General features: G+C 35.2%; 5 protein-coding genes and 1 non-coding gene across 6 annotated transcripts; 3 read left to right on the top strand and 3 right to left on the bottom strand.

Moving 5' to 3' along the window:
- Nucleotides 1-555: 555 nt before the first annotated feature.
- LOC140013557 (uncharacterized) lies at nt 556-12168 on the bottom strand. The gene is made up of 5 exons (XM_072062872.1): nt 11593-12168; nt 1644-2085; nt 1040-1265; nt 606-921; nt 556-564 (listed from the first exon to the last, which is right to left on the bottom strand). Exons 1-5 carry the CDS (start codon nt 12166-12168, stop codon nt 556-558), a joined length of 1569 nt encoding a protein of 522 aa, XP_071918973.1.
- A 5247-nt stretch (nt 12169-17415) lies between these two features.
- LOC140013220 (isoleucine N-monooxygenase 1-like) lies at nt 17416-19505 on the top strand. The gene is made up of 2 exons (XM_072062389.1): nt 17416-18414; nt 18882-19505. The coding sequence occupies exons 1-2, from the start codon at nt 17416-17418 to the stop codon at nt 19503-19505; spliced, it is 1623 nt and encodes a 540-aa protein (XP_071918490.1).
- Nucleotides 19506-24506: 5001 nt separating this feature from the next.
- On the bottom strand, nt 24507-24613 carry LOC140013956 (small nucleolar RNA R71). The gene has a single exon (XR_011820808.1). It is a non-coding gene; the product is annotated as a small nucleolar RNA R71 (small nucleolar RNA).
- Nucleotides 24614-46435: 21822 nt separating this feature from the next.
- On the top strand, nt 46436-48639 carry LOC140013930 (tryptophan N-monooxygenase CYP79A68-like). The gene is made up of 2 exons (XM_072064163.1): nt 46436-47431; nt 47877-48639. The coding sequence occupies exons 1-2, from the start codon at nt 46436-46438 to the stop codon at nt 48498-48500; spliced, it is 1620 nt and encodes a 539-aa protein (XP_071920264.1). The 3' UTR covers nt 48501-48639.
- Nucleotides 48640-53479: 4840 nt separating this feature from the next.
- Nucleotides 53480-62543, bottom strand: LOC140013556 (uncharacterized). Its single transcript, XM_072062870.1, has 5 exons — nt 61968-62543; nt 54568-55009; nt 53964-54189; nt 53530-53845; nt 53480-53488 (listed from the first exon to the last, which is right to left on the bottom strand). The coding sequence occupies exons 1-5, from the start codon at nt 62541-62543 to the stop codon at nt 53480-53482; spliced, it is 1569 nt and encodes a 522-aa protein (XP_071918971.1).
- A 4130-nt stretch (nt 62544-66673) lies between these two features.
- On the top strand, nt 66674-67451 carry LOC140013555 (phenylalanine N-monooxygenase CYP79D16-like). Its single transcript, XM_072062869.1, has one exon. It carries the CDS (start codon nt 66674-66676, stop codon nt 67310-67312), a length of 639 nt encoding a protein of 212 aa, XP_071918970.1. The 3' UTR covers nt 67313-67451.
- The last annotated feature ends 4638 nt before the right edge of the window (nt 67452-72089 follow it).

The following is a 72089-nucleotide window of genomic DNA, read 5'->3' as shown; positions in this document are numbered from 1 at the left end:
CCCTTCACATAGGCTGATAGGGATTACTTCAATCTTCTTGCAATCCTCCTTACTGAGCATAGATTCCATCACTGCTATGTTCCACTTTCCATCCTGGATCAGTTCATGAACTTTCTGGACAGGACAATCTGCTGGCTATGGAGAGGCCACCATACCTGACCCTTCATCTGGTAACCACCTATCCTTCCAGATATCCACTGTTCTACCATCCCCCACCCTCCTCCTAGCTCCTATCTCCAGTATCTCCCTTGCACTCAAAAGGCTCTTCCATATCCAAGAGTCTCTTGCCCTAACCTGTGTCTGCCAAATGGATTCCCCTTTAAAACATTTCCCCCTCAACACCTTACTCATCAGCAGGTTAGGCTGTGTCAGAATCCTCCACAGCATCTTAGCCAACATGGCACTGTTGAAATCCTGCAAATCTCTGAAACCTAAACCCTCTTTCCCTTTAACTGCAGCCAACTTCCCCATTCCACCCAGTGAGTCTTCCTCCTCCCTTCACTCTCCCCCCACCAAAATCTTGCCATTTCTCTACACATTTCTTGACATAAGCTCTTAGGCAACCTACAATAGTTCATAGCATATGCAGGCATAGCTACTATTACAGACTTCAACAGGACCTCCTTCCCAGCTTGGCTCAACAATTTTTCTTTCCAGCCTTTAAGTTTCTCTAACACCTTGACCTTAATATAGTTGAAAACCTGTCTTTTGGATTTGCCAATAACCATAGGTAGCCCCAGATGCCTGCTCTGATCCACATGTTTCATCCCCCCCAATAAGCCTAAAATCGCTGCCTTCTTACTCTCATCTGTATTCTTACTAAAGAATACAGAAGATTTATCAGTATTGATCTTCTGCCTAGATGCTATTTCATAAATCTCCAAGATTCTCATCACCTGTCTTGCCTCTTTCAAACTGGCTCTACAAAATAAGAGAGTGTCATATGCAAAAAAATAAGTGTGAAATAGCAGGGCTATCTTTGGCAATCTTTAAGCTTGACAAGCAATGATTGTTAACTGCCTGCTTTAACAGGCAGGACAGTCCTTCAGACACAAGCACAAATAGGTATGGGGATAATGGATCCCCTTGCCTAATTCCTCTAGATGGCCTAACCATACCCTTTTTTTCACCGTTTACATTAAAAGAGTACACAACAGATGACATGCATTTAAAAATCCAGTTTATCCAAAGTTGGCAAAATCCCATTTTCTCCAGCATTTTGACCACAAAAGGCCATTCTACGCTGTCATAGGCTTTCACCATATCTAGTTTCAGAGCCATAAACTCATTAGATCCTGTTCTTCTTTGTTTTAAACAATGAATACTTTCATGCGCAATTACAATATTATCAATTATTTGCCTGCCAGGAATAAAAGCTGACTGATTACTACTAATGCAATGCTTAAGGAAAGGTTTTAACCTATTCACAAGAACCTTAGAAATGATTCTATATACTACATTGCAAAGGCTAATAGGTCTATATTGGGACATAGAAATGGGAGAGCCAACTTTAGGGATCAAAGTGATGATAGTCTTATTAATAGCTTTCAGTAAATGACTAGAATAAAAGAAGCTAGAGATGGCAGCTATCAGATCTGTTTTAATGATATCCCAAAAATGCTAAAAAAAGAAAGGTGTCATACCATCAGATCCAGGGGCTTTATTGGGATGTAAAGAAAACATTGCTTTCCTGACTTCCATCTCAGAGACTGGTCTGGTGAGCTTGTTGTTCATCTGTCCTGTGATCACCTGGGGAATGCCATTGAGTATTGCATCAAATTGCCTTGGATTAGTAGAAGTGAAAAGTTTCCTAAAATACCCATTGATCTCCCCTTCAACCTCTCCCTCAGACTTGCACCAAGTACCATCCTCTCTTTGCAGGGTAGATATATTGTTCCTCCTCCTTCTCCCCGCAACCACAGTATGAAAATACTTGGTGTTTCTATCTCTCTCTTTCAACCATTGCACTCTAGCCTTTTGCCCCCAGTAAGCTTCCTCCTTCTTGTAAGCCTCAGTAAGCTGTCTCTTAAGAGCACTCAATCTCCCTTTTTTATCTGCCTGCTGTCTGTAAGGCTCAAAGACAACCTAAGAGGGGGGTGAATTAGGTTGATTAAAAATACTTTATTGAGTTTATGCACTTTTTCTTTAATAAAAATTTACCTTATTGTCTAGTAGTGATCAGCCAAGTTAATTTAAAGAAGAGGGCAATGTTGATCAGAAATAAGAGTGTATATAAGCAATGAGAATTTTATTAAACAAAAAGAATAAGATGGAGTATCAAACCGATTGTCTACCAAGCTTTTCTCAAACTTGAAAACCAACCACAAAGATGAGCACCTTCTCTTTGATGAAAAATAATCAATTCAATGTACAATGGAGGGATCACTTCCTCCTTGCCCCAAGCCTCACTTAGTCAAACTAAGAAGTTTTACTATCACTCAAATAACCCTCAACAAAGCTACACTATTGAAAATTTCAAACACAAGAGAAGTGCTTACAAGAATTTCACACTACTTGGAGAACAAATCTTGCTTAGGAGACTATTTTCTAGCTAAAATATCTCTTGAGATCTTGTAAACAAAGTGTGCTTGAGTCCCTCCCTGGTTCAGAATTGTTTGTATTTAAAGGGGACCAAAAATGGGATTCATTTATGCTTCCAACGGATAGAAGGCAGATGAAGAGTCAGCTAGCCGTTGGGGCTGTCGGACGTCCGACAGCTTGTTCATCGTCCGAACACATCGTCCGAAAATCAGCCAAGTTGTTGTTCGGATGTCTAAAGGGATTTTATCGTCCGACAGCTTCTGCGTCCGAACGCCGTCAGAGAGTCATCAAAACTTTGTGAAATTTTCCGGACGTCCGACGTGATCGATGTGCGTCTGAAAAGTGCGTCCGATCCTCCCGAACGTTCGATGCTTCCTCATGAGTGTCTGACAGAGTTTCCTCTTTGATGTTCTTCATCCTTTCGGACGTCCGACATGAGTGCCCTGTTTTTGTTTCTTTTTTTGTTTGATTTTCTTTCCTTGACACCTTTGTACCTGATTCTCTAAAAAGCAAAATACTCATATTTGAAGAGAATTAGATAAATATTTCAAAGTGCTTTGTGATCATCAAAATCAAGAATAACATTCTCCCCCTTTTTTATGATGATAAAACAATGGTTTGAAATGAAATTTGATTATTACAAATAGGCTCCCCCTTTCTCAATTGACAAAAGCTCCCCCTTACTTAGTCAATCGAAGAACCAAAATTGAAAAACTCCCTCTCACTTGGCTACTTCACAGATTTATTCAATCATCCAAAAACAGTTAAGCAACCGACACACATATCCAAATTCATATCTTCATATCTCTCCCCCTTTTTGTTATCACAAAAGTCAAAAGGTAAAGAGACATTACACGAACTAGTAACATGAAAAAGAACTAAACATTCATAACAAAACATCACAAACATTACAAACATATCCAGTTTTGAACAAGATCGCGAATAAAGTGGTGCTTTATATCTATATGTTTTGTCCTAGAATGCTGAATTAGATTTTTTATCAAATTGATAGCACTAGTATTATCACAGAATATAGGAATGCAGTCATATAACAATCCAAAATCATTCAAGATATGCTTCATCCATAAAAGTTGAGCACAACATGCACTAGCGGCAATATATTCCGCTTCGGTTGTAGACAAAGAGATTGTATTTTATTTTTTGCTAAGCCAAGAAACTAAACAATTACCAAGAAAGTGACAAGTTCCACTAGTACTTTTTCTGTTCACACGACAACCACCAAAATCTGCATCAGAATATCCATATAGAGCAAATTCACAAGATCTAGCATACCAAAGACCATAGTCTAATGTACCTTTCAAATACCTAAAAATCCTTTTAACAGCGTTCAAATGTGATTCTTTTAGACAAGATTGAAATCTAGCACACAATCAAACAGCAAACATAATATCGGGTTTACTTGCGGTTAAATAGAGTAGGTTTTCAATCATACCTCTATAGTACTTTTATCCACATGTTTACCTTCTTCATCTTTGTCAAGTTTTGTAGAAGTGCACATTGGAGTTCCAACTTGCTTTGAGTCCTTCATGCCAAATCTTTTCAGCAATTCCTTGGTGTATTTTGCTTGATTTATAAAAATTCCCTCCAAGGCTTGATGTATTTGAAGTCCAAGGAAGAAATTTAATTCTCCCATCATACTCATTTCAAATTCACTTTACTTAATGGTGGAAAAATCCTTGCATAGATACTCATTAGTAGTATAAAAAATAATATCATCTACATATATTTGCACAATAAGAAGATCATTTAACACATGCTTAGTAAAAAGTGTGGTGTCCACAATTCCTCTTTTGAAACCATTTTCAATCAAGAAATCACTCAATCTTTCATACCAAGCTCTTGGAGCTTGTTTTAGTCCATATAATGCTTTTGAGAGTTTAAACATATGACTTGAAAATTTTGTATTTTTAAAATCGGGTGGTTGATCCACATATACTTCATGATCAATAAAACAATTTAAGAAGGCACTTTTAACATCCATTTGAAACAATTTGAAACCTTTGAAGCAAGCAAAAGCAAGAAGCATTCTAATCGATTCTAATCTGGCTACGGGAGCAAATGTTTCATCAAAATCAATTCTTTCTTCTTGTGCATATCCTTTAGCAACTAATCTAGCTTTATTTCTTACAACTACACCTTTATCATCCAACTTATTTCTGAATATCCACTTCGTGCCAATGATAGGTTGATTTTTAGGTCTATCAACTAGTGTTTAAACCTTATTTCTCTCAAATTGATTAAGTTTCTCTTGTATTGCCAAAATTCAGTTTTCATCATTTAAAGTATCATTGATATTTTTAGATTCAAAAAGAGAGACTAAAGCAAAATTATCTATCAATTTCTTAGATGAGGAACGAGTCTTTACCTTCTCGGATGGATCACCAATTATAATCTCTCTTGGATGATTTTGGCTAAATTTCCAAGCTTTGGAAAGGTCTTTGAATGAATCATCATTCTTGTCTTCATCTTTCTTTTCTTGATCTTCATGAACTTCATCCTCCATTTCCTTTGCTTCCGATTTAGACACAAGAGAAGTGCTTACAAGAATTTCACACTACTTGGAGAACAAATCTTGCTTAGGAGACTATTTTCTAGCTAAAATATCTCTTGAGATCTTGTAAACAAAGTGTGCTTGAGTCCCTCCCTGGTTCAGAATTGTTTGTATTTAAAGGGGACCAAAAATGGGATTCATTTATGCTTCCAACGGATAGAAGGCAGATGAAGAGTCAGCTAGCCGTTGGGGCTGTCGGACGTCCGACAGCTTGTTCATCGTCCGAACACATCGTCCGAAAATCAGCCAAGTTGTTGTTCGGATGTCTAAAGGGATTTTATCGTCCGACAGCTTCTGCGTCCGAACGCCGTCAGAGAGTCATCAAAACTTTGTGAAATTTTCCGGACGTCCGACGTGATCGATGTGCGTCTGAAAAGTGCGTCCGATCCTCCCGAACGTTCGATGCTTCCTCATGAGTGTCTGACAGAGTTTCCTCTTTGATGTTCTTCATCCTTTCGGACGTCCGACATGAGTGCCCTGTTTTTGTTTCTTTTTTTGTTTGATTTTCTTTCCTTGACACCTTTGTACCTGATTCTCTAAAAAGCAAAATACTCATATTTGAAGAGAATTAGATAAATATTTCAAAGTGCTTTGTGATCATCAAAATCAAGAATAACATTCTCCCCCTTTTTTATGATGATAAAACAATGGTTTGAAATGAAATTTGATTATTACAAATAGGCTCCCCCTTTCTCAATTGACAAAAGCTCCCCCTTACTTAGTCAATCGAAGAACCAAAATTGAAAAACTCCCTCTCACTTGGCTACTTCACAGATTTATTCAATCATCCAAAAACAGTTAAGCAACCGACACACATATCCAAATTCATATCTTCATATCTCTCCCCCTTTTTGTTATCACAAAAGTCAAAAGGTAAAGAGACATTACACGAACTAGTAACATGAAAAAGAACTAAACATTCATAACAAAACATCACAAACATTACAAACATATCCAGTTTTGAACAAGATCGCGAATAAAGTGGTGCTTTATATCTATATGTTTTGTCCTAGAATGCTGAATTAGATTTTTTATCAAATTGATAGCACTAGTATTATCACAGAATATAGGAATGCAGTCATATAACAATCCAAAATCATTCGCTTCGGTTGTAGACAAAGAGATTGTATTTTATTTTTTGCTAAGCCAAGAAACTAAACAATTACCAAGAAAGTGACAAGTTCCACTAGTACTTTTTCTGTTCACACGACAACCACCAAAATCTGCATCAGAATATCCATATAGAGCAAATTCACAAGATCTAGCATACCAAAGACCATAGTCTAATGTACCTTTCAAATACCTAAAAATCCTTTTAACAGCGTTCAAATGTGATTCTTTTAGACAAGATTGAAATCTAGCACACAATCAAACAGCAAACATAATATCGGGTTTACTTGCGGTTAAATAGAGTAGGTTTTCAATCATACCTCTATAGTACTTTTATCCACATGTTTACCTTCTTCATCTTTGTCAAGTTTTGTAGAAGTGCACATTGGAGTTCCAACTTGCTTTGAGTCCTTCATGCCAAATCTTTTCAGCAATTCCTTGGTGTATTTTGCTTGATTTATAAAAATTCCCTCCAAGGCTTGATGTATTTGAAGTCCAAGGAAGAAATTTAATTCTCCCATCATACTCATTTCAAATTCACTTTACTTAATGGTGGAAAAATCCTTGCATAGATACTCATTAGTAGTATAAAAAATAATATCATCTACATATATTTGCACAATAAGAAGATCATTTAACACATGCTTAGTAAAAAGTGTGGTGTCCACAATTCCTCTTTTGAAACCATTTTCAATCAAGAAATCACTCAATCTTTCATACCAAGCTCTTGGAGCTTGTTTTAGTCCATATAATGCTTTTGAGAGTTTAAACATATGACTTGAAAATTTTGTATTTTTAAAATCGGGTGGTTGATCCACATATACTTCATGATCAATAAAACAATTTAAGAAGGCACTTTTAACATCCATTTGAAACAATTTGAAACCTTTGAAGCAAGCAAAAGCAAGAAGCATTCTAATCGATTCTAATCTGGCTACGGGAGCAAATGTTTCATCAAAATCAATTCTTTCTTCTTGTGCATATCCTTTAGCAACTAATCTAGCTTTATTTCTTACAACTACACCTTTATCATCCAACTTATTTCTGAATATCCACTTCGTGCCAATGATAGGTTGATTTTTAGGTCTATCAACTAGTGTTTAAACCTTATTTCTCTCAAATTGATTAAGTTTCTCTTGTATTGCCAAAATTCAGTTTTCATCATTTAAAGTATCATTGATATTTTTAGATTCAAAAAGAGAGACTAAAGCAAAATTATCTATCAATTTCTTAGATGAGGAACGAGTCTTTACCTTCTCGGATGGATCACCAATTATAATCTCTCTTGGATGATTTTGGCTAAATTTCCAAGCTTTGGAAAGGTCTTTGAATGAATCATCATTCTTGTCTTCATCTTTCTTTTCTTGATCTTCATGAACTTCATCCTCCATTTCCTTTGCTTCCGATTTAGAGTTTCCTTCATCACCAATTGTTAGCTTTTTCATTCCTTCACGAACACCTACATCATCATCCTCACACGAACTTTTGGAATTATCATCATTAGTTTCATCAAATGTTATGTGTATAGCTTCTTCTATCACAAGAGTTCTTCTATTAAAGACTCTATATCCTCTTTTGTTCTCATAATACCCCAAAAATATTCCTTCATCAGATTTTTTTTCAAACTTACCAAGATGTTCCTTTAAATTCAAAATAAAATATTTACAACCAAAAACTTTGAAATATCCAACCGTAGGTTTCTTATCAAAAATTAGTTCATAAGATGTTTTATTCAAAATAGGTCTTAAGAAAATTCTATTCATCACATAACATGCGGTGTTTACCGTTTCAACCCAAAGATATTTTGGCAAATTACATTCACTCAACATAGTTCTAGCAGCCTCTTGGAGTGTCCTATTTTTCCTTTCTACAACACCATTTTACTGTGGAGTCCTTGCAATAGAAAACTCATGTGTTATGCCATTATGATCACAAAATTCTGAAAAATCACAAAACTTGAATTCCGTCCCATTATCACTTCTAATCCTAACAATTTTTAAACCAAGCAGATTTTGCACTTTAGCAAACAATGAAGTAAAATTTTTAAAAGCATCATCTTTATGAGCAAGGAATATCACCAAAGTATAGAATAATCATCAACAATCACAAAACAATATCTCTTACCTCCCAAGTTAGTAATTTGAGTAGGACCAAATAAATCAAGATGCAAGAGTTCCAAAGGTTTAGAAATTGATACACACTTCTTTGGTTTAAAGGAAATTTTTGTTTGCTTCCCAAATTGACATGCATCACAAATTTTGTCCTTTTCAAAACTGATTTTTAGCAAGTCTCTAACCAACTCCTTTTTCGAAATTTCCTTTAGTAATTCCATGTTAAAATGACAAAGTCTCCTATGCCACAACCAAGGATCTTCATTTGAAGTTTTAAGATATTGGAAGCTAGATGAATCAAGTTTATCAAGAACAACAATATAAATATCGTTAAACCTCTTACCTTTGAATACAACATTATATTTAGAGTCAAGCACAATGCATCCCTGCTTTTTGAACAACACATTCAAGTTTTTATCACATAATTGACTAACACTAAGCAAGTTATAACCTAAGTTATCAACTAAGAGCACATTATGAACAAAAGTTTCACCATCCTTACCAACATCACCTATTCCAATTGTCTTAGCTTTCACGTCATCACCAAATGTCACATTTTCACTTGATTTTGATTTTAACTTTATGAACAACGAAGGATCACCGGTCATATGCCTTGAACAGCCACTGTCAATGAACCATTTGGACTTATTTGAGCTTTTTCCCTCATTATCTCCAATAGCCATGAAGGCCATTTGAGCTGATTCTTCTTTTTCTTCAATTTCGCCTTCGGAGTTACATTCATTCCATGTAATTTGGAAGTTGTTGAATCTTGGCTTTCGATCAGCTTTTTCATTTTTCTTTTTCTTCAGGGAGCATTCGTTTGCGTAGTGTCCAGACTGTCCACATTCATAGCATTTATCCAATTGTTTCTTGTTGAATTCTTGTTTTCCTTTGTTCCTTGCGTTTGAAGACTGATTCTGGAATTGATTGTTAGGTCCTCCCCTTCTAAACTTCCTTTTATTCAAGATTCTCTTGAAACTTTTTGTGATGAGAGCAAGATCGTTGTCATCACCATCCGAGTCTTCATCATTCAATTGAGCTGGATCATTTTCACCTTGAGCTACCTTTAGAGCAATGTTTCTCTTTGCTCTCGCGTCCTCTTCCTCCTGCACTTTAGTTTTCAACTTCAACTCATAGGAGATTAGTGAGTTAATGAGAGATTCAATAGGCACAGAATTCAAATCCTTAGCCTCCTCTATTGCAGTCACTTTACTTTCCCATTCTTTGCCCAATGCATTGAGAATTTTCCTGTTTTTCTCTCCCAAGGTGTACTCTTTGCCCAACACCTCGAGATCTTTGATCAAGTCATTGAACCTGCAATACATTTTGTCAATATTCTCAAGGGGTTCTATTTTAAATGATTCATACTTTGTGACCAAGATAGACTTTTTCTATTCTCTCACGTTGTCATTATCCTCATGAATTTCTCTTAACTTATCCCACATTTCTTTGGCAGATTTACATCCTTTTACTCTAATTGATTCATTTGAGTTTAAGGTACCATAAAGAACATTCATGGATTTGGCATTCAATGTGAGATTGGTTCTATTTTGAGCATTCAAATCAGCTCTTGTTTTTGGCCAAAACAAACCTGTATCTGCATCAAGAACGTTAGCATCATGCGGTCCTTCATTCACAATAAACCATAGCTCAATATCAATGAATTGCAAAAAGATAATCATTCTTTCTTTCCAACTAACATAATTGGAACCAGTAAACATGGGAGGTCTAGTGACAGATTGCCCCTCAACAAACATGGCATGATTGGTTGTCATCTTTACTCCAAGCCGCTTGAGCTTAATCTCTAAGAGACCAAACTCTGATACTAATTGTAAGGCCCAAAGACAACCTAAGAGGGGGGTGAATTAGGTTGATTAAAAATACTTTATTGAGTTTATGTACTTTTTCTTTAATAAAAATTTACCTTCTTGTCTAGTAGTGATCAGCCAAGTTAATTTAAAGAAGAGAGCAATGTTGATCAGAAATAAGAGTGTATATAAGTAATGAGAATTTTATTAAACAAAAAGAATAAGATGGAGTATCAAAGCGATTGTCTGCCAAGCTTTCCTCAAACTTGAATACCAACTACAAAGATGAGCACCTTCTCTTTGATGAAAAATAATCAACTTAATGTACAATGGAGGGATCACTTCCGTCTTGCCCCAAGCCTCACTTAGTCAAGTTAAGAAGTTTTACTATCACTCAGATAACCCTTAACAAATCTACACTATTGAAAATTTCAAACACAAGAGAAGTGCTTACAAGAATTTCATACTACTTGGAGAACAAATCTTGTTTAGGAGACTATTTTCTAACTAAAATATCTATTGAGATCTTGTAAACAAAGTGTGTTTGAGTCCTTCCCTGGTTTAGAATCGTTTGTATTTAAAGGGGACCAAAAATGGGTTTCATTTATGCTTCCAACGGATAGAAAGCAGATGAAGAGTCAGCTAGCCGTTGGGACTATCGGACGTCCGACAGCTTGTTCATCGTCCAAACACATCGTCCGAAAATCAGCCAAGTTGTTGTTCGGACGTCCAATGGGATTTTATCATCCGACAACTTCTGCGTCCGAACGTCGTCAGAGAGTCATCAAAACTTTGCGAAATTTTTCGGACGTCCGACGCGATCGATGTGCGTCCGAAGCGTGCGTCCGATTCTCCCGAACGTCCGATGCTTTCTCATGAGCGTCCGACAGAGTTTCCTCTTTGATGTTCTTCATCCTTTCGGACGTCCGACATGAGTGCTCTGTTTTTGCTTCTTCTTTTGGTTGATTTTCTTTTCTTGACACCTTTGTACCTGATTCTCTAAAAAGCAAAACACTCATATTTGAATAGAATTAGTTAAACATTTCAAAATTCTTTGTGATCATCAAAATCAAGAATAACACTGTCCTATATGAACCTCTGCTATTTCCTTCTTGATCCTGCTGATCTATGTTTTAGCATTGGCTTTACACTGCTTGTTCCATTGTAGCAAAGCCATTCTACACTCTTTAATTCTCTATTTTAACCTGAACCCCCTGGACCCCATCTGTTGTTTATCTCAAGCTGTTGAGATAATATTCTTTACTTCCCTATGCTGCACCCAATTCTTATCAAAGTAGAATCTCTTTTTCCATTTCTTATTCTTTGGCTCAGTATCCAGTAACAACATACAATGGTCAGAGGCCTCATTTTGAATGTGCACACACTTAGCTCTACCATGATCTCTACTCTAGTCCCTACTACACAGGATCCTATCAAATCTTTCCCTAACCTCACCCTCCTCATCCCAATTGTTACACCAAGTCCAGGGAATCCCTTCAAATTCAATATCTATCAGTTGATTATTATTGACAAAATTCCTAAAGATTCTAAAACTTCTATCACTCCTCTGCTTCCCTTCCCATTTTTCCCCACTGGACAGCAGATCATTCATGTCACTAGCTAAAATCCAATTCCTACCCCATATATTAGTTCTATGTTCTATGGTTTTCCACTGTTGCTCTCTGAGCTGATCACTACTACTAGCATATATCCCAACAAACCACCAATCCTCCTCAGTACCCTTCCCTTCCACATTCAATTCTATTGTAAAATCAATGAAAAGAACTCTTTTAACTACTAAGTCCTTCCTCCATATTATAGCCAGACCTCCAGCTCTACCTATAGGGTCAACAACAAACAGACTATCATATCTCAGTCTCATCCTAATTTTATTCATAACAAATTTTTTGTTTTTAGTTTCAGCTAAAAAGACTAACTTAGGGGAGTGGAGTCTCACAACCTCCTCAAGTTGAGAAACTGTCAAGGGGCTCCCAGCACCTCGACAGTTCCACACCACAGCTCTCATTGAGGGCTGGGAGCCCCATTAAGGTTGGGCTCCACCATCTTCAGAAAACACTCCCTGTCAACCTCCCCTTCCATCCCCTTCAATTTTTTCTGATCTCCTCCCATTGGCTCCTCACAGTTCTCTTTTCCAAGAGCATCACCCTGCTTCCTCTTACCAGACTCCTCTATCTCCATACCAGAATTTTTCTCTCCCAATGGCACTCTCCTCCCAACTTCCTGAACCAATCTTCTCCACCCCCTACTACCCTTGTATTTCCCAGAAGGCTTACTCTTACCCATGCTTCCAGCTGCCTGACTTTTTCCCTTCTCTCTCCCCCTACCCCTACCCAACTTTTCCTCTTCTTGACCCCCATCAAGCCACATGTTATCATCCTCCACCTTCTCAGTCTGGTCTAGACTCCCCTCCCCAAAACTCTGTTCCCCTTTCTTTTCTATCTTGGGTCCAGCTATCTCCCCACCCAAGCTTAGTTGGGTTTCAGCCCCCTTAGTCTTCTCAGCTAGCCCTACCTCCTCTTTACTACCACTACTTATTATATTGCCAGTATTTCCTACACCCTCCTTCCCATTCCAGCTGGTTTCACTACCCCCCCATGGCAAGAGTAGATTATTACCCTCATTCTCCTTGCCAAAATCCCTCTGAGACTCCCCAGCCCTCTCTCCATAATTTGAATAGCTTTTATTCTGATTTTTTGGGCTTCTAGAATTACTAGCTCGCATCCAAGCTCCAAATTGTGTTTCTTTGTCTAGGTAGTTTCCTTTAATCCTACAATTTTTCTCATTATGTCCCAATAGTCCACAACAATAACAGAAATCAGGACACTTCTCATACCTAAACTCAATCCATTTCGTATTACCATTCATCCTAACCGTAGTTCCCCTCAATAGTGGTTTCTCAATATCAACTTTCACTAAAATCTTAATATGTTTCCCTTCTTTTCCCCCGCCATTAGGAAGAATAACCTCTTTAACTGAGTCAAAAACTCCTCCAATCTTACGACCTATCTCTTTAGTTATCCAATGGATTGGAAGGTTCCAGATCTGCACCCAAATCCAAGTTTTACTAAAAGCCATACCATCTATCTCTATTCCCTCCCTCCACGGAATCACAACCAATGGTGAATTATCATAAACCCATGGCCTCCCATTCAGAACTCTGTCCATATCATTTTGGTTCATGAAAAGAAATTGAAACAGATTCACACCAATTTCTACCACCTTCACATTCTTAGCAAAAATTCATATATTACTGGTAAAACTCTTAATACCAGCGATATTTGCCACCTTCTCACCAATCACTTTGCCAATGATGTTCATTCTGCATTCCGCCACTCCCTGGAGAATATCATCCCCCTCAATTTGAATTCCTACCTCCTCCTTCTCCGAGAGATCAAATTTCCTTATTACTTCCTCAAGCTCCTCAGCCATTGCTGCAATACTCAGGAACTCCTCACTGATGACCACAGGATGATAAGCTACTGCACACCAGTTCCAAGAGGAAATCTGGAGAGCACAAAGAGAGCAGTTAACAGCCAAGTTTAGCAGATTATGAAAAGGAATACTACCGCTAGATCCTAACAACAAAGACAGCAGCAAGGAACACAGCTGGAATAACGATGAAAGTAAGGAAAACAACTAAAAAAAACTATGAATCTGGATCTAACACCAGCTCTATTAAGATTGGGTAGCTAGCTCTATTCATCAGTTGAACAGATCCAGCTGACCAAATCTTCACGAAGAAAGTACACAAAAGATGCAGACCAAATCCTAATTCTATGTGTTAACTTCAGAAATGCATTCATTGTTTATCAAAGCTAGACGATCAAATGAATCTATGGCTCAGAATGTGGGGAAAACGAAATGTAAAAGTACGGGAAATTGAACTTGAAGGCGGCAAAGTTCAAACCACCCACTAGGGGAGAGATCTCTACTAGAGAGAGAAAGGAACTCTCATAGAGGGAGAAAAAAATGTGAAATGGAGATTCACTTCGAAAATTTTCTAAAAAGTTGGATAACTAAAGTTCTCCTTTTATTTGACATGAACCATATGTAGTTTAAAGGTGAGCTAATTATATTTCAGTTCTATTTTATTAAGTTACAAATTAAATGGGTTTGCTTAATCTCCTTTATTTATTACAAAAAATGTAGTCTATTTGGGTTTTATCAGTGGATCTAAAAAAAATGATATAGATCTAAGAACTGGCATAGACATCTAATTTTTGCATTTGTTTTTTTATGTATATAGCAATAAAAAGAATGGTTTTCCTTACACTCAATGTCTAGATTAATTAAGTGAAAAAATAGATCTGAAAATGGATATGGGTATAATAATTTATGTATTAGTTTTTTAAGTGTATGGTTCATAGATTATGTTTTAAGTTAAGTTCATTTTCATATTTTCTTTTAACGTGGACAGGGCATTTTATTTTTCTTCCTAATCATTTTAATTTGTATAAGTTAGGTTAAAAGAGGTACTAAAGTTATGCTGATTTGATATAAATCATATTTTCTTCAATTGTGAGCCATTCATATATTGCTTTCATTCTATTTGGCAACTGATTGAATGGCTTTTTTTAATGTCCTTTGTTCATTTTTAAAAGTATGACCCATTTGGATTTAATTGGTGAATCTTTCCTCGTTTGCTTTTCAAAATTTTCAATTTTAAGCAGTCTGTTAGGTTATTGAATCAACTCATTTTAGATAAATTGTAAGAAGTAGTGAATGCTAAGTATTTAGTATCCATTTAAAATGGTTATAGAGATTTATTGTACATAAAATAATTCAAATTTATAAGAAAAATGATGGAGGGTAGGAAAGATTTGCCAAAAGTGAAAACACCTCTTAGAATAGCTGCATTGGATCACCCTCCCGTAAAGGGTAGCATTTGGTTAGAAGTCTCCTATCATTTGAATATGTGATTCGTGAATGAATTAGAAGTTATCCTCCTACTCTTAATATGGAAGCCATTGTATGGTTTGCTTATGCATGACTTATTAGTGAACCTTTCTGTGCGAGCACTAAACTAGTACATATTTCTCAAAATGCAGGTTGATTAAGATGGCTTGCCCTGAATTTGATTTTACTCTTCCGCTGTTCGTATTATCAACCCAACATTATATGTGAATACAACAAATCTACGACCATCAGTATAGAAATATAAAATAACATCAAACTAAATATCTCGAATTTATCTTAAAATTCTCTTGGATGCTTGCAAGTAGGATGGGTGTAGAAACTCTACGAATATGCTAATCAAACAAATTTTCATAAGTGATGCCAGGCATTCTAAAATTCTGTTGGGAAAAGGGTATCGGTACAGGCACACAATATCAGAGTTAGTTCAGGACAAATTTCTCTTTCCTCACGTACCAGTTAAAATAGAAATAAATCAAATCACCAAATAATAATACTAATAGTGATAATAAAAAAACAAGAAAAATAAAGGCACAGGACACCAAGATTTTTACGTGGAAAGCCCAAATTGGGAAAAATCACGGGACCTAATCCAGTTAAAATCTCCACTATCACAATAATGGGAATACACAGGTCTATTCGAAAATATTCGGATGATAATAATATTACTACTACCAACTAAGCAAAACTGCTACAAAATCACCCCAAAAAATTACAACTGTCAAAAAAGTGGGTTTGAAAAGATATTACCAAATGAAGAAGAAATTCAAAATGTAAACCGGTAGATAAGTAAAGCCTCACGAAAGGATATCGCATGGATAAAATTTTGTTTCAATTAGATTTCGAATCACCCTCCAATCAATCCAGACCTTGAAATTTTTCGCTCCCTATCTTATTTACTCTTTCTCTCTCTTCGTCTTTCTCTCAACAAGGAAGAACATGACGGCTGACACTTTTTCTCACAGGAAGACCAATTGCTTCTTGCGGCTGCTACTCCTTTTTGGTTTTTGTCCAAGTCAAATTTTGACGTAAACCTAAAAGTATTTGGTTTTGTGGTTTGGCCCACAAATAGGCTGGCCACAAATCCAACAAATTCGAATATCGAACACTTCCTTAACAAACATTGTCTTGTCTTTCTCATTACATATTGTCTTGCATTATTCAACTATAATAGCTACGATTTTCCGTTTACTCTGAAGCACCAATGATGAGGAGCGTGAACCAGGATGAACAACTGAAAGACATCCTCTGCGTGCAACAACTTTCTTCATTTTCTTATTGTACTATATTCTGCGTAACCAATTAAAATTTGTTTTCATCCTAAGTAAGATCCAAAGGATAAAATTTTTAAAACAATTTTTTTTTCAGTCTTTAAGATAAAGAACTTATCATAGTAATGATATCTTAAAAGCATTTCTTGTCGAACAAATTGAAATGATTGAAAATTTTCTATTTGAAGGTACGACAATTTACTTTAACCAAAAGAGTGCCTTTTTAACTAAATTAGATTTTAATTATATACTAATACACAGACAATAAACAAAAAATAAATGGAAAAACAGAAAATTTCTAATTTTAATATAACTTAGTGTAACCAATTCTACACATATTCTGATTGCAATAACTAGAGATGGTAAATTTCAATATGAAGAGTTTCTTAGGAAATTTTACGAAATTCCTTTTATTATATCGTGTCTTTCCTTTCTATTAAAATATAACAATCCTACAACAAAATGTAGGGTGGATTTCAGAATATCACCTAATAAATAAAGTTTTTCTCTAAGAGTTAAGCTTGGAACTACTACAAGTTGTCATGTATTTGTAAAATAATCTGTTTGGCAATTGATTTCTTCAGACCATTTTGCTCTGAGAATAAGATTTTTACAATTGTTGCAAGGAAATAGCATGATCTAAAACTTGGTATAATGTACGTTTCTCCTATTTCAGCACAAACACCCTCGAAAAGAAATTAGGTATTGCTTTTAAAATAGATATATATATATATATATATCCAAAAAAAAAACTAAGGCTAATCTTTACAAACCACAAAAAAAGAAAATGTGCATTTTTGAACAAGACTCTACACAATTTTAGGGGATTAGTCTATCCAAAAAGTTGGAATAACCCTAAGTGGAAAAAAAAAAAATAATGGTATCCAAAAGTCCGTGGGAGCTACTCAAAATCATAGATACCTAATGCTACCAACAAATTTCTCCTATAAAAGCTCGCATAATTGCACTCTTTACAAACCATCAACGGGAATTGCAGACACTCAATACCTCTCACATATACCAAAAGCTCAAAGCAATTCTTAAGAACTTTCATACGGTCTCAAGTCATGAATTACACTTCCAGTCTTCGTGTTGATTCAAGCTTGGGATTTACCTCAATGTCATGGATCCCATATTTCTCAGGATTCACGGCTTTGGTTTTGTTGGTGATCTTTAAGATGGACAAATGGTTAACTATTTGTCTAAAGAATAACAAAACTCGTCGATTCCCTCTCCCTCCTGGCCCAAAACCCTTGCCTTTCATTGGTTGCATTTTCCAAATGCTGAGAAACAGACCAACAAATCGATGGATATGTAAATTCATGGATGATTTGAATACCGAAATCGCATGTATCCGCATTTTCGGTGTTCATGTCATTCCAGTCACTTCTCCTGAGCTCGCTCGCCAGTTCTGTAAGAAACAAGACTCGATTTTCTCCAGCAGACCTGTTTGTATGTCTGCAGAGCTTTGTAGTGGAGGATTCTTGACAACCGGCCTTTCACCTTTGGGCGATCAATACAAGAAAATGAAGAGGATGGTCGTTTCCAGTGTGCTCTCACCTGCTAAACACCAATGGCTTCATAGCAAGCGAGCAGAGGAAGCAGATCATTTGGTTAATTACGTTTACAATCAGTGCAAGGACAATGCCACCGGTGGGCTAGTGGACATAAGATTGGTTACGCAACACTACTGCGGAAATGTGATTAGAAAGATGATTTTCAACAAGAGATTCTTCGGGAAAGGAATGGAAGATGGAGGACCAGGTGCTGAGGAAGTTGAACATATCAATGCACTCTTCAAAATCCTTGCTTATTTGTATGCATTCAGCTTATCAGATTACATGCCCTGGGTGAAGATTTTTGATTTTGATGGCCACCGAAAGATTCTTACTGAGGCCGTTGCATGTGTACGAAAGCACCAAGATCCCGAAATTGAAAAAAGGATTAAAATGTGGGAGAGTGGCTTGAAAAATGAGGAAGAAGACCTTCTTGATGTCCTAATCAGGCTCAAAGATAGCAACGGCAGACCCCTCTTAACAACTGAGGAGATGAGAGCACAAATTACTGTAAGGAATCCTCTATCCTGCTGCATGGTTACATAAACAATTTCTTAAACAAATGGGGTAAATCAAACTTTAGCTCCTTATCAGCTAGTGCCCTTTCACATAAGTACAAAATCAATCGTAGGGGCCACACTCCAAAACTTAAAATCTTGCTTGCAGACTCAATGCTGTGAAACATTCAGGTAAACCATGCCCACATCAAATGACGTACAAAAGGTGACATAAGACGACATCATCTTGTTCGCTCACGTTTTAATGATGTGGTTTATGTGTGCTCAAGCCCATCAGCCACGCTCTGACCATATATGTTGATTAGCAGAAATTAGAAAAGGATGGAATCTCAATAAGCCCTAATCACCAACAAAATGCAACTTGCAATATGGTGTTGTTCGGTCAGAGTCGATTATTGGACTTGGAAAAGAAGGATTATTAGTTTCACTTTTAACTTTACTATGATGCATGCTCGACAGGAATTAATGTTTGCAACAGTCGATAATCCATCAAATGCTGTGGAGTGGGCATTAGCAGAGATGCTAAATCAACCTGAAATGCTTCAAAAAGCCACAGAAGAGCTAGACGCCGTGGTTGGAAAGGATAGACTTGTTCAAGAATCTGACCTTCCGAGGCTGAAATATGTGAAGGCCTGCGTAAGAGAGTCCTTTCGGCTGCATCCATTAGCACCCTTTAATGTTCCTCATGTATCTACTCAGGACACCGTCGTTGGTGGCTACTTCATCCCGAAAGGTAGCCATGTTATCCTCAGCCGTCCAGGACTTGGCCGTAATCCTCGAATCTGGGAGGATCCGCTGAAGTACAAGCCTGAGCGCCACATGAAGGACATGGAGGATGCTAGAATGGATCTCAACGATCCAGAATTAAATATGTTTTCCTTCAGCACCGGAAGGCGTGGATGTCCAGGAGTCCTTTTGGGTTCCACACTCACTGTGATGTTGCTGGCCAGACTTCTTCAATGCTTTAGCTGGAAGATTCCATCAGGTCATTCGCAAATCGATTTAGCAGAGTGCGAGGATGCTGGCTTCCTTGCCAAACCTCTCGTTGCAGTTGCTGAACCACGATTCCCACAATTCAACTAGGATGATACCTTTTCATGATTTACCTTCTTATGTATCATCCTCTCGTGTCTACTCTCCCTATCCTGTTATTAGTGTCATCTTTTCACTTTTACGGTTCCTAATGAACTTCTACTAAGTGTAGCCAATTCTGCACAAATTCTTGATTGACTTGTGATAAGATATAAAATCCAAAGGGAAAATTGTCCAAAACGTCCCTCACATTTTGTAAAATAACTTTTTTCGTCCCTCACTTTTAAAAGTGTAATTTTATATCCCTTACATATTCACATCGGACAAATTTAGTCCCTAACTAGGTTTCCGATCATTTTTTGGCCGGAATCCATCATGTGCAAGGCACATGATCATTTTTTAAGGGTAAATTATATTTTACATAATCTCATCTATAGTCCTCCACATTTTATAAAATAAATTTTTTCGTCCCTCACATTTTATCAAATGATTTTTTTCATCCCTCACATTTCACAAAATGAATTTCTTCATCCCTCACATTTCACAAAATAAATTTTTCATTTCTCACTAATTATGTGTGTGACTACATTTTTTTTAAACACACATATATGTCTATTTGATTTTGCTTAATAATAATAGTATAAATACATGTATGTAATTGGGCTCAACTTGTGGGCTATTTTCTTTTTTTGTATGATTATGACTAATATTTACCAATAGAATCTTAATTTGCATATTCTTATTGTATTTTGATCGAAAATAGCTTTATTGGCTAACTTGACAATGAATGCAAGATTATTTACTAGCTAATATCAGATGAAATCAAATGATCACGTATAATATATGGCATTCGTATTGTTAAGTGAAATCAAATAAACACATACATATATTTATACTATTCAGATTATTAAACAAAATCAAATAGACATATACTTGTGTTTAAATAAAATGTATTCACACACATTTGTTTTAGGGTTTCCCTCACATACATAATTAGTGAGGGATGAAAATATTCATTTTTTGAAATGTGAGGGATGGAGAAATTCATTTTGTGAAATGTGAGGGATGAAAAAATCATTTTATAAAATGTGAGGGACGAAAAAATTTGTTTTATAAAATGTGGAGGACTATAGATCAGATTATGTAAAATATAATTTGACAAATTTACCCTTAAAAAATGATCACGTGCAAGGCACGTGATGGATTCCGACCAAAAAATAATCGGAAACCTAGTTAGGGACTAAATTTTACCGATGTGAATATGTAAGGGACATAAAATTGCACTTTTAAAAGTAAGGGATGAAAAAAGTTATTTTACAAAATGTGAGGGACGTTTTGGACGATTTTCCCAAATCCAAATATTCGTAATCGAGGTTTCGGAATTAAGTTTTTGTCGATTAGTTTAGCTCAGAACTATTACAAGTTGTTATGTATTTCTAAAATAGTCTGGTTGGCATATCGATTCCTTCAGGCCATTTTGCTCTGAAAATAAGATTTTACCATTGTTACAAGGAAATAATATGCTCGAAAACTTGTTATAAAATACGTTTCTCCTTTTTCAGCACAAACATCCTTGAAAAGAAATTAGTTACTGCTTTTAAAATAAATATATATCCGACAAGTTATCTGGTACCAAAAACATGTGCATAAATGTCCTTCCCCCCAAATGTAGGCCCTTTCTTGGTCCATATATCCGATTGCTTGGTTCAATGCACCCACTTAAAGTGAGCCATAAAGACAATACACCTTTATCTGTGACCTTGCGAGGCTTAATAATTAATTTTGCTGTACTACTTTCTATGTTGTGGACAACCATCAAAATTCGGTTAACTGGTGAATTTCAATCACCACTTTTTAATATAGTCCGAAAAACATCAATTACGATACTGTGTAATAAGTTGTTTAAAACTGCAATAATCAAACCGTGTGGGGTACTGTATATATAATTGCCATGCATATATGCCTCTATTAATATAGTAAATCAAGTGTAAGTAAAATATTGTAATTGGTTGTTATCAAAGACTCTTTGTAACAGCCCTTCAAGAAAGCAAGGGAATAATTCATGTTGAAAATAGTTTTTAAACTAACATTAGGCAAGTAGTTCATTTGGCAAGTGTTTATGTCACATGTAATATAACATAATCTAGTACTAGTCATCTAGAAGGTAAGTAATATCTTTGGATGTGCATTTTGATGACTCTTCCTTTGTAAGGAGATAGTGTGAGATATTACAAGTTCTCTGTTTATGTTAATTAATTAATTAGGATTAATTTTAGGGTCTGTCTAACAGGTGCCCTGTGGGTACTCAACTTCATTAAGACATATTTTAGATGTCATATTTTTGGAAATGTAAAATTAATTAGAGAAAGAAAAGAAATATAACGAAAGGTAGGTAAGATTAAATAAGAAAAGTATATAAATGTAAGGTAGGGTAATAATTGTTAGTATGCACATCCATTAGAAAATCCCTTAATTTTATATACATTATAATAATGTATAGTAGTGGTACCGATAAATGTGCATATTCTCAATTTAGTTGAATTTAATCTTTCATTTTGGCACATGTAATATGCATCCATGCTTGTTGGTGTAGACACTATTAGATATTCAAGATTAATCCCATTAACAATTACATTACCAGTATTCATTGAATTGATAGATACAAATTAGTATAGAATATGAAACTTATATTAGTAATTAGTGATAAGAGAATATTTAACGTATATTTTGTACAAGTTTGGCACGAACTTTTGGTATGTTTTGAGAAGATTAAAGTCATATTTGAAATCTTTTGGTGATAATTGTTTAAATATTGTTTAAGTGTTCAAAACTTGATAAATGAGTGGATTAATGCATTAATTTTATGAAATTGTGAAGGATATTGATATATGAAATTCATGCACCAGATGAAGGAAATGTAAGGATCGTCCAGAGAATAAAGTACAAAAGAAACTAGGAGCAAAAATGAAGAAAAAGGAAAGAAGTGAAAATCTGGAAATTGACAAGTACGGATCCGAGCTCGGATCCGAGTAAACAAAGGGCGATCCGAACCCTCGTTTGTACTTCTGGAGCAATGGATCTGAGGTAAGGCGATCTGAGCTCGGATTTATATAGAAAGGCCTTGGATCCTCCATGATCCGAGCTCGGAACTTTCTCCACCCCTCGGATCCGAGATTCGGATTTGCCTCTCTCTACTGCAAGTGACACAACCGTTTTTCCTCACTTTTCACACAACTTTCCAGCTATTTTGGGTGAGAGAATTCGGTAGCACATGCTTCTGCAATAAAAGAGAAGACAAAATGAGTTATTAACAAGTCAAAACAATATTTCTTTTGACTTTCTTTACAAAATTTGAGTTGTTGGAATCATGAAGGAGAAGAAAGTGCCTTTCTACCACTTTTTATGCAGAAAATGAAGGAGAAGCCAGAGGAGGACCATACGTAGCTAGTTTTTCTTCTTACATGTTTCTCTCTAGCTAGAGGTTCTTGGGGAAGCACTTGGAGATTTCACTTGTAATCATCTTGCACAAAACATAGCAGAAATTTGAGGGTTTCACCATTACTTGGCTAAGTCTTCCTTTATCTTTCTTGTACTTGTAATTTATGATGTTTTGCATTGATAAACTTATGAGTTTGATTGTTATATCATTCATGGGCAACTAAACTTCTTTATCTAGGGAGTAGATGAAACTTATAGTTAAATGATATGAATTGAATGTGATTTATATTTGTTGTATCTTGTATTGACTTGTCTATTTGTGTAGTTGTAATTACTTGTTATTGTTTGATCACCAATAGCATACTTATAGTTGTTATTATTCAATGAGAATTGGTAGTAACAATGGAAACGCATGAGTAGAACTTAAGTTGTATGTTCATGAAAATAGAGGTACATTTAAGTGGATTACTTAGCATTTCATGAAGAAAAACAGAGTAGAACTAGTATTTCACCATGAAGATAGGAAAAGCTGAACTACTTTAGGCCATTTTACCATGAGAATGAGATTTGGTAATATTGGAAATGAATCCCTAGTTTAACAAGAATAATAACAAGAGGTAAATTTATTCATTTGTGTCGTTTATGCCATAAGTGGAATCTATATCCCTAGATTTAAGTCTTTAGTAAAGAAATCTCCATTTATATCTTTCAATTTATTAATCCAAATTTGTAGACAATAGCATTATAATCTTCTTGTTCAAATTTATCGTAAATGTAAATAATAGAGAAAATAAGAGCCTAGTACTTGTTTAAATTGCTCCTTGTGGGATCGACCTGATATTTGCCCAAAACTATTAAGTGATCTGTATACTTGCAGTTCAACAAGTAAAATTCGGAAATAAACTTGCATTGATATAAAAATCCTGTCAAGTTTTTGGCGCCGTTGCCGGGGAGCGGCAATATTAGGGTCTAATCATCTCTATTAATTTAGATATTTTCATTATTTTTATTCAAGTTGTTTATAGTTGATTTTAACAATTAAAACTGTAAAATTTCTCTTGTTTTTATTTATAGTGTATGCACCGATCAAAACGAGAAATTGCACCTTTCGATCCTGAAATTGAGAGGACACTTTGGAGACAAAGGAGGCATATACCACATCAAGAGGAACAAGAGATTTGGCAGCCGATAGAAGAAATCTTGATAGGGTTATCATTTGAGAAAGAAATGACAAAAAATTAACCAAATAGGTGAATTTTACGAGATTTTGCTTTACCGGGTACACAAGGATCTCAAATTAGCATCGCAAGGCCAACGATAAATGCTAATAATTTTGAAATTAAACCATCACTAATTCAAATGGTACAACAATCTCAATATGGAGGTAATGCTACCGAAAATCCAAATTCTCATTTGTCAACATTTCTTGAAATTTGTGCTACAATTAAGTTTAATGGTGTTAGTGATGATGTAATTAAATTTCGATTATTTCCATTTTCACTAAGGGACAAGGCCAAGGTTTGGCTACAATCTCATCCTCCGAATACTTTTACTACTTGAGCTGAATTAACTAAGGCTTTTCTCAATACATTCTTTCCACCTGGAAAAACTGCTAGACTAAGAATAGATATAACTAGTTTCTCTCAACAGAAAGGAGAGACATTGTACGAAACTTGGGAGCGCTATAAGGAATTGCAACGAAAATGTCCTCATCATGGTTTACCAGATTGGCTAGTGGTCCAAACATTTTACAATGGTCTCACCTATCTAACAAAGACGCATGTAGATGCGGCAGTGGGAGGAGCATTGATGGGAAAGACAGCCGAGGAAACTCAACAATTGATTGAAAAAATGGCTGCTAACAACTACCAATGGGCCAACGAACGAGGTAATACGAGGAGAACCGCAAGTATGCTGGAAGTAGATACCTTGAATATGTTAACTGCAAAGATAGATAATGTGGTTAGGATATTTAATAGGTATATTGGTTCTAACTCTAATCAAGGAGTAGTTGTTGCATGTTGTACTACTTGCGGCGGAGATCATGATGATTCTATGTGTTCTAGCAGCGAACATGTTCAATATTTCAACAATAACAACTGTCCACCCCAAAATAATCCATACTCTAATACCTACAATCCAGGATGGCGTAATCATCCGAATTTTGGATAGAATGATCAAGATAACCAAGAAAGATTAATTAATCCACCGGATTTTCAACCGAAGCAACCACTTCCGGAGTCTAAACCAGCTTGGAAATTGGCAATTGAGAAGCTGGCAAATGTATCAAATGATAAAATTGCAAAATTAGTCAGTGCCACTACTCAACGGTTTGAGAGAATTGAGGGAAGGATGGACCAGCTCACCAATATGTACAGGAATGTTGAAATCCAATTGGGACAAATAGCTAATGCGGTCAACAATCGCAACCAAGGGGACTTACCTGGTAAGACTGAGGTGAATCCAAGGGAATATGTGAAGGTCATAACCCTCCGTAGTAGTAAGGAAGTGGGGGAGAAACTTGTAACTGAAAGTGAAAGAGAATTTGAAAGAAGAGAATATAAGCAATTGAGTGAATTAGGAGAAGATGGCAAGAAAATCAAAGGGAAAGAAAAGATGAAAGAAAATGAACCACAAATTGGAGATACAACATCAATTCCTCCACCGGTGTCATTTCCACAAAGATTGAAGCATTCGAGAAATGACAAAGAATTTGAGAAGTTTGTCAATATTTTCAAATAATTACATATTAACATTTCTTTTGTTGATGCTATTTTACAGATTCCTTCATACACAAAGTTTCTCAAGGAGATAATGACTAAGAAAAGGAAGTTAGTAGATAGTGAGACAATTGCATTAACGGAAGAATGTAGTGCCATTATACAAAACAAATTGCCACCAAAATTGAAAGATCCAGGGAGTTTCACAATTCCTTGCATTATTGGCTGTAGAATTCTCTAAAGCACTTTGTGACCTTGGTGCTAGTGTTTCATTGATCCCTTTAACTGTGGTTAGGCAATTGAGGTTGAAAGATTTAAAGCGTACTAACATTTTTCTTTCAATTGGCTGACAGGTCTTTTAGACATTCAATGAGTATATTGGAGAATGTACTCATTAAACTACAGAAATTCATTATTCATGTTAATTTTGTTGTTTTAGATATGGAGGAAGATGTCAATGTACCTATTATACTTGGTAGACCATTTCTAACCACTGCAAGTACAATAATAGATGTTGAACGTGGTAAGTTCAAGTTTCAAATTGGTGAAGAGGAAGTGGAGTTTGATTTGAATAAAGTGAAAAAGTATCCCTCTTTTACTGACCATGTTTATTCTGTTGACATATGTGATGAATTGGCGTTAGAGATAAGTCAAGTTAATCTTGATGATGATTTCCTTGAACTTTGTCTTAATGGTGTAGACTTACAAGAGGAACAAGTTAAAAAAATGACTCAATTTTTGCAGGCACAGGTTCCTTACAAAAGGAGCAATGCATATGAGGAGTTAGGGATGAGCAAAGAGTTACCTCCACCATCGTGTGAGCAAGCTCCACAGCTTGAGGTTAAACCACTGCCTAAACACTTCAAATATGCATTTCTTGGAGAAAAAGAAACATTGTCGGTGATTGTAAATTCTGCACTAGATGAGGAATAACTAGGCAAGCTCTTATGTGTTTTGAGGAAGCATTTAAAGACTATAGGATGGATGATTTCTGATATCAAGGAAATCAGTCAAACTATTTATATACACCGAATTTTGTTAAAAGAAAATTCTAAGCCGGTGGTTGAAATTCAAAGGAGGTTAAATTCAAACATGAAAGAAGTGGTAAGAATAGAGATTCTTAAATGGCTGGATGTAGATATAATTTTTTTTAATTTTTTATAGTGTTTGGATTTCTCCTATTCATGTAGTGCCAAAGAAAAGGGGGATAACCATAGTACATGGTAAAAATGATGAAATGATTCCCTCTAGAGTTGTGATTGGGTGACGAGTTTGTATAGGTTATAGAAAACTGAATACAGCCACTAGAAAGAATCATTTCCCTCTTCCTTTTCTTGATCAAATGGTAGAAAAATTGGCTGGATATGAATTTTATTGTTTCTTGGATGATTTTTCAGGATACAATCAAATAATCATTTCACCGAAAGATCAAGAGAAGACCACATTCACTTATCCTTACGGCACTTTTGCATTTAAAAAAATGCTTTTTGGACTGTGCAATGCACCGGTCACCTTCTAACATTGCATGATAGCAATTTTCTCTGATTTTAATGAGAAAATCATGGAAATCTTCATGGATGACTTTTCTGTATTTGGATCCACTTATGATCATTGTCTTAACAATTTAAATCTAATTTTGCAGAGATGTGAAGAAACAAACATTGTACTCAATTGAAAAAAATGTCATTTCATGGTTTGTGAGGGTATTGTTCTAGGTCAAAAATTTCTTCACAAGGTATTGATGTAGATCAAGCTAAAATAGAGGTTATAGAGAGAATGCCTCCACCTACCAATGTGAAAGGCATTCGGAACTTTCTTGGACACGTGGGATTATATCGGTGGTTTATTAAAAATTTCTCCAAAATTGCTAAACCTTTATGTGAGTTGCTTGCAAAAGATGTTTTTTTTCACTTTAATGATGAGTGCTTAATTGCTTTCAATAGGTTGAAAAAGTAACTTGTCTCCGTACCTATAATAGAATCACCGGATTGGAGCTTACCATTCAAATTGATGTGTAATGCGAGTGATTTTGCAGTTGGAGCTGTTCTTGGGCAAAAACATGATAAGCGACTTCATGTCATTTATTATGCAAGTAAAAAGCTAAATGAACCCCAAGTCAACTATGCAACAACAGAGAAGGAGTTGCTAACAGTGATATTTGCATTGAATAAGTTTAGATCGTATTTAGTAGAATCTAAAGTTATCATTTATACCGACCCATACAGCACTCAAATATCTCTTAAATAAAAAAGATGCAAAATCTCGACTAATTCGATGGATTTTATTATTGCAGGAATTTGATTTGGAGATCAAAGATGAAAAAGAACTTAGTCGCTAATTATCTTTCTAGACTGGAGAACATGCCTCAAGAAGACCATTCATCCATTAAAGAAGAATTTTCAGATGAGTTTTTAATGGCAATTTATAAGTCACCATGGTATGCTGATCTAGTTAACTTTGTAGTTAGTGGAGTGATACCAAGTGATTTGAATTCTCACCAAAGAAAAATGTTCTTAAATGATGCTAAATATTATTTTTGGAACGAACCGTTCTTTTACAAACATTGAGCAAATGGAATAATTAGAAAATGTGTTCCGGAAGAAGAGGTACATAGTATTTTAATGCATTATCATACTCTTGAAACGAGAGGTCATTTTAGTACAACTAAAACAGTAGCAAAGGTATGGCAATCAGGATTTTATTGGTCTACTATGTACCAAGATGCTAGAAATTGGGTTAAAAATTGTGATCAATACCAAGAACTGGCAATATCTCAAGGAAGAATGAAATGCCTCTGACTACATATTTGGAAGTTGAGCTATTTGATGTTTGATACATTGATTTTATGGGATCATTTCCTAACTCATATAATAATAAGTACATCCTTTTAGCAATTGATTATGTCTCTAAATGGGTGAAGGCCATTTCTTCACAAACTAATGATGCTAAAGGTGTGCTTAAATTTCTTAAACAGAACATATTTTATAGGTTTGGAGTTCCAAAGGCAATAATAAGCGATGAAGGTAAGCATTTTTGCAACAAAACTATTGACACTTTGGTACTTAAATATGGATGCAGGCATAAAAAGTCACTTCCCTATCATCCTTAAGCCAATGGTCAAACGGAGTTGGCCAACCCGAAAATCAAAATCATTTTGGAGAAAACTATCAACCGATCGAGAAAGGATTGGTCAAACAAGCATGAAGATGCTTTGTAGGCGTATAGAACGGCATTTACAACGCCGTTGGGAATGTCTTCATATAAGCTTGTTTATGGGAAAGCGTGTCATTTACCTGTAGAAATAGAACATAGAGCTTATTGGGCTATTAAGGCTATTAATTTTGATTTTAAATCTGCAGGTGAAAAGAGAATGTTCGAGTTGAATGAATTGGAAGAATTGCGATTGATCTCGTATAAGAATGCTAAGATTTACAAAGAAAAAGTAAAATTCTGACATGACAAACATATTCTTCCTAAGCATTTTGAAGAAGGGCAAAAGGTGTTATTGTTTAATTCAAGACTTAAATTATTCCAGGAAAATCTTAAGTCTCGATGGTCCGGACCATTTGAAATAGTTCGCACATTTCCTTATGGGGCAGTGGAAATAAAAGGAGAAAATGGTGTCCCATTCAAAGTGAATGGTCAAAGATTGAAGCCCTATTTGGCCAGAGAAAAGGTTCCTAAAGGAGTGATTTACTTCTTAGGAAACACAATGGAGAGTTAAACAAACTATAGGAGAGTCGAGCTGAACGACTATAAATAAAGCGCTTGTTGGGAGGCAACCCAATAATAATATTATAGTTGTGTGTTTTATGTGTTTCTTAAATTTTGGTATGATTTAACTGACTAATTATATATATTTCATTTGTTTGTAGGAGGTACCGAAGTTCCAACATCCATCTTGGAGGTGCATTTGAAGAACAAGTGTAAAAAGGGAGGTTTTCTTACCAAATTGTGCTTTAAGTGTTTAGAATTCTCATTCATATATGTAATGTGCATTTCAAGTATATTCAAGTGAATTTCGGTGATAACATGTTTATAAAATGCTCATGGACTCATTTGTTGTGTATTTCATGCTCAAAGGTGCCATTTTGGTGTAAAAATACAAAAATGATCAAAGAATCTCACCCCTCGATTTGCAATGTAGATATGTTTGATGTGTTTTAAGAGATTGAATATTGTGTTTATGGTATATTACACTTGCCTGGGAGGTTGAATTTGATACAAATTTTGTCCTTTGTGTAATTTGAAATTGGCCGAAAAATGGAGGAAAAGTCTAAAAAATTGCAGTTTCTGCAATTAGTGCAGAAATGTGCTGATCTGAGCTCGGATCCGACAAAATCCAGATAGATCCGACCTCGGATCAATTGAGGATCAAAAGTGAAAATAGGGGATCCGAGCTCGGATCCAACAAAACCCAGTTGGATCCGAGGGCTCGACTGATCATCTAGAAGGCCCAATCCAAGCCCATCGGATCCGAGCCCTGATCAAATCGATCCGAGCTTGGATTGGTTCGCGATAAGAAAGAAATCGAGGGCTCAGTTTCTCATTTTTCCAGCTCTCCCTTTCCTATTCTGCCGAAACCCTAGCCCCTATTCACCAATCTTCCTTTTCATCCAATAATCATTCAATTTTTCACCATAAAAACATTCCCCAACCTATTGTGATCATAAACCCTCAACAATTCCGTTTTAAAAACATCAATTTGGAGGGTTTTGATCTTCCAAACTGAAATTCGGGCTGCATTGAAATTTCGCAATTTGTGGTCAAAATTGGGGTTGTTTCTTCATCATCTTTGCATCATTATCATCCTCCACCATCACTTTACACATTTGAGGTAACAATTTACAATTTTCTTTGACATTTTATAATTCCTAATTTTACATTTTTCGAGTTTTTTGAGCATATTTTGATAATTGTTTATTTGTTGAAATGTCTTGTTATAATTGTGGTACATTGTGTTAAAATAAGTTGTTGCAACTATTTTCTTGCTTAGTATTGAGAGAATTGTGGCTTTGGTAATATTTTTGAATAATTTTTCTTCTCAATTATGAGGTTAAAGCACATTGTACTTTTTGGTCTAAAATTCCTTGTTTCTCTGGATTAGTTTGAATTGTTTTTAAAAAATGGAGATTACTTTTATGCTAATTAAAGGACAACATATGATTATTTGTCTAAATTGGTATGAATTCCTTGGGTAACAATGCTAAATGGTTGATGTTGAACATAATATTAGCATAAGCGTTGAAATGTTACTTTAGGTGGTTTTCCAAGATTGATTGTGTATCCAATAACTTTGCAAACATATTGTATTTCTAGTTTTTACCTTTTTCTTGCTTATTGTTTGAAATTTCAAGAGATGGAGTGGTGAGTGGATTTTTTTTTTGAGCCATGTGATATGATTTTGGATTGAAATTCATATCATACACGTGCATTTGTGTTTGAAATAATTTAAGTAGGACCTTTGATTGTATTTGGATATATGTTGGCAAGGAGTTTAGTCCTTGTTCAAGGGGAAATTCTGCCGAAATTTTTCCAAATTACTTTTTAACATTGTGGGTTGTGTATTTTCAAGAGATTTAGAATTCTTCTAATGTGCGTTTGATCTTGTTTCTTTGATATAGGTACCATGGTTCGCACAAGACGATCTCATATTCGCACTCCTTTGCTGAATTCGAGCAAGGAACGCACTCTGTCACCTGAGGAGTCACCAATTGAGGAATCTCCCTCACCTAAGTCGCCACCTCGCTCCAGGCGTAAGACAGCGTCCACTAGCCGTGACGAGCCACCTCCGGATTATGATACCACGCGATTCATTTCGCTTGAAAACCAACAGTGGTATGAAGCCGAATTGGACAAGGAGATCATAATTGAGAAATATCTGGCACCCGAGGTGGACGATCATTACAAGATGCCCACAGCATTCAAGCGACTTGGATAGGAGAATATACTGAAGTTGCCACGGCATTACTACTCAGACTTGGTGCGGGAGTTTTACGCTAATGTGGAAAATACGCAGAGCCACAACGCCAATTTGATTGTCTCTTGGGTCCGAGGGCAGAGGGTGTCCATCCATAGGGAGACCATTACACAGCATATCAAGTTCAAAGATGAGGGAGTGGACTTAAAGCTGACCAAGGAATTCAAAGCCCATGATCCATGACAAGTGGGAGAAACTGTGGCACGTCTTAAGGGTCAGTACCGTGAGCGAGGCAATTCGAAAAAGCTCACCGTATATGCCGATTCTTTCGATCCTAGGTACCACTTGATATTCTATCTTTTTGCCTTTAATGTGGTGCCAAAGAAGAGTGGAAAAAGGGAGCTCCGAAACAGCGATTTTTATTTCTTGGACAAGATGATGCATGGTGTGGATCAGCAGCTCACTGGTATCCCTCTTGCCAGTATTATTATCAACTACATGCGGACCACAGCCCGCATGAAAGCCAATGAAACCTGTTTTGGGTTCCCTCGCCTTCTTTCCATCCTATTTGAGAAGCTCAAGGTGTCTCTTAGAGCTGAACGAGCTATTGTCACTAAAGCTGCCGATGAAGTCAATGTTTCGTTACTCAGGTCCTTGGGTATCCCTACAGACTTTGGAGCCTCTTTGGTTTGCAACGTTGGAGAAGTGTCGACCTCAGCTCAGCCCCCACCTTACACTCAGCAGGAACCGGTTGTTCAAGAAATGGAGGCACAACAGGATCTACCTCCTCTTATTCCACGACTACCTCTTCCACTGCGCTCCAAGTGGCAAGAAGTCCTTAATGCCATATGTTGCATGGAGACGAGGGTAATGGAGCTAATCGATTAGACGGAGCGGCTGATGACGGAGCGATTAGACAGACATGATCATCGTCTTCGGGTGATTGAGGATTATTTTAGCATCCGCCGATCACCTGCTCCGACGCCTCATTATGAGGAGGGGCATATTGGTACATCATATGGTCCTCATGGACTTGAGGACGCCGTAGACCCTCGTTCCAAGCAGCCATGAAGATCCTTAGTTGATTACATCTTTTGTTTCTTTATTTTTCTTTTATTGTGTTCGGTTTAAATCTTATAGTTTTCATTTGGATTATCTTGTGCTACTTATGTTTCTTCGTACCCTTTGTTTCATTTTTGGGCAGAATTTGGATGTTCGTGAGGATTAGCAGCTTCAAATTGCATCACCACTTCTTTTGAGGGGAGTACTAGTTTCTTTTACCTTCCTCTACAATGAGAACATTGTCAATTTTAAGAGTAGAAGAGGGATTACTTTGTCTTATGGGTGATTGTGTCTTGAAGTGCATAATTTTAATTGTTCATGACTTAGAAATGTTGGAATCATATTTGGAAATACTGTCATGAGGTTAATTTTCTTGAAATTGAGGTTGTTGGCAGGGAGTTTTGTCCATTTATATGGGGAAACTTTATCAAAAATTTTTCAAAATATTTTTCAATATTTCATTGCAATTTTTTTCAAAATAATGGCCAAAATGTTCAATCTTAAGTGCCTAATTTTTCAATTTTACCATTTATTTTATTATTAATTTTCCCTATTATCTGACTTGATTTGAATTAATTGTTAGATTCTACTCACTTTTAATATTTTGCATTTATTTCAGGGAGTACAACGAAAATATCATAACAAGTGCCAATTTAACAGTCATTAGGAAGGAGTTCAAGTAGCAGGCGTCCAGGGGTATTTTTGGAATATCAAGATGCGACCCTCTCTGGTAATTTGCAGAAAACAACATAAAAGAAGGAAAAGGAATGCAGGGCTAGAAGGGGGCTTCTTCCTCTCCAGAAGGAGAGCCACCGCACAGGAGACTACTTGGAAGCTTTAGTTTTTGACTTTTCTTTGGTAGCTTTTCCTTCTCGTATGGCAGGACCTTTAGTTTAGCTTTCCTTTTGACTCTTCCCTTTGGGTCTTATGTGGTTGCCTCCTACGTGAGTCAGGGCCATGGAAGACTAAATCATCCTCTGTAACTTTACTTCTCTTTATTCCTTGAACCAAATTGAAGTTTCCTAAATTTCTAGACTATGGCTGCGACTGATGCTTCGATCTTGCATGGGTTTTCCTCATCAATAATGAGGTAAACCCCTTTTTCTAGTCAAGGAGCAACGGATGCTTTGACTCGTCTAAAATTGTGAGATCGATTTAATTTTACCTTTTTCTTTTATTTATTGGTATTCGCATATTCCCTGGTTACATTGCTTATGATTGTTTAGTTAATTGATTGTCTTGGATCCGGATAATTAGTTAATTTGATAATCTATTGTCAATTGGGACGTTAAATCCGTAATTGTTTAATTGTGTCAAAATAGTGATAACTGGCATGATTGGGTTTGTGTCAGGGGAATACGCGGGCTAACCTAAAATAACTCTGGTAGTGTGTTATTTGGTTAGAATAGGCCTCCTCTAATATGTAAGGCAATTGGGGAATTAAATCTTATGGGCGTACCTAAGGTTATTTCTCAATTGGAGTAGTGGTTAACGGGCGTACTTTAATCACCGACACAGTAAGGAGGCATTGACTGTCATCGCTTGTTTGGCAGTTATAACCTATTTATTAATAAATAATTGGAATTACTTGTGCATCGATTATCAATTAGGTGAACCATTGCTGAAGTTATTCCTTGGCTAGATCATTAGTTATCATTCATTTGATTTTAGTAATTTGTTATTTAATTTTTAGTAGCTTCTTAGATTTTATTTGATTTCTATGGTTGTCATCTTTTGCACAAAAACACCCCCTTGTCACTGTGAATTTGAAAAGAAACAATTACTCCCAATCCCTGTGGATTCGACCCTACGCACCACTATCTACAGAAATTACTTTTAGTTTGAACAGGTTTTATTATTGCACAGGCTGACAACCTGTCATTTAGTCCTCATTTGACTTGAAATTAGTTATTATGCAATTAGAATTTTTACATTTTAGAAAGTATATTCGGTTAAATGAGGAAAATTATGCTTAAAATTTTGCATATTTAATGATATTTCTCATTTTTACTTAATTTTATAAGTAAGTGATTGATATAGTCAAAACAAAACCAGATTCATCCTTTAATTATGCTTAGAGGGATATTTGATTGTAAAAATATGTATATATATAAGTAAATAAATAAATAAATATATTATTATTCTACTCCAATAATTCACATACTAAGTAGTCGGGGGTTGGCAATTACAAATGTCGCCATTCGCGTAAAAAGGTATTGAAATTAAGAGTATATTTAGCAATTTGAATAAGTGAAATGTTGAGTAACCGGGAATCTTCACCTAAAAGTGTCGATTTTCGCGTAAAAAGGCATTATCACTATTTAAGTAAAAGTATAAATAAATCCATCTTAGTTATGAAAATTTTGATGGATATATGATGAGAAAGACCATAAATTGACTATGTGAATTGCTTATTGATGATATTAGGTTAGAATGAGAGATTGAGTTGAATTTGTTGAAATTAAGGTATAATTATCTTTCTTTAATTTGATATTATGAGTATTTAGTGTAACTTGAGAAATTGCATAATGATTGGTTTCTAAGTTTTAAGAAATTAAATTTGACAAAAGTACGTATATTGTTTTATCTCTTGAATCATTGTAGTAAGTTATGTGTGAAATTACTTGAGGACAAGCAATGATTCAAGTATGGAGGAATTTGATAAGAAAATATTTAACGTATATTTTGTACAAGTTTGGCATGAACTTTTGGTATTTTTTGAGAAGATTAAAGTCATATTTGAACTCTTTTGATGATAATTGCTTAAATATTGTTTAAGTGTTCAAAACTTGATAAATGAGTGGATCAATGCGTTAATTTTGTAAAATTGTGAAGGATATTGATATATGAAATTTATGCACAAGATGAAGGAAATGTAAGGATCGTCCAGAGGATAAAGTACAAAAGAAACTAGGAGTAAAAATGAAGAAAAAGGAAAGAAGTGAAAATCTGGAAATTGACAAGCACGGATCCAAGCTCGGATCCGAGTAAACAAAGGGCGATCCAAGCCTCATCTATACTTCTGGAGCAATGGATCCAAGGTAAGGTAATCCGAGCTCGGATTTATATAGAAAGGCCTCAGTCCTCCATGATCTGAGCTCAGAACTTTCTTCACCCCTCGGATCCTAGGCTCGGATCTATCTTTCTCTACTGCAAGTGGCACAGCCGTTTTTCCTCACTTTTCACACAACTTTCCAGCAATCTTGGGTGAGAGAATTCGGTGGCACATGCTTCTGCAACAAAAAGGAAGACAAAATGAGTTATTGACAAGTCAAAACAACATTTCTTTTGACTTTCTTTACAAAATCTGAGTTGTTGGAATCATGAAGGAGAAGAAAGTGCCTTTCTACCACATTTTATGCAGAAAAGGAATGAGAAGCCAGGGGAGGACCATCCGTAGCTAGTTTTTTTCTTACATATTTCTCTCTAGCTAGAGGTTCTTGAGAAAGCACTTGAAGATTTCACTTGTAATCATCTTGTACAAGACATATCAGAAATTTGAGGGCTTTACCATTATTTGGCTAAGCTTTCTTTTATCTTTCTTGTACTTGTACTTTATTATGTTTTGCATTAATAAACTTGTGAGTTTGATTGTTATATCATTCATGAGCAGCTAAACTTCTTTATCTAGGGAGTAGATGAAATTTATGGCTAAATGATATGAATTGAATGCGATTTACATTTGTTGTATCTTGTATTGACTTGTCTATTTGTGTAGTTGTAATTACTTGTTATTGTTTGATCACCAATGGCATGTTTATAGTTGTTATTATTCAATGAGAATTGGTAGTAACAATGAAAACACATGAGTAGAGCTTAAGTTGTATGTTCATGAAAATAGAGGTACACTTAAGTGGATTACTTAGCATTTCATGAAGAAAAACATAATAGAATTAGTATTTCACCATGAAGATAGGAAAAACTGAACTAGTTTAGGCCATTTTATCATGAGAATGAGATTTGGTAATATTAGAAATGAATCCCTGATTTAACAAGAATAATAACAAGAGGTAAATCTATTCATTTGTGTTGTTTATGCCATAAGTGGAATCTATATCTCTAGATTTAAGTTTTTAGTAAAGAAATCTCCATTTGTATCTTTCAATTTATTAATCCACATTTGTAGACAATAGCATTATAATTTTCTTGCTCAGATTTCTCGTAAGTCTAAATAATAGAGAAAATAAGAGCCTAGTACTTGTTTAAATTGTTCTTTGTGGAATCGACCTGATATTTGCCCAAAATTACGAAATGACCTGTATACTTACAGTCTAATAGGTAAAATTAAAAAAAAAAACTTATATTGATATTGCCAGTTGACTGGATTCCTTAACGAACATAGTCTTGTTCTATTTGGGGTTACAATAATCAAATAGTCTTTATTGTTCATCTATAATGGCACTGAGTTTGCGTATATTCGGAACCGTGACTGAGGAGCACGTGGACTAGGATCAACAACTGAAAGACATGTTCTGCAAGCAACAACTTTTCTTCATTTTCTCGTCATATTAGATATATTCTGTGTCTGCAAAGGACAATTGACGGAAAATAAGCAATGGCTAACGATGTCTCATCTTTCCACCTATTCTCCTATACTCGTTGTTCAATGTACATGCCCAATTAATTTGAACCACAAAATTGTACACCTGTCGTTCTCAAGTAGTTGAAACATGTTTTTCATCAGGTACTTGATGTTTTCAGTTAGGGATAATTGCAGAAACTTCCCCTGAGGTTTCTGACATTTGCACTGACCTCCCCTGTGATTTGAAAAATTACATAGACCTCCCCTGAGGTTACTAATCCTTTGCAAATTCAGTCCAAACGATTAAAATATTATTTTAGGGAGTGAAATTAGAATTTTTTACCAAAATTGTCCTTTGTATTATATGTCCAATGAATGACAAAGTACTACAAATCAATTAATCATTAATAAACTTTAAGGAGTATAGTTTATAGGCAAATACGCATTACCTATTTAAAGTACCAACTCTTTATGGGTATTTTACTTTCAAACATTTAATTTAATACACATATTTAGGCTCAAATACAGATTTGTATTTACTTTCAAATATTTAATTTTTGTTAAATACAAAAACTACCAATCTCTGTTCCATAAAAATATTAATATAACACTTTTTTAATTTTAGTTACAAACATTTATGTATTTAACATAAATTAAATGATTTAGAATAAAATGCCCATTAAGAGCCAATACTTTACTCATGTAATGGATGATAGCCATAAAGATTTAATACTTTATGGGTCATTTTTAAAAAAATATTTTATTTATATTAAATAAATAACCTACCGATTTTCTTTTTGCAAGAATATTACTGTAACACTTTTTGAATTTTATTTACAAACATTGATATATTTATCATAAATTAAATGTTTGAAAGTAAAATACCCGTAAAAAGCCAGTAATTTAAATGAGTAATGCGTGTTTACCCATAAAGAATCGGTAACTATTTAAAGTACCGGTTCTTTACGGGTATTTTACTTTCAAACATTTAATTTAATACAAATATTTATGCTCAAATACAGATTTGTATTTACTTTCAAATATTTAATTTTTGTTAAATACAAAACCCACCAATCTTTCTTTTGTAAAAATATTAATATAACACTTTTTCAATTTTAGTTATAAATATTTATGTATTTAATATAAATTAAATGATTCACAATAAAATACACATAAAAAGCGAATACTTTACTTATGTAATGGATGAAAATCATAAAAAATTAATACTTTATGGGTCATTTCTTTTTTTTAAAAAAATTTAATTTATATTAAATAAATAACCTACCGATTTCCTTTTTGCAAGAATATTACTATAACACTTTTTGAATTTTACTTACAAATATTGATATATTTATCATAAATTAAATGTTCGAAAGTAAAATACCCGTAAAGAGCCGGTACTTTAAATAAGTAATGCGTATTTGCCTATAAACTATACTCCTTAGAGTTTATTAATTGTTAATTGATTTGTAGTACTTTGTCATTCATTGGACATGTAGTACAAAGGACAAATTTGGTAAAACTTTTAATGTCACTCCCTAACAACAATATTTTAATAGTTTGGACTGAATTTGCAAAGAATTAGTAACCTCAGGGGAGATTAGTATAATTTTTTAAACCACAGGGGAGGTTAGTGCAAATATTAGAAATCTCAGGGGAGGTTTCTGCAATTATCCCTTTCAGTTAACATGTTGGGTTTCTAATCTCCACATATAGACTCCCAATCATGTTTGAAGTTCGGCCTTTTTCAATATCGGGATATTTGTGGTAGTCACTTTCAGGTTTATTGTTTGGTTGTTAGGGGGGTCATTAATATGAACTTCCAATTAAAATTGGCTTGAGATTGGGGCCCTGAGGTGGCAAATGTCTGGAACAGAACAGGTTTGACCCTAATGACTTTCTCATGATTTAGTTACCTCTCCTGCAAATGTTAAAAGCAGCGTGTTAGGACAGGAGATTATTTGAAATATTTTTAAAAAAAGGGTATACCATTTATTTAAAATATGATATATGTAAAAAAATAGAGGACCTGTTTGGTAAATAAATTTTTGATTAAGTTTGTCATTCGCAAGTTTTTAACAACTCTAACTAGAGTAATAAGTTTTTAACAACTCTAACTAGAGTAATCTTATAAAACTTTTCAAAATTTCTAAACTATATATTTCAAAATATTTTAAAATTTACACACTTTAAAAAAATTTTCTACATTTTTTATAGTAAGTTACAGTAAAGTTTTAGACAAACAACAAAAAAAACTCATTTGTCAAACAAGGCCAGACATTGAAAAGATAAATATGTTGTTAAAAATGCATTTACGATGCAATAAAATAAAATTTTTGCAAATAAGAAGTTGCTTAAACACACTGGCTTGCAAGTTCCAATGCTCGAACTTGACATTCTTGCTCAGAAGTCCAAAGAACTAAGACGGATGACTGATTATGGTAACAATTGCTGAACAGGAATTAGAAATTATTCCAATTTATTTAGAAAATGTTACTAATTTCATTAGAAATTATGTAATGTAAAAATGGTTTAATAATTTTTTGCTAAACATAAACACTACATACAAAAAGGAAAAGATATTTGATTTTGTTTTACTTTGACTAGAAAAACTTGTAGTAGTAATAACAAAATAGTGATAGGGGTGCAAATTTCGAATCATTAACGTACACTTGATTACAGTATTTTTTTAGTTAATCAAACTAATACTTGCCATAAAGAAGTAAGATTTAATCATTCATGAATTGACAATTTTAGCAGTTTATATTCCATTCACCTATAAAAAAATTATGATTATTATAAAATGACATTTTCTAATAACATACATACTATTTGCCAATTAAAAATAAGTTTGATAAAAAAAAATATGCATACAAATCCATAATGCAAATGATGCAAAATATATTTGAAACTCACGAAACTTGTAAATTTACTATAATTTTCAATGATTATGCCACATTAATACAACTTTAACTTTTATACTTGTGACCTACAACATAAATTTATTAAAACACATAACATTTATAAACCATACATACATTTATTAAAATGCTTAAAACACATAACATTTATAAATTTTACATACAATCATGTATTATACATTTATGTTACCAGATTACTAATTATAATACTAAGTTTCAATCATTAATAAAAAATATTAGCATTATTTTAAATAAACTTCCTAATACTTGTTCAATATAAGTTTCTTTAAGTAAAATAGTAAATTTATGCCACAAATTAGTAAGTTTTGACGATTAACCAAATTTACTATTCTATCAACAAGATTTATTATTCATTTATAAAAACTTACTATTACTTGAACTAAACTTACTCTTCAAAAAGTAAGTTTCGAATATAGAGTAGTAATTTATTCAAAAAAAAAGTAACTTTCATTTTTATTTCGATTTGCTTTTTGAGACATAAAAGTTACTAATTTATGGGGTTAACTTACTATTTTTAATGTCAAACTTACTAACCAAATTTTTAGGCATTATCTCATTTAGGTGACCGGTCCAACAGGTAATCAAATGGTTGTTAAAAGTGTTTTTACCTATCATATTAAGTAAAAATAGATTCGTTATCATAACTGTCGTTACTTCAGACTTTTCCAAGACGCTATTCATCAACACAAAGAAAAGACAGAACCTTACAAAAAAAAAATTAAAAAGAACAGAGAAAAGAAAGGCAAAAGCAGAGAGATTTGTCCTCACAATGTGTAAACATACATTGCACTAGAAGTGAAAAACTATTGGAGAAGAAGAAAGAACAAATTCCTTTTATCGAAGTTGCTAATGAGCAAAATAGACTGGAGGTGGTAGTGATGAAATTGTAAAATGCAAAATTACTCAACATATATTTTGCAGGGGGGTTTAAGTCTTTTTGTTAATATTCAGCCCACCAAATGAATGGCAATTGAATAATTTGCCAAAAATTCCAAGATGAAGGTAATATATTTTACTGCTACAATTCATAATTCCAGGTGCAGGTTACAAGTTGGTGATAACTCAAGAGTGCATTTTGCAACTAACCCAATTTTTTTTAAAGGAAGATGGGCAACCCACTTGTCGGGTCATCTGATGTCCAATTTGCCGATTATTTGACGAACTCCCTTTCAAATTACATCCATTTTCCTAAATCAGACACCATCTTCATCACTTGCCTTAAATGGAAACCTTGTATTCATCAAGGACACCGTCTTCATCATACGGATTATGAAGAAGGCAAGATAGGCAGAACAGAATCCAACACCATAAGTGGAAAGTGGTGGTCCTTTGAAGGGATCTAATTTGTACTAGTTAGCGTAATTAACCAGACCGGGATGCAGGTATATGTAACTTTAAAGATTACAGAATCCATCTCCCATTACCCAACTACCATTCTTCTTCAATAATTGGATTGTTACCACATAATTACTAGTTTTTTTTTCTATTGGATGAAAATCAAGATTCATTAACGTGATTATTGGAAATCGTTCAGTACAACTACGACCATCATATTAATGATCCTCGTAACAGCCAATCAAAAAATCTGAAAGTGACTTCCACAAATAACTGGGAGTCTATAAGTGGAGATTAGAAACCCAATATGTTAACTGAAAACATCAAGTACCTGATGACAAACATGCTTCGACACTATTACTACTTGAGAACGACAGGTATACAATTTTCTGGTTCAAATTAATTGGCCATGTACACTGAACGAGGGATTTTGAAAAGATAAAAATGTTGTTAAAAATGCGTTTACGAGATGCAATAAAATAATTTTTTGCAGATAAGAAGTTACTCAAACACACTCGCTTGTAAGTTCCAATGTTCGAACTTGACATCTTGCTCAGAAGTCCAAAGAACTAAGATGGATTACTGATCATGGTAACAATTGCTGAGCAGGGATTTCTTTTTCCCCAAGACGGATTTGGAGGCAGTACTAAACCATATTTGATAGTTTCAACACTCTGAATTAGTACCTATAAACTTCAAAAAGAGTGAATATACTTGCATGACTGTCGTGATTAGTTCTTCATATAATCATAAGCGTGATGACTGATGAAATCCAAGTCATGGGTAATCATCCTGTAGTGTTACTCCTGACCGAGTAAACAAGACTCCGACGAAACGTTGACAAAACCATCGTTGTTCAATGTACACGGCCAATTCTTGTGAACCACACAATTTGTAGTTCGAAAATGGCAACGGTCGAAACATGTTTTTCTTCTTCTTAAATTTTTTTTTTCACTTCTACAAGGATTAGGCGAATTTGGACTCATCCCCCTTCGATCGAGCCAACCTTGCACCTGTCTTAATATGGGGCGGACCATTCATCGCTTGTCTATTCATGTGGTTATGTTCAATAGTTTTCTCGTATCAATGTGGGGTTCAAAACGATTGCCACTAGGAGAATGACTTTATTTTGATTTCTTGTTGAATAAACGAATCCAATAATTCTTCAACTTTTATGAATATCTTCTTTGGTCATTCAACTTTTAAAAGTATCTATTAGATCCCTTAACAGATATATTTTAGTTCTGAATTGACCCTCCAAAGGTGTCAAAATGGGTGAAATAGATGGATTTGAACGTGTTATAATTGAATAATGGGTATAAATGAGTTGTAATTGGATCAATCCATTTAATAAATGGGTATGAGTATACTTAATTACCTATTTATGAATCACTTAAAATTCTACTTTTTTCTTTTATTTTTTCATGTTGTTTGACAAAAAATAATAGTATTTTATTATTATTAGATTAACAAGAAATTCAAATTTATTTGTCTAACACTTTTAAAAGTTGAGTTTACATGTATAATTATTTTAAATGGGTGGGTCGAATTGATCCACTACCCATCAATTAAATGGATTTAATGGGTACCTATTTAGACCTATTCAAAATTAATAGATAGGCTTGAACGGATTATTCGTGGGTTGGTTTGAACTGGTCAACGTAATTGGGTTGTAGTTAAACCTTTACTCCAAACCAAATGTAAATATGATATTTTTTGTTTTGCCTCTTGATATTTGTTTTAAAAAGCAAAACATAACAGCCTTTTTAATAGTTTTGATTAATTATTAATTGTTGACTAATTTGACTGACAAAAAATTATAATACAATTTTTATAACGATTTACATAAACAAAAAAAGAATTTATTTTTCAACCAACAATCTCAATACAAACATTTTGTATCATCATCATCATTGTTATTCGATTGAAAGCCTAATAAAACTAAAATAATACATACAAAATAAACATTAATCTTATAGGAATACGAAATGATTTTAAGGAAAATAAATAGAGCAGAAATTTTTTTGTTTTTATCAATTTAATATTTTTGTGTAATCAATATATAATCAGACCACTAAAGAGGGCAAATTTGATTATTTCATACATTTAGGAAAGAGCAAACTAACATTAAGCAAAATCTTAGTGAGAAAAAATGAAAATTATCTTATTTGGATTTCACCTTAGAGACATATCAAATTCAAATTAGAAGTTTAAAAATACTAATAGACACTTTTATTTTTATTTTATTTTTTCAACTTTTGCATTTTTTTTTCTAAAAAGGTCATTTCGTTGATGTATTAAAATCCCACCAATTGTTTTAAACTAGACACATCCCATATGCAAAAAGGACAAATTAATAGACACTTTTAAATTAGGGTTAATTACATTTACCTCCCTTAAGGTTTGACCAAATAACAAATCAATCCATGAGATTTGACCAATAACAGATTCCTCTCCCATGCTAACTTCTGTTATTTATATAAAACGGAAATAGCCAAAAGTCTGAATAACCATTGGGTTAATTACATTTACCTCCCAAGAGATTAGGCCAAACTACCAAATTTACCTTGAGGTTTGGCTAAACAACATTGACCTCCCTTGCTAGTAACACCATCTAAACTCCATCCGCGAAGGCCATGAAATGACAAACATACCTCTTTTACTTGAAAAAGTTAAATTGAAATTCAATTTTAAATTGATATGCAAAAAATTTTCAACAAATATGAGAAACAACAGATATGTGAAATCTAGAAAACTTTGAAGAAAGGAAAACTTCTAAATCCATGTGAAAAGTCTATAAATAAAAGAAAACCAAATGTGAAGCAAACAGAATTATCAAAGAAACTTTAAAAAATTCCTTCAATAATAAGAAAAAAAAAGAAAATAAATTCGTAAATGGTAGGAAGGAAATTAAAGACTCATAAAACAAGAAAGAAAATACAAAAGGTAAAAGATTTGCTCGCAAATTTATCCTTCTGCAAGTGGTGACTACCAAAATCCAATCCTCTCCCTTGTCTTAGCTATCTCCCACTTAACTAAGATGTACAGTAAATGCATTATACTCCCCTAGTTTGTTATTTCTCTTAAGCCACCTTCTCCAAACAAGTAAACAAATGTCTACAAATACATCCAGTTGAATTTGCAACTCATGAAATTTAAGAGAAAAGATCTAAAATGTGAGGGATTCAGCAAAAGATGAGTGGAACAATTTCATATTGAAGATCTTTTGTTGGGTATTAAAATAGCAACATCTGACACATTTAAAAGACTTATTTGATATTTGTTGAAGTATTTTCATTGCATCTGATGAAATGAAATGGTTTGCTAGTTGTGGTTATGGAGTTACAGTAGGCCTTATTTGAATACTATTTTGTTCATATTTTGAAATTTTCAAGTAAAAACCTTATTATAGACAAATCCAAAGAGCGGTGGGAGAACCAATGGGAATTCTAGAAAGTTGGATTGATTATAAAGACGAAGAATCTGATGCCCAAAGCATGCATTTTGCAGCAAGGTTGGTGCAGATTGATAGCTGGGAAAATGGAAGGGATGATGGGTATTCCTGAACTTTCATTGCATAAATCTGTTAGAATTTAGCAGTCAACGTCACCTGACTAACGGCAGGGACCCTTTTGTTATGGTATTGCAAGATCAAAGGATTATTTTGTAATTTGGTCAAATCTCAGGGATCGATTCGTTATTTGGTCAAACCTCGGGGAGGTAATTGTAATTAACCCTTTAAATTAATCAAAATGTCTTGTTTTAAAAAAAGGGTACCTTAACAAAAGTTATCTTTTTTTTTTGGGTTAAATTAACATATTGTCTTTGTTATTCTCATTTATTTATTTATTTTTTCTAGCACGGGAGGGGTGGGTACTATACTAGCTTCGACTTTGCACATGTTCTGAAGCATGAATGAATAGCATCTGCATTCTGGACTAAGGATTAATAACAGTAGACATCGTCTGCAGGCAATAATGTGCACAACTAAAATTATTGGCCTTTCTTTCTCATTTTGTGGACAGTTGACCGGGAGAGAACTTCATTTCGCCCGGCCAGCAGGTGGGCGGCGTGCTTATCTTGTGTGACAACCCTGCAGAGAAAGCCGCGCTTTCGTGTAACATGCTATGGTCTCAACTCTCAACGCTGTACGAGATAGTGATGAGTTTCATGCGCTCAAAACCCGGCCCGCGTTAGAGCGGAAGATTGGGACAGGCTCAATAATGCATCACATCTAAAACGTGCCAGAAGTGGTGCTAAGTTTGCAAGCAACTAAAAAGAATAAATCACAATGGATCTTCTGTTTTACATCCTGTGTCATTCTTTATGTAGTTGGGATTCTCTATGTCATTACTCGATATCAAATTTAGTGCCAATTCCACTTATTATGTGATGATAGAAGAAATTTAAATAAATAACACATGACAAATTAAATAAACAGGACATTTAACATAAATATAGATGACACTGAATTGCCACCGAAAAAGTGGTATTGAGGATCCGTGTGATCTAAAACGTGCCAGAAGTGGTGCTAAGTTTCCTTTATAGTAAAATCTAACAACTGAATAGTAAAGTTTCAAAGTGTTTCTTTAGTGTCGAACCCAGGATTTTTTTTTTTGGGATTTAAGAGGTAGAGAAGGACAAAGAGGCAACAGAACCCAAGACTTTTAAATCTTGAAACATTAATTTTAACCGTTAAACTAAGTCGTCCTCGGCATTAGACTATGAACTTAATTTACACGTGGTATGTATTGTTCATATTTGGTGCTGCTGCACGTTTGTTGAGTTGAAAGAGATGCTACATGGGCAAATAAGTACTGTTCCTAATATCTAAGTTCCTTGTGACACTTGAACGGGGACAGTGCTGCAATGTCATAAACATTTGGCGGCCAGCAACAAGGTTCTCCTATAAAAAGCTCGCATGATCGAACTCTTTACAAACCATCAACAAGAATTGCATTTGCCTACACTCCTCCTTAGCCTGTGTAACAAGAATAAACGAACCTACGCAGCCTGATAACCTTTTCATACGGTCTCAAGTCATGAATTACACTTCCGGGCTTCGTGTTGATTCAGGCTTGGGATTTATCTCAATCTCATGGATCCCATTTTTCTCAGGATTCATGGCTTTGGTGTTGTTGGTGATCTTTATGATGGACAAATGGTTAACTATTTGTCTAAAGAACAACAAACCTCGATTACCTCTCCCTCCTGGCCCAAAATGCTTGCCTTTCTTTGGCTGCATTTTCCAAATGCTGAGAAACAGACCAACAAATCGATGGATATGCAAAGTCATGGATGATTTGAATACCGAAATCGCATGTATCCGCATTTTCGGTGTTCATATCATTCCTGTCACTTCTCCTGAACTCGCTCGCGAATTCCTCAAGAAACAAGACACGATTTTCTCCAGCAGACCTGTTTCCATGTCTGCAGAACTTTGTAGTGAAGGATTCTTGACGACAATCCGTTCACCTTTGGGCGATCAATACAAGAAAATGAAGAGGATGGTCGTTTCCAGTGTGCTCTCACCTGCTAAACACCAATGGCTTCACAGCAAGCGAGCAGAGGAAGCAGATCATTTGGTTAATTATGTTTACAGCCAGTGCAAGGGCAATGCCACCGGTGGGCTAGTGGACATAAGATTGGTTACGCAACACTACTGCGGAAATGTGACTAGAAAAATGATTTCCAACAAGCGATTCTTCGGGAAAGGAATGGAAGATGGAGGACCAGGTGCTGAGGAAGTTGAACATATCAATGCACTATTCAAAATGCTTGCTCATTTGTATGCATTCAGCGTATCTGATTACATGCCCTGGATGAAGATTTTTGATTTTGATGGCTACGGAAAGATTCTTACTGAGGCCATTGCATGCGTACGAAAGCACCAAGATCCTGAAATTGAAAAAAGGATTAAAATGTGGAAGAGTGGCGTGAAAAAGGAGGAAGAAGACCTTCTTGATGTCCTAATCAGGCTCAAAGATAGCAACGGCAGACCCCTCTTAACAACTGAGGAGATTAGAGCACAAATTACTGTAAGGAATCCTCTATCCTGCTGCATGGTTACATAAAAAATTTCTTAAACAAATGGAGTAAATCAAACTTTAGCACCTTATCAGCTAGTGCCTTTTCACATAAGTACAAAATCAATCGTAGGGACCATACTCCAAAACTTAAAATCTTGCATGCAGACTCAAAGCTGTGGAAACATTCAGGTAAATCATGTCCACATCAAATGCCGTACAAAAGGTGCCTTAAGACGACATCATCAGCCACGCTCTGACAATATTAAAAAATAATTTGCCCAAATTTGTTGATTAGAAGAACTCAGAAAAGGATGGAATCTCAATGAGCCTTAATCACCACCAAAATGAAACTTGAAATATGGTGTTGTTGTACGGTCAGTTGGTTACTGAATTTGGTTAAAAAGGATTAGTATCAGTTTTCACTTTTAACTTTACTATGATGCATGCTCGACAGGAATTAATGTTTGCGACAGTCGATAATCCATCAAATGCTGTGGAGTGGGCATTAGCAGAGATGCCAAATCAACCTGAAATGCTTCAAAAAGCCACAGAAGAGCTAGACGCCGTGGTTGGAAAGGATAGGCTTGTTCAAGAGTCTGACCTTCCGAGGCTGAAATATGTGAAGGCCTGCGTAAGAGAGTCCTTGCGGCTCCATCCATTAGCACCCTTTAATGTTCCTCATGTATCCACTCAGGACACCGTCGTTGGTGGCTACTTCATCCCGAAGGGTAGCCATGTTATCGTCAGCCGTCCAGGACTTAGCCGTAATCCTCGAATCTGGGAGGATCCGCTTAAGTACAAGCCCGAGCGACACATGAAGGACATGGATGATGCTAGAATGGATCTCAACGATCCAGAATTAAATATGTTTTCCTTCAGCACCGGAAGGCGTGGATGTCCAGGAGTCCTTTTGGGTTCCACGCTCACTGTGATGTTGCTGGCCAGACTTCTTCAATGCTTTAGCTGGAAGATTCCATCAGGTCATTCGCAAATCGACTTAGCAGAGTGCGAGGATGCTGGCTTCCTTGCCAAACCTCTCGTTGCAGTTGCTGAACCACGATTCCCACAACTCAACTAGGATGATACCTTTTCATGATATACCTTCTTATGTATCATCTTCTCGTGTCTACTCTCCCTATCCTGTTATTAGTGTCATCTTTTCACTTTTGTGATGTTGCAAAATAAGCGTCACATCTAAAATCATTAAATGCTTTCCTTTTTTCCTATTTAAAGATGCAACTTTTGCGGTTCCTAATGAACTTCTACTAAGTGTAGCCAATTCTGCACAAATTCTTGCTTGACTTGTGATGTGAAATCCAAATATTCGTAATCGAGGTTTCTGAATTAAGTTTTTGTCGAATAGTTTAGCTCGGAACTACTACAAGTAGTTATGTATTTCTAAAATAGTCTGGTTGGCATATCGATTCCTTCAGGCCATTTTGCTCTGAAAATAAGATTTTACCATTGTTACAAGGAAATAATGGATGTTGCTAAGGTATGTTCAGAGTCAGAGAAGAGGTGTGGAAAGTTGCTGCGGTATAATTGTGGCTACAAATGGTAGGAAAAGTGTGTTGGATAGATACGTGTAAATGTCTTTTGTGACCTAGAACCTGAAGACTTGTTGGACATTGAAATTAAGTGGAAAAGAGATAGGAAAAGTTGATGGGATTCCAAAGTGTAAAGGTGAAACGTGAAGTGCCTAAAATAAACAACTGTCAAAGTGAGAGGGTCGTAAGTGAAAGTAAGGGCAGCAAAAAAGGTTATATGCAAAAAAAAAATAAAATTTCATAGTATATTTAAAGTGCCTAAAACATATAACATTTATAAATGATACGTACAATTATGTATCATACATTTACATTACGAGTAATTACTAACTATAATACTAAGCTTCAATTATTAATAAAATATCTTAGCATTATTTCAAATAAACTTCCTAATACTATTTCATATAAGTTTCTTTGAGTAAAATAGTAAATTTATGCCACAAACTAGTAAGTTTTGATGATTAACCAAATTTACTATTCTATCAACAATATTTACTATTAATCTATAAAAACTTACCATTACTTGAACTAAACTTACTCTTCAAAAACTAAGTTTCAGATATAGATTAGTAATTTACTTCAAAAAAAAATGTAAGTTCCATATTTATTCAAATTCATATTATAAATTTGAATTATTTTTAAATTTGTGAAAGGTTAGAAAGTTTGGATGACAGAAACAACAAATCTTTCGAGTTATATATAGAATTACACTTATTTATACATCACAATTTCCATACATTGACACCTATGAATATAATACAATGGTACACAATTTTCATATATTAATGCCTATGAATTTAATAAAATGGTAAAATCTTAATAAATTTATTTTTTGGGTCACAAGTATAAAAATTAAAGTTTTATTAACATAGCATAATTTTTGAAAATTATAGTAAAATTACCCATATGTTAAGTTCTGTGACTTTCAAACTTACTTTGTATCATTTACATTATGGATTTGTATCCATATGTTTTCTATCAAACTCTTTTTTTATTGGCAAATGGTAGGTAAATTATTATAAAATGTCATTTTATAATAATCATAATTTTTTATTGATGAATTTTATGTAAACTGTTCAAATTATGAATTCACAAATGACTAAATCTGACTATTTTATGGCATATATTAGTCTAAATGACTAAAAAATTACTGTAATTATATGCACGTTGATTGTTGAATTGAAATTTCCTTTATTACTAGTACAAGTTCTTCTAATCAAAGCAAAATAAAGTCAAATATATTTTCCTTTTGTATGCAGTAGTTATGCTTAATAGAAAATTATTAAACCTTTTTTACGATACATAATTTCTCCTAAAATTAGTAACATTTTTCAATTAATTTATCTGTGAGCTTTATCTGTGACAATACACCTTTATCTGTGAGCTTCCGAGGGTTAACAATTAATTTTGCTGTACTAATTTCTATGTTTTGGACAACCATCAAAATTCGGTTAACTGGTGAATTTCAATCACCGCTTTTTAATATAGTCTGAAAAACATCAATTACGATACTGTGTCATAAGTTGTTTAAAACTGCGATAATCAAACCGTGTGGGGTACTGTATAATTGCCATGCATATATGCCTATATTAATATACTAAATCAAGTGTAAGTAAAATATTGTAATTGGTTGTTATCAAAGACTCTTTGTAGCAGCCCTTCGAGAAAGCAAGGGAATAGTTCATGTTGAAAATAGTTTTTAAACCAACATTAGGCAAGTAGTTCATTTGGCAAGTGTTTATGTCACATGTAATATAACATAATCTAGTACTAGTCATCCAGAAGGTAATTAGTGATATCTTTGGATGTGCATTTTGATGATTCTTCCTTTGTAAGCAGAAAGTTAGAGATATAACAATTTCTTCGTTTCTGTTAATTAATTAATTAAGATTAATTTTAGGATCTATCTAATGGGTGCCCGTTAAACTATATCTCAGATGTCATATTTTTTAGACATGTAAAATTAATTAGGGAAAGAAAATATATACAAGCAAGGGTAGGAAGATTAAATAAGGAAAGCATATAAATACAATACAGGATAATAATTGTTAGTATGCACAGCCATTAAAAAATCCCTTAATTTTATATACATTATGATAATGTATATATTAGTGGCATGGATAAATGTGCATAATCTCAATTTAGTTGAATTTAAACTTTCATTTTGACACATGTAATATGCATCCATGCTTGTTGGCGCATAGATACAAATAGACTGTTAGATATACAAGATTAATCCCATTAATCTTTAGATATACATAGACTGTTAGATATACAAGATTAATCCCATTAACAATTACATTACATAGTACACATTGCATTAATAGATACAAATATGAAACTTATATTAGTAATTAGTATAGACAAACTCAAAGGTGTTGCCGGTTGACTGGATTCCTTAACGAACATTGTCTTGTTTTATTTGGGGTTACGATAATCAAATAGTCTTTGTTGTTCAACTATAATAGCTTTGAGTTTGCGCACATTCGGAAGCGTGACTCAGGAGCCTGTTGACTAGATCAACAACTAAAAGACATCTTCGGCAAGCAACAAGTTTTCTTCATTTTCTTGTTGTATTATATATATATATATATATATTCTGTATCTCTAAACTGTATATTTTTATTTATCTATTAATTTTGTATGTGTATAGCTTACAGGTTATATTTCAATTTCAGTTCATTATCACCATTTCTTTTAGCACGGAAATGACATTTATTTTCTCTTCATAATTATTCAAATTTATAAAAGTTGGATAACTTTTTTTTTTTTTTCCAATCGATAACAAATTTCATTAATCAAAGTAAGGATTACATTGTTTGAGCAACTGCTCTTACATCAATTGTGGCTAAGCTAGTAAGCCAGATTGGAAAGGACTCCTTCCAACTAATTTCCTCAGACAAGCTAATGGCAAATTTTGCCAGCTTATGAGACACATTATTACCACCTCTTGTAGCAAAAGAGAAGTAACAATCCTTAAGCCTTGACATAACTCCAGTACATCATACAAGATGGTCCCTACAACTGGGTGATCCCCATTCCTATCCTTGAGCAGATCCACCATTTGTTTACAAACAGATTGGATTTCCACTTTGTTCCACCCATACTATTTAGCCTTGATGACAGCTTTCCTGATGGCTAAGGCCTCCTCCACTGCTGGGATGCCATTCCTTCGTTCACCTCCTGCCCAAGCTCCTACTACCGTGCCATCCTCTTTCCTGGCCACAACTCCCCAACCTATTCTACCTTCTTTAACCTCCAAGGCTGCATCAGTATTTAGTTTGACAACCCCCTGTGGGGGTGGAACCCATTTACTACTCTCATCCACCTGTGTTTTCCTTTGTTCCGCAACCATTCCCCCCCCATTTCTCACTTCTTGATACTCAGACCACTCATTAACAGCTTTACTGACTATTCTTCCTGGACAGTTCCTTTCCTCATTAAACTGCACTTGGTTTCTGGATTTCCATATCTGCCATAGGATATTTACTATTAAAGCAATGTGGCTCTGTCCTCCTATTCTGTTCTGCACCTCCATCAGGCTATTCCACCAATGCCAGAAACTGTGCCTGTACTCCTTTAGACCATCCCAATCAATTGGAGCTGCCTTCCATATAAGCTTTGCATGACTACAAAAGAAAAACAAGTGCTCCAATGTTTCTGTCATCTCCCCACAACACCTGCACCTATCCTCTCCTATACCTATCCTACTCCTGATCACCTTATTGACTGGCAGGACCCCATGCAAACACTTCCAGAGAAAGTGTTTTAGTTTGTATTTTATGTCTAAGTTCCATAGCAGCTTCCATACATTAGAGTGACATGCATTTCTGCTATTACTGGCTTCTTGTTGTTCCTTCCTCCTCCATTCCCTTCTCATATCTCTAGCCAGCATATACCCAGTCTTAACTGAATACTGTCTAGATTTAGTCCATGGCCACACCAGCTTATCCTTCCCTTCACATAGGCTGATAGGGATTACTTCAATCTTCTTGCAATCCTCCTTACTGAGCATAGATTCCATCACTGCTATGTTCCACTTTCCATCCTGGATCAGTTCATGAACTTTCTGGACAGGACAATCTGCTGGCTATGGAGAGGCCACCATACCTGACCCTTCATCTGGTAACCACCTATCCTTCCAGATATCCACTGTTCTACCATCCCCCACCCTCCTCCTAGCTCCTATCTCCAGTATCTCCCTTGCACTCAAAAGGCTCTTCCATATCCAAGAGTCTCTTGCCCTAACCTGTGTCTGCCAAATGGATTCCCCTTTAAAACATTTCCCCCTCAACACCTTACTCATCAGCAGGTTAGGCTGTGTCAGAATCCTCCACAGCATCTTAGCCAACATGGCACTGTTGAAATCCTGCAAATCTCTGAAACCTAAACCCTCTTTCCCTTTAACTGCAGCCAACTTCCCCATTCCACCCAGTGAGTCTTCCTCCTCCCTTCACTCTCCCCCCACCAAAATCTTGCCATTTCTCTACACATTTCTTGACATAAGCTCTTAGGCAACCTACAATAGTTCATAGCATATGCAGGCATAGCTACTATTACAGACTTCAACAGGACCTCCTTCCCAGCTTGGCTCAACAATTTTTCTTTCCAGCCTTTAAGTTTCTCTAACACCTTGACCTTAATATAGTTGAAAACCTGTCTTTTGGATTTGCCAATAACCATAGGTAGCCCCAGATGCCTGCTCTGATCCACATGTTTCATCCCCCCCAATAAGCCTAAAATCGCTGCCTTCTTACTCTCATCTGTATTCTTACTAAAGAATACAGAAGATTTATCAGTATTGATCTTCTGCCTAGATGCTATTTCATAAATCTCCAAGATTCTCATCACCTGTCTTGCCTCTTTCAAACTGGCTCTACAAAATAAGAGAGTGTCATATGCAAAAAAATAAGTGTGAAATAGCAGGGCTATCTTTGGCAATCTTTAAGCTTGACAAGCAATGATTGTTAACTGCCTGCTTTAACAGGCAGGACAGTCCTTCAGACACAAGCACAAATAGGTATGGGGATAATGGATCCCCTTGCCTAATTCCTCTAGATGGCCTAACCATACCCTTTTTTTCACCGTTTACATTAAAAGAGTACACAACAGATGACATGCATTTAAAAATCCAGTTTATCCAAAGTTGGCAAAATCCCATTTTCTCCAGCATTTTGACCACAAAAGGCCATTCTACGCTGTCATAGGCTTTCACCATATCTAGTTTCAGAGCCATAAACTCATTAGATCCTGTTCTTCTTTGTTTTAAACAATGAATACTTTCATGCGCAATTACAATATTATCAATTATTTGCCTGCCAGGAATAAAAGCTGACTGATTACTACTAATGCAATGCTTAAGGAAAGGTTTTAACCTATTCACAAGAACCTTAGAAATGATTCTATATACTACATTGCAAAGGCTAATAGGTCTATATTGGGACATAGAAATGGGAGAGCCAACTTTAGGGATCAAAGTGATGATAGTCTTATTAATAGCTTTCAGTAAATGACTAGAATAAAAGAAGCTAGAGATGGCAGCTATCAGATCTGTTTTAATGATATCCCAAAAATGCTAAAAAAAGAAAGGTGTCATACCATCAGATCCAGGGGCTTTATTGGGATGTAAAGAAAACATTGCTTTCCTGACTTCCATCTCAGAGACTGGTCTGGTGAGCTTGTTGTTCATCTGTCCTGTGATCACCTGGGGAATGCCATTGAGTATTGCATCAAATTGCCTTGGATTAGTAGAAGTGAAAAGTTTCCTAAAATACCCATTGATCTCCCCTTCAACCTCTCCCTCAGACTTGCACCAAGTACCATCCTCTCTTTGCAGGGTAGATATATTGTTCCTCCTCCTTCTCCCCGCAACCACAGTATGAAAATACTTGGTGTTTCTATCTCTCTCTTTCAACCATTGCACTCTAGCCTTTTGCCCCCAGTAAGCTTCCTCCTTCTTGTAAGCCTCAGTAAGCTGTCTCTTAAGAGCACTCAATCTCCCTTTTTTATCTGCCTGCTGTCTGTAAGGCTCAAAGACAACCTAAGAGGGGGGTGAATTAGGTTGATTAAAAATACTTTATTGAGTTTATGCACTTTTTCTTTAATAAAAATTTACCTTATTGTCTAGTAGTGATCAGCCAAGTTAATTTAAAGAAGAGGGCAATGTTGATCAGAAATAAGAGTGTATATAAGCAATGAGAATTTTATTAAACAAAAAGAATAAGATGGAGTATCAAACCGATTGTCTACCAAGCTTTTCTCAAACTTGAAAACCAACCACAAAGATGAGCACCTTCTCTTTGATGAAAAATAATCAATTCAATGTACAATGGAGGGATCACTTCCTCCTTGCCCCAAGCCTCACTTAGTCAAACTAAGAAGTTTTACTATCACTCAAATAACCCTCAACAAAGCTACACTATTGAAAATTTCAAACACAAGAGAAGTGCTTACAAGAATTTCACACTACTTGGAGAACAAATCTTGCTTAGGAGACTATTTTCTAGCTAAAATATCTCTTGAGATCTTGTAAACAAAGTGTGCTTGAGTCCCTCCCTGGTTCAGAATTGTTTGTATTTAAAGGGGACCAAAAATGGGATTCATTTATGCTTCCAACGGATAGAAGGCAGATGAAGAGTCAGCTAGCCGTTGGGGCTGTCGGACGTCCGACAGCTTGTTCATCGTCCGAACACATCGTCCGAAAATCAGCCAAGTTGTTGTTCGGATGTCTAAAGGGATTTTATCGTCCGACAGCTTCTGCGTCCGAACGCCGTCAGAGAGTCATCAAAACTTTGTGAAATTTTCCGGACGTCCGACGTGATCGATGTGCGTCTGAAAAGTGCGTCCGATCCTCCCGAACGTTCGATGCTTCCTCATGAGTGTCTGACAGAGTTTCCTCTTTGATGTTCTTCATCCTTTCGGACGTCCGACATGAGTGCCCTGTTTTTGTTTCTTTTTTTGTTTGATTTTCTTTCCTTGACACCTTTGTACCTGATTCTCTAAAAAGCAAAATACTCATATTTGAAGAGAATTAGATAAATATTTCAAAGTGCTTTGTGATCATCAAAATCAAGAATAACATTCTCCCCCTTTTTTATGATGATAAAACAATGGTTTGAAATGAAATTTGATTATTACAAATAGGCTCCCCCTTTCTCAATTGACAAAAGCTCCCCCTTACTTAGTCAATCGAAGAACCAAAATTGAAAAACTCCCTCTCACTTGGCTACTTCACAGATTTATTCAATCATCCAAAAACAGTTAAGCAACCGACACACATATCCAAATTCATATCTTCATATCTCTCCCCCTTTTTGTTATCACAAAAGTCAAAAGGTAAAGAGACATTACACGAACTAGTAACATGAAAAAGAACTAAACATTCATAACAAAACATCACAAACATTACAAACATATCCAGTTTTGAACAAGATCGCGAATAAAGTGGTGCTTTATATCTATATGTTTTGTCCTAGAATGCTGAATTAGATTTTTTATCAAATTGATAGCACTAGTATTATCACAGAATATAGGAATGCAGTCATATAACAATCCAAAATCATTCAAGATATGCTTCATCCATAAAAGTTGAGCACAACATGCACTAGCGGCAATATATTCCGCTTCGGTTGTAGACAAAGAGATTGTATTTTATTTTTTGCTAAGCCAAGAAACTAAACAATTACCAAGAAAGTGACAAGTTCCACTAGTACTTTTTCTGTTCACACGACAACCACCAAAATCTGCATCAGAATATCCATATAGAGCAAATTCACAAGATCTAGCATACCAAAGACCATAGTCTAATGTACCTTTCAAATACCTAAAAATCCTTTTAACAGCGTTCAAATGTGATTCTTTTAGACAAGATTGAAATCTAGCACACAATCAAACAGCAAACATAATATCGGGTTTACTTGCGGTTAAATAGAGTAGGTTTTCAATCATACCTCTATAGTACTTTTATCCACATGTTTACCTTCTTCATCTTTGTCAAGTTTTGTAGAAGTGCACATTGGAGTTCCAACTTGCTTTGAGTCCTTCATGCCAAATCTTTTCAGCAATTCCTTGGTGTATTTTGCTTGATTTATAAAAATTCCCTCCAAGGCTTGATGTATTTGAAGTCCAAGGAAGAAATTTAATTCTCCCATCATACTCATTTCAAATTCACTTTACTTAATGGTGGAAAAATCCTTGCATAGATACTCATTAGTAGTATAAAAAATAATATCATCTACATATATTTGCACAATAAGAAGATCATTTAACACATGCTTAGTAAAAAGTGTGGTGTCCACAATTCCTCTTTTGAAACCATTTTCAATCAAGAAATCACTCAATCTTTCATACCAAGCTCTTGGAGCTTGTTTTAGTCCATATAATGCTTTTGAGAGTTTAAACATATGACTTGAAAATTTTGTATTTTTAAAATCGGGTGGTTGATCCACATATACTTCATGATCAATAAAACAATTTAAGAAGGCACTTTTAACATCCATTTGAAACAATTTGAAACCTTTGAAGCAAGCAAAAGCAAGAAGCATTCTAATCGATTCTAATCTGGCTACGGGAGCAAATGTTTCATCAAAATCAATTCTTTCTTCTTGTGCATATCCTTTAGCAACTAATCTAGCTTTATTTCTTACAACTACACCTTTATCATCCAACTTATTTCTGAATATCCACTTCGTGCCAATGATAGGTTGATTTTTAGGTCTATCAACTAGTGTTTAAACCTTATTTCTCTCAAATTGATTAAGTTTCTCTTGTATTGCCAAAATTCAGTTTTCATCATTTAAAGTATCATTGATATTTTTAGATTCAAAAAGAGAGACTAAAGCAAAATTATCTATCAATTTCTTAGATGAGGAACGAGTCTTTACCTTCTCGGATGGATCACCAATTATAATCTCTCTTGGATGATTTTGGCTAAATTTCCAAGCTTTGGAAAGGTCTTTGAATGAATCATCATTCTTGTCTTCATCTTTCTTTTCTTGATCTTCATGAACTTCATCCTCCATTTCCTTTGCTTCCGATTTAGAGTTTCCTTCATCACCAATTGTTAGCTTTTTCATTCCTTCACGAACACCTACATCATCATCCTCACACGAACTTTTGGAATTATCATCATTAGTTTCATCAAATGTTATGTGTATAGCTTCTTCTATCACAAGAGTTCTTCTATTAAAGACTCTATATCCTCTTTTGTTCTCATAATACCCCAAAAATATTCCTTCATCAGATTTTTTTTCAAACTTACCAAGATGTTCCTTTAAATTCAAAATAAAATATTTACAACCAAAAACTTTGAAATATCCAACCGTAGGTTTCTTATCAAAAATTAGTTCATAAGATGTTTTATTCAAAATAGGTCTTAAGAAAATTCTATTCATCACATAACATGCGGTGTTTACCGTTTCAACCCAAAGATATTTTGGCAAATTACATTCACTCAACATAGTTCTAGCAGCCTCTTGGAGTGTCCTATTTTTCCTTTCTACAACACCATTTTACTGTGGAGTCCTTGCAATAGAAAACTCATGTGTTATGCCATTATGATCACAAAATTCTGAAAAATCACAAAACTTGAATTCCGTCCCATTATCACTTCTAATCCTAACAATTTTTAAACCAAGCAGATTTTGCACTTTAGCAAACAATGAAGTAAAATTTTTAAAAGCATCATCTTTATGAGCAAGGAATATCACCAAAGTATAGAATAATCATCAACAATCACAAAACAATATCTCTTACCTCCCAAGTTAGTAATTTGAGTAGGACCAAATAAATCAAGATGCAAGAGTTCCAAAGGTTTAGAAATTGATACACACTTCTTTGGTTTAAAGGAAATTTTTGTTTGCTTCCCAAATTGACATGCATCACAAATTTTGTCCTTTTCAAAACTGATTTTTAGCAAGTCTCTAACCAACTCCTTTTTCGAAATTTCCTTTAGTAATTCCATGTTAAAATGACAAAGTCTCCTATGCCACAACCAAGGATCTTCATTTGAAGTTTTAAGATATTGGAAGCTAGATGAATCAAGTTTATCAAGAACAACAATATAAATATCGTTAAACCTCTTACCTTTGAATACAACATTATATTTAGAGTCAAGCACAATGCATCCCTGCTTTTTGAACAACACATTCAAGTTTTTATCACATAATTGACTAACACTAAGCAAGTTATAACCTAAGTTATCAACTAAGAGCACATTATGAACAAAAGTTTCACCATCCTTACCAACATCACCTATTCCAATTGTCTTAGCTTTCACGTCATCACCAAATGTCACATTTTCACTTGATTTTGATTTTAACTTTATGAACAACGAAGGATCACCGGTCATATGCCTTGAACAGCCACTGTCAATGAACCATTTGGACTTATTTGAGCTTTTTCCCTCATTATCTCCAATAGCCATGAAGGCCATTTGAGCTGATTCTTCTTTTTCTTCAATTTCGCCTTCGGAGTTACATTCATTCCATGTAATTTGGAAGTTGTTGAATCTTGGCTTTCGATCAGCTTTTTCATTTTTCTTTTTCTTCAGGGAGCATTCGTTTGCGTAGTGTCCAGACTGTCCACATTCATAGCATTTATCCAATTGTTTCTTGTTGAATTCTTGTTTTCCTTTGTTCCTTGCGTTTGAAGACTGATTCTGGAATTGATTGTTAGGTCCTCCCCTTCTAAACTTCCTTTTATTCAAGATTCTCTTGAAACTTTTTGTGATGAGAGCAAGATCGTTGTCATCACCATCCGAGTCTTCATCATTCAATTGAGCTGGATCATTTTCACCTTGAGCTACCTTTAGAGCAATGTTTCTCTTTGCTCTCGCGTCCTCTTCCTCCTGCACTTTAGTTTTCAACTTCAACTCATAGGAGATTAGTGAGTTAATGAGAGATTCAATAGGCACAGAATTCAAATCCTTAGCCTCCTCTATTGCAGTCACTTTACTTTCCCATTCTTTGCCCAATGCATTGAGAATTTTCCTGTTTTTCTCTCCCAAGGTGTACTCTTTGCCCAACACCTCGAGATCTTTGATCAAGTCATTGAACCTGCAATACATTTTGTCAATATTCTCAAGGGGTTCTATTTTAAATGATTCATACTTTGTGACCAAGATAGACTTTTTCTATTCTCTCACGTTGTCATTATCCTCATGAATTTCTCTTAACTTATCCCACATTTCTTTGGCAGATTTACATCCTTTTACTCTAATTGATTCATTTGAGTTTAAGGTACCATAAAGAACATTCATGGATTTGGCATTCAATGTGAGATTGGTTCTATTTTGAGCATTCAAATCAGCTCTTGTTTTTGGCCAAAACAAACCTGTATCTGCATCAAGAACGTTAGCATCATGCGGTCCTTCATTCACAATAAACCATAGCTCAATATCAATGAATTGCAAAAAGATAATCATTCTTTCTTTCCAACTAACATAATTGGAACCAGTAAACATGGGAGGTCTAGTGACAGATTGCCCCTCAACAAACATGGCATGATTGGTTGTCATCTTTACTCCAAGCCGCTTGAGCTTAATCTCTAAGAGACCAAACTCTGATACTAATTGTAAGGCCCAAAGACAACCTAAGAGGGGGGTGAATTAGGTTGATTAAAAATACTTTATTGAGTTTATGTACTTTTTCTTTAATAAAAATTTACCTTCTTGTCTAGTAGTGATCAGCCAAGTTAATTTAAAGAAGAGAGCAATGTTGATCAGAAATAAGAGTGTATATAAGTAATGAGAATTTTATTAAACAAAAAGAATAAGATGGAGTATCAAAGCGATTGTCTGCCAAGCTTTCCTCAAACTTGAATACCAACTACAAAGATGAGCACCTTCTCTTTGATGAAAAATAATCAACTTAATGTACAATGGAGGGATCACTTCCGTCTTGCCCCAAGCCTCACTTAGTCAAGTTAAGAAGTTTTACTATCACTCAGATAACCCTTAACAAATCTACACTATTGAAAATTTCAAACACAAGAGAAGTGCTTACAAGAATTTCATACTACTTGGAGAACAAATCTTGTTTAGGAGACTATTTTCTAACTAAAATATCTATTGAGATCTTGTAAACAAAGTGTGTTTGAGTCCTTCCCTGGTTTAGAATCGTTTGTATTTAAAGGGGACCAAAAATGGGTTTCATTTATGCTTCCAACGGATAGAAAGCAGATGAAGAGTCAGCTAGCCGTTGGGACTATCGGACGTCCGACAGCTTGTTCATCGTCCAAACACATCGTCCGAAAATCAGCCAAGTTGTTGTTCGGACGTCCAATGGGATTTTATCATCCGACAACTTCTGCGTCCGAACGTCGTCAGAGAGTCATCAAAACTTTGCGAAATTTTTCGGACGTCCGACGCGATCGATGTGCGTCCGAAGCGTGCGTCCGATTCTCCCGAACGTCCGATGCTTTCTCATGAGCGTCCGACAGAGTTTCCTCTTTGATGTTCTTCATCCTTTCGGACGTCCGACATGAGTGCTCTGTTTTTGCTTCTTCTTTTGGTTGATTTTCTTTTCTTGACACCTTTGTACCTGATTCTCTAAAAAGCAAAACACTCATATTTGAATAGAATTAGTTAAACATTTCAAAATTCTTTGTGATCATCAAAATCAAGAATAACACTGTCCTATATGAACCTCTGCTATTTCCTTCTTGATCCTGCTGATCTATGTTTTAGCATTGGCTTTACACTGCTTGTTCCATTGTAGCAAAGCCATTCTACACTCTTTAATTCTCTATTTTAACCTGAACCCCCTGGACCCCATCTGTTGTTTATCTCAAGCTGTTGAGATAATATTCTTTACTTCCCTATGCTGCACCCAATTCTTATCAAAGTAGAATCTCTTTTTCCATTTCTTATTCTTTGGCTCAGTATCCAGTAACAACATACAATGGTCAGAGGCCTCATTTTGAATGTGCACACACTTAGCTCTACCATGATCTCTACTCTAGTCCCTACTACACAGGATCCTATCAAATCTTTCCCTAACCTCACCCTCCTCATCCCAATTGTTACACCAAGTCCAGGGAATCCCTTCAAATTCAATATCTATCAGTTGATTATTATTGACAAAATTCCTAAAGATTCTAAAACTTCTATCACTCCTCTGCTTCCCTTCCCATTTTTCCCCACTGGACAGCAGATCATTCATGTCACTAGCTAAAATCCAATTCCTACCCCATATATTAGTTCTATGTTCTATGGTTTTCCACTGTTGCTCTCTGAGCTGATCACTACTACTAGCATATATCCCAACAAACCACCAATCCTCCTCAGTACCCTTCCCTTCCACATTCAATTCTATTGTAAAATCAATGAAAAGAACTCTTTTAACTACTAAGTCCTTCCTCCATATTATAGCCAGACCTCCAGCTCTACCTATAGGGTCAACAACAAACAGACTATCATATCTCAGTCTCATCCTAATTTTATTCATAACAAATTTTTTGTTTTTAGTTTCAGCTAAAAAGACTAACTTAGGGGAGTGGAGTCTCACAACCTCCTCAAGTTGAGAAACTGTCAAGGGGCTCCCAGCACCTCGACAGTTCCACACCACAGCTCTCATTGAGGGCTGGGAGCCCCATTAAGGTTGGGCTCCACCATCTTCAGAAAACACTCCCTGTCAACCTCCCCTTCCATCCCCTTCAATTTTTTCTGATCTCCTCCCATTGGCTCCTCACAGTTCTCTTTTCCAAGAGCATCACCCTGCTTCCTCTTACCAGACTCCTCTATCTCCATACCAGAATTTTTCTCTCCCAATGGCACTCTCCTCCCAACTTCCTGAACCAATCTTCTCCACCCCCTACTACCCTTGTATTTCCCAGAAGGCTTACTCTTACCCATGCTTCCAGCTGCCTGACTTTTTCCCTTCTCTCTCCCCCTACCCCTACCCAACTTTTCCTCTTCTTGACCCCCATCAAGCCACATGTTATCATCCTCCACCTTCTCAGTCTGGTCTAGACTCCCCTCCCCAAAACTCTGTTCCCCTTTCTTTTCTATCTTGGGTCCAGCTATCTCCCCACCCAAGCTTAGTTGGGTTTCAGCCCCCTTAGTCTTCTCAGCTAGCCCTACCTCCTCTTTACTACCACTACTTATTATATTGCCAGTATTTCCTACACCCTCCTTCCCATTCCAGCTGGTTTCACTACCCCCCCATGGCAAGAGTAGATTATTACCCTCATTCTCCTTGCCAAAATCCCTCTGAGACTCCCCAGCCCTCTCTCCATAATTTGAATAGCTTTTATTCTGATTTTTTGGGCTTCTAGAATTACTAGCTCGCATCCAAGCTCCAAATTGTGTTTCTTTGTCTAGGTAGTTTCCTTTAATCCTACAATTTTTCTCATTATGTCCCAATAGTCCACAACAATAACAGAAATCAGGACACTTCTCATACCTAAACTCAATCCATTTCGTATTACCATTCATCCTAACCGTAGTTCCCCTCAATAGTGGTTTCTCAATATCAACTTTCACTAAAATCTTAATATGTTTCCCTTCTTTTCCCCCGCCATTAGGAAGAATAACCTCTTTAACTGAGTCAAAAACTCCTCCAATCTTACGACCTATCTCTTTAGTTATCCAATGGATTGGAAGGTTCCAGATCTGCACCCAAATCCAAGTTTTACTAAAAGCCATACCATCTATCTCTATTCCCTCCCTCCACGGAATCACAACCAATGGTGAATTATCATAAACCCATGGCCTCCCATTCAGAACTCTGTCCATATCATTTTGGTTCATGAAAAGAAATTGAAACAGATTCACACCAATTTCTACCACCTTCACATTCTTAGCAAAAATTCATATATTACTGGTAAAACTCTTAATACCAGCGATATTTGCCACCTTCTCACCAATCACTTTGCCAATGATGTTCATTCTGCATTCCGCCACTCCCTGGAGAATATCATCCCCCTCAATTTGAATTCCTACCTCCTCCTTCTCCGAGAGATCAAATTTCCTTATTACTTCCTCAAGCTCCTCAGCCATTGCTGCAATACTCAGGAACTCCTCACTGATGACCACAGGATGATAAGCTACTGCACACCAGTTCCAAGAGGAAATCTGGAGAGCACAAAGAGAGCAGTTAACAGCCAAGTTTAGCAGATTATGAAAAGGAATACTACCGCTAGATCCTAACAACAAAGACAGCAGCAAGGAACACAGCTGGAATAACGATGAAAGTAAGGAAAACAACTAAAAAAAACTATGAATCTGGATCTAACACCAGCTCTATTAAGATTGGGTAGCTAGCTCTATTCATCAGTTGAACAGATCCAGCTGACCAAATCTTCACGAAGAAAGTACACAAAAGATGCAGACCAAATCCTAATTCTATGTGTTAACTTCAGAAATGCATTCATTGTTTATCAAAGCTAGACGATCAAATGAATCTATGGCTCAGAATGTGGGGAAAACGAAATGTAAAAGTACGGGAAATTGAACTTGAAGGCGGCAAAGTTCAAACCACCCACTAGGGGAGAGATCTCTACTAGAGAGAGAAAGGAACTCTCATAGAGGGAGAAAAAAATGTGAAATGGAGATTCACTTCGAAAATTTTCTAAAAAGTTGGATAACTAAAGTTCTCCTTTTATTTGACATGAACCATATGTAGTTTAAAGGTGAGCTAATTATATTTCAGTTCTATTTTATTAAGTTACAAATTAAATGGGTTTGCTTAATCTCCTTTATTTATTACAAAAAATGTAGTCTATTTGGGTTTTATCAGTGGATCTAAAAAAAATGATATAGATCTAAGAACTGGCATAGACATCTAATTTTTGCATTTGTTTTTTTATGTATATAGCAATAAAAAGAATGGTTTTCCTTACACTCAATGTCTAGATTAATTAAGTGAAAAAATAGATCTGAAAATGGATATGGGTATAATAATTTATGTATTAGTTTTTTAAGTGTATGGTTCATAGATTATGTTTTAAGTTAAGTTCATTTTCATATTTTCTTTTAACGTGGACAGGGCATTTTATTTTTCTTCCTAATCATTTTAATTTGTATAAGTTAGGTTAAAAGAGGTACTAAAGTTATGCTGATTTGATATAAATCATATTTTCTTCAATTGTGAGCCATTCATATATTGCTTTCATTCTATTTGGCAACTGATTGAATGGCTTTTTTTAATGTCCTTTGTTCATTTTTAAAAGTATGACCCATTTGGATTTAATTGGTGAATCTTTCCTCGTTTGCTTTTCAAAATTTTCAATTTTAAGCAGTCTGTTAGGTTATTGAATCAACTCATTTTAGATAAATTGTAAGAAGTAGTGAATGCTAAGTATTTAGTATCCATTTAAAATGGTTATAGAGATTTATTGTACATAAAATAATTCAAATTTATAAGAAAAATGATGGAGGGTAGGAAAGATTTGCCAAAAGTGAAAACACCTCTTAGAATAGCTGCATTGGATCACCCTCCCGTAAAGGGTAGCATTTGGTTAGAAGTCTCCTATCATTTGAATATGTGATTCGTGAATGAATTAGAAGTTATCCTCCTACTCTTAATATGGAAGCCATTGTATGGTTTGCTTATGCATGACTTATTAGTGAACCTTTCTGTGCGAGCACTAAACTAGTACATATTTCTCAAAATGCAGGTTGATTAAGATGGCTTGCCCTGAATTTGATTTTACTCTTCCGCTGTTCGTATTATCAACCCAACATTATATGTGAATACAACAAATCTACGACCATCAGTATAGAAATATAAAATAACATCAAACTAAATATCTCGAATTTATCTTAAAATTCTCTTGGATGCTTGCAAGTAGGATGGGTGTAGAAACTCTACGAATATGCTAATCAAACAAATTTTCATAAGTGATGCCAGGCATTCTAAAATTCTGTTGGGAAAAGGGTATCGGTACAGGCACACAATATCAGAGTTAGTTCAGGACAAATTTCTCTTTCCTCACGTACCAGTTAAAATAGAAATAAATCAAATCACCAAATAATAATACTAATAGTGATAATAAAAAAACAAGAAAAATAAAGGCACAGGACACCAAGATTTTTACGTGGAAAGCCCAAATTGGGAAAAATCACGGGACCTAATCCAGTTAAAATCTCCACTATCACAATAATGGGAATACACAGGTCTATTCGAAAATATTCGGATGATAATAATATTACTACTACCAACTAAGCAAAACTGCTACAAAGAGGAAGAAGACCTTCTTGATGTCCTAATCAGGCTCAAAGATAGCAACGGCAGACCCCTCTTAACAACTGAGGAGATTAGAGCACAAATTACTGTAAGGAATCCTCTATCCTGCTGCATGGTTACATAAAAAATTTCTTAAACAAATGGAGTAAATCAAACTTTAGCACCTTATCAGCTAGTGCCTTTTCACATAAGTACAAAATCAATCGTAGGGACCATACTCCAAAACTTAAAATCTTGCATGCAGACTCAAAGCTGTGGAAACATTCAGGTAAATCATGTCCACATCAAATGCCGTACAAAAGGTGCCTTAAGACGACATCATCAGCCACGCTCTGACAATATTAAAAAATAATTTGCCCAAATTTGTTGATTAGAAGAACTCAGAAAAGGATGGAATCTCAATGAGCCTTAATCACCACCAAAATGAAACTTGAAATATGGTGTTGTTGTACGGTCAGTTGGTTACTGAATTTGGTTAAAAAGGATTAGTATCAGTTTTCACTTTTAACTTTACTATGATGCATGCTCGACAGGAATTAATGTTTGCGACAGTCGATAATCCATCAAATGCTGTGGAGTGGGCATTAGCAGAGATGCCAAATCAACCTGAAATGCTTCAAAAAGCCACAGAAGAGCTAGACGCCGTGGTTGGAAAGGATAGGCTTGTTCAAGAGTCTGACCTTCCGAGGCTGAAATATGTGAAGGCCTGCGTAAGAGAGTCCTTGCGGCTCCATCCATTAGCACCCTTTAATGTTCCTCATGTATCCACTCAGGACACCGTCGTTGGTGGCTACTTCATCCCGAAGGGTAGCCATGTTATCGTCAGCCGTCCAGGACTTAGCCGTAATCCTCGAATCTGGGAGGATCCGCTTAAGTACAAGCCCGAGCGACACATGAAGGACATGGATGATGCTAGAATGGATCTCAACGATCCAGAATTAAATATGTTTTCCTTCAGCACCGGAAGGCGTGGATGTCCAGGAGTCCTTTTGGGTTCCACGCTCACTGTGATGTTGCTGGCCAGACTTCTTCAATGCTTTAGCTGGAAGATTCCATCAGGTCATTCGCAAATCGACTTAGCAGAGTGCGAGGATGCTGGCTTCCTTGCCAAACCTCTCGTTGCAGTTGCTGAACCACGATTCCCACAACTCAACTAGGATGATACCTTTTCATGATATACCTTCTTATGTATCATCTTCTCGTGTCTACTCTCCCTATCCTGTTATTAGTGTCATCTTTTCACTTTTGTGATGTTGCAAAATAAGCGTCACATCTAAAATCATTAAATGCTTTCCTTTTTTCCTATTTAAAGATGCAACTTTTGCGGTTCCTAATGAACTTCTACTAAGTGTAGCCAATTCTGCACAAATTCTTGCTTGACTTGTGATGTGAAATCCAAATATTCGTAATCGAGGTTTCTGAATTAAGTTTTTGTCGAATAGTTTAGCTCGGAACTACTACAAGTAGTTATGTATTTCTAAAATAGTCTGGTTGGCATATCGATTCCTTCAGGCCATTTTGCTCTGAAAATAAGATTTTACCATTGTTACAAGGAAATAATGGATGTTGCTAAGGTATGTTCAGAGTCAGAGAAGAGGTGTGGAAAGTTGCTGCGGTATAATTGTGGCTACAAATGGTAGGAAAAGTGTGTTGGATAGATACGTGTAAATGTCTTTTGTGACCTAGAACCTGAAGACTTGTTGGACATTGAAATTAAGTGGAAAAGAGATAGGAAAAGTTGATGGGATTCCAAAGTGTAAAGGTGAAACGTGAAGTGCCTAAAATAAACAACTGTCAAAGTGAGAGGGTCGTAAGTGAAAGTAAGGGCAGCAAAAAAGGTTATATGCAAAAAAAAAATAAAATTTCATAGTATATTTAAAGTGCCTAAAACATATAACATTTATAAATGATACGTACAATTATGTATCATACATTTACATTACGAGTAATTACTAACTATAATACTAAGCTTCAATTATTAATAAAATATCTTAGCATTATTTCAAATAAACTTCCTAATACTATTTCATATAAGTTTCTTTGAGTAAAATAGTAAATTTATGCCACAAACTAGTAAGTTTTGATGATTAACCAAATTTACTATTCTATCAACAATATTTACTATTAATCTATAAAAACTTACCATTACTTGAACTAAACTTACTCTTCAAAAACTAAGTTTCAGATATAGATTAGTAATTTACTTCAAAAAAAAATGTAAGTTCCATATTTATTCAAATTCATATTATAAATTTGAATTATTTTTAAATTTGTGAAAGGTTAGAAAGTTTGGATGACAGAAACAACAAATCTTTCGAGTTATATATAGAATTACACTTATTTATACATCACAATTTCCATACATTGACACCTATGAATATAATACAATGGTACACAATTTTCATATATTAATGCCTATGAATTTAATAAAATGGTAAAATCTTAATAAATTTATTTTTTGGGTCACAAGTATAAAAATTAAAGTTTTATTAACATAGCATAATTTTTGAAAATTATAGTAAAATTACCCATATGTTAAGTTCTGTGACTTTCAAACTTACTTTGTATCATTTACATTATGGATTTGTATCCATATGTTTTCTATCAAACTCTTTTTTTATTGGCAAATGGTAGGTAAATTATTATAAAATGTCATTTTATAATAATCATAATTTTTTATTGATGAATTTTATGTAAACTGTTCAAATTATGAATTCACAAATGACTAAATCTGACTATTTTATGGCATATATTAGTCTAAATGACTAAAAAATTACTGTAATTATATGCACGTTGATTGTTGAATTGAAATTTCCTTTATTACTAGTACAAGTTCTTCTAATCAAAGCAAAATAAAGTCAAATATATTTTCCTTTTGTATGCAGTAGTTATGCTTAATAGAAAATTATTAAACCTTTTTTACGATACATAATTTCTCCTAAAATTAGTAACATTTTTCAATTAATTTATCTGTGAGCTTTATCTGTGACAATACACCTTTATCTGTGAGCTTCCGAGGGTTAACAATTAATTTTGCTGTACTAATTTCTATGTTTTGGACAACCATCAAAATTCGGTTAACTGGTGAATTTCAATCACCGCTTTTTAATATAGTCTGAAAAACATCAATTACGATACTGTGTCATAAGTTGTTTAAAACTGCGATAATCAAACCGTGTGGGGTACTGTATAATTGCCATGCATATATGCCTATATTAATATACTAAATCAAGTGTAAGTAAAATATTGTAATTGGTTGTTATCAAAGACTCTTTGTAGCAGCCCTTCGAGAAAGCAAGGGAATAGTTCATGTTGAAAATAGTTTTTAAACCAACATTAGGCAAGTAGTTCATTTGGCAAGTGTTTATGTCACATGTAATATAACATAATCTAGTACTAGTCATCCAGAAGGTAATTAGTGATATCTTTGGATGTGCATTTTGATGATTCTTCCTTTGTAAGCAGAAAGTTAGAGATATAACAATTTCTTCGTTTCTGTTAATTAATTAATTAAGATTAATTTTAGGATCTATCTAATGGGTGCCCGTTAAACTATATCTCAGATGTCATATTTTTTAGACATGTAAAATTAATTAGGGAAAGAAAATATATACAAGCAAGGGTAGGAAGATTAAATAAGGAAAGCATATAAATACAATACAGGATAATAATTGTTAGTATGCACAGCCATTAAAAAATCCCTTAATTTTATATACATTATGATAATGTATATATTAGTGGCATGGATAAATGTGCATAATCTCAATTTAGTTGAATTTAAACTTTCATTTTGACACATGTAATATGCATCCATGCTTGTTGGCGCATAGATACAAATAGACTGTTAGATATACAAGATTAATCCCATTAATCTTTAGATATACATAGACTGTTAGATATACAAGATTAATCCCATTAACAATTACATTACATAGTACACATTGCATTAATAGATACAAATATGAAACTTATATTAGTAATTAGTATAGACAAACTCAAAGGTGTTGCCGGTTGACTGGATTCCTTAACGAACATTGTCTTGTTTTATTTGGGGTTACGATAATCAAATAGTCTTTGTTGTTCAACTATAATAGCTTTGAGTTTGCGCACATTCGGAAGCGTGACTCAGGAGCCTGTTGACTAGATCAACAACTAAAAGACATCTTCGGCAAGCAACAAGTTTTCTTCATTTTCTTGTTGTATTATATATATATATATATATATTCTGTATCTCTAAACTGTATATTTTTATTTATCTATTAATTTTGTATGTGTATAGCTTACAGGTTATATTTCAATTTCAGTTCATTATCACCATTTCTTTTAGCACGGAAATGACATTTATTTTCTCTTCATAATTATTCAAATTTATAAAAGTTGGATAACTTTTTTTTTTTTTTCCAATCGATAACAAATTTCATTAATCAAAGTAAGGATTACATTGTTTGAGCAACTGCTCTTACATCAATTGTGGCTAAGCTAGTAAGCCAGATTGGAAAGGACTCCTTCCAACTAATTTCCTCAGACAAGCTAATGGCAAATTTTGCCAGCTTATGAGACACATTATTACCACCTCTTGTAGCAAAAGAGAAGTAACAATCCTTAAGCCTTGACATAACTCCAGTACATCATACAAGATGGTCCCTACAACTGGGTGATCCCCATTCCTATCCTTGAGCAGATCCACCATTTGTTTACAAACAGATTGGATTTCCACTTTGTTCCACCCATACTATTTAGCCTTGATGACAGCTTTCCTGATGGCTAAGGCCTCCTCCACTGCTGGGATGCCATTCCTTCGTTCACCTCCTGCCCAAGCTCCTACTACCGTGCCATCCTCTTTCCTGGCCACAACTCCCCAACCTATTCTACCTTCTTTAACCTCCAAGGCTGCATCAGTATTTAGTTTGACAACCCCCTGTGGGGGTGGAACCCATTTACTACTCTCATCCACCTGTGTTTTCCTTTGTTCCGCAACCATTCCCCCCCCATTTCTCACTTCTTGATACTCAGACCACTCATTAACAGCTTTACTGACTATTCTTCCTGGACAGTTCCTTTCCTCATTAAACTGCACTTGGTTTCTGGATTTCCATATCTGCCATAGGATATTTACTATTAAAGCAATGTGGCTCTGTCCTCCTATTCTGTTCTGCACCTCCATCAGGCTATTCCACCAATGCCAGAAACTGTGCCTGTACTCCTTTAGACCATCCCAATCAATTGGAGCTGCCTTCCATATAAGCTTTGCATGACTACAAAAGAAAAACAAGTGCTCCAATGTTTCTGTCATCTCCCCACAACACCTGCACCTATCCTCTCCTATACCTATCCTACTCCTGATCACCTTATTGACTGGCAGGACCCCATGCAAACACTTCCAGAGAAAGTGTTTTAGTTTGTATTTTATGTCTAAGTTCCATAGCAGCTTCCATACATTAGAGTGACATGCATTTCTGCTATTACTGGCTTCTTGTTGTTCCTTCCTCCTCCATTCCCTTCTCATATCTCTAGCCAGCATATACCCAGTCTTAACTGAATACTGTCTAGATTTAGTCCATGGCCACACCAGCTTATCCTTCCCTTCACATAGGCTGATAGGGATTACTTCAATCTTCTTGCAATCCTCCTTACTGAGCATAGATTCCATCACTGCTATGTTCCACTTTCCATCCTGGATCAGTTCATGAACTTTCTGGACAGGACAATCTGCTGGCTATGGAGAGGCCACCATACCTGACCCTTCATCTGGTAACCACCTATCCTTCCAGATATCCACTGTTCTACCATCCCCCACCCTCCTCCTAGCTCCTATCTCCAGTATCTCCCTTGCACTCAAAAGGCTCTTCCATATCCAAGAGTCTCTTGCCCTAACCTGTGTCTGCCAAATGGATTCCCCTTTAAAACATTTCCCCCTCAACACCTTACTCATCA

This window comes from Coffea arabica, chromosome 8c (genome assembly GCF_036785885.1).
Source record: "Coffea arabica cultivar ET-39 chromosome 8c, Coffea Arabica ET-39 HiFi, whole genome shotgun sequence".
NCBI lineage: Eukaryota > Viridiplantae > Streptophyta > Magnoliopsida > Gentianales > Rubiaceae > Coffea > Coffea arabica.
This window is presented reverse-complemented; position numbering and strand designations above follow the sequence as displayed.

Excerpts from the sequence above, each read along its gene's own strand:
- LOC140013555 (XM_072062869.1), top strand. The coding sequence starts at position 66,674 with ATGCATGCTCGACAGGAATTAATGTTTGCGACAGTCGATAATCCATCA.
- LOC140013557 (XM_072062872.1), bottom strand. The coding sequence starts at position 12,168 with ATGAGAGCTGTGGTGTGGAACTGTCGAGGTGCTGGGAGCCCCTTGACA. Across the intron at positions 2,086-11,592 it reads ATTGGGATGAGGAGGGTGAG|GTTGTCTTTGAGCCTTACAG; the intron begins GTTAGGGAAAGA and ends CCCCCCTCTTAG. Across the intron at positions 922-1,039 it reads GTGCTTGTGTCTGAAGGACT|AGCCAGTTTGAAAGAGGCAA; the intron begins GTCCTGCCTGTT and ends CTTATTTTGTAG.
- LOC140013556 (XM_072062870.1), bottom strand. The coding sequence starts at position 62,543 with ATGAGAGCTGTGGTGTGGAACTGTCGAGGTGCTGGGAGCCCCTTGACA. Across the intron at positions 55,010-61,967 it reads ATTGGGATGAGGAGGGTGAG|GTTGTCTTTGAGCCTTACAG; the intron begins GTTAGGGAAAGA and ends CCCCCCTCTTAG. Across the intron at positions 54,190-54,567 it reads TAAAGCCCCTGGATCTGATG|ATATGGTGAAAGCCTATGAC; the intron begins GTATGACACCTT and ends CTCTGAAACTAG.
- LOC140013220 (XM_072062389.1), top strand. The coding sequence starts at position 17,416 with ATGAATTACACTTCCAGTCTTCGTGTTGATTCAAGCTTGGGATTTACC. Across the intron at positions 18,415-18,881 it reads AGATGAGAGCACAAATTACT|GAATTAATGTTTGCAACAGT; the intron begins GTAAGGAATCCT and ends CATGCTCGACAG.
- LOC140013930 (XM_072064163.1), top strand. The coding sequence starts at position 46,436 with ATGAATTACACTTCCGGGCTTCGTGTTGATTCAGGCTTGGGATTTATC. Across the intron at positions 47,432-47,876 it reads AGATTAGAGCACAAATTACT|GAATTAATGTTTGCGACAGT; the intron begins GTAAGGAATCCT and ends CATGCTCGACAG.